The sequence below is a fragment of the Erithacus rubecula genome (assembly GCF_903797595.1).
Source record: "Erithacus rubecula genome assembly, chromosome: 3".
In the NCBI taxonomy this organism is placed as follows: domain Eukaryota; kingdom Metazoa; phylum Chordata; class Aves; order Passeriformes; family Muscicapidae; genus Erithacus; species Erithacus rubecula.
In genome coordinates this window covers 45,582,090-45,643,037 of record NC_136689.1, presented here as the reverse complement: position 1 = coordinate 45,643,037, position 60,948 = coordinate 45,582,090, and the positions used below count along the sequence as shown (strand labels likewise).

The window sequence follows — 60,948 nt, the reverse complement described above, 5'->3', positions numbered from 1 at the left end:
GGAGATGCAGGATCTCATAGGCCATGAATTTTCTGCAGATAGGCTAGTGGCTGTATAAGAATACCCAACTCTCAAATCAGGTACCTGTTTCAGACATTTCAAGAATCAGAAGATGATCCTTCAGTCTTTTATAACATTTTAATATATGAATTCCTGTACAAAAAAGAAAAGTTTTGGCATTCCTAAAGATTTGCCACAATTTTTCTACTGAACTACAGAGATGTAACAGACAATACAAATCTGCAAAAAGATTACTGTGGATGTGTCAAGGTATGTCAAGCCAAACAAGTATTGAGAATAACTAGAATAACTACATAATTTCTTGCATGTTAAATTATCAAATGGACTATTGGTGTGATATAATACCTCACAATGTATATTCCTAAGACATTCATGCACCCATGGCAGGGGTTTGGAATGAACTTTAAGATTCCTTCCAACCCAAATAATTTTATAATTCTATGAGTCTGATTTTCTGGAACACAAATTAATGCTGAAACATTTTTGCAAGGTTTTAAGTTTTAGTCCTAAAATGAGATTGTTTCAAGTGTCATGCTGCCCCCCAAGGGCCTGTGCACAGTGCAGGGATCTGCTTACAGAGCTGGCACACCATGCAGCTTCTAAAATGCCATTGCAGAAGAGATCTTACTGTTCTTAAGTTCTAACTCAGGAGATTTCTCAGTCATCCCAAGTGTGAAATTTTACATAGTAGCTAAAATGTGTACTGTAGAAATATTGTATGTATTTATAGACTACCAGATTGTCAAGCAATAAAATTGCAACCACCCTTAATGAAAAATTCTATTAACTATTTGCCTTGATTTTTGTGTATTAATCCTTCCAAGTGCTCATTATCAGCTAGCTGATCCATTTTGGTGCACTGCCTTATCTACAAGTATTTGCCAAGTGTTTGGAAATTCTAGTTTATTCTTAGAAATTCCCAGGAATTCCAAGTAACATACTCTGTAGTGACAACATATTCAGAATTTCAAGAGCAAGCAGTTGTTCCTATATAACAAGGGAGGGAACTGGGAAGCTGGTATGAGCATGTCAAGCATTGTAGCTGAAGGTGTTGTCAAGTACCAGTTGTCCACATTTACAATTTGATAAGCTGTCTCAAAGACAACAAGTGCTGTAAGGAGCACACCTGAGGTCTCATGCTTCATCTCAAACATGAGGTTTGCAAAGGCGTGGCTGTAAAGAAAGGTAATTAGAAGTCAATAAACATAAAAATAAGGACTGCTTCCTCTGCTTTTGTAAATTCTAACATTAGTTGTCTGCATCTGTGTTTTATCTAAACAGGAGAATTAGGTCCTGAGGGCTAATGATATTCCTTCAGGCTTTTCTTTTTATCTTTCCCTTCAGAAGCTGGAGCTCCTTATGGTCTTCTATTCATTAGCAAACTTCTTCATGCCTCACTCCAGCTTAATTAAAGGTCTGATTCTTTGGCATTAAATAGACACTATCTACTGGAAAAAATCAAACCTGTTTGAAACTCTTGAGCTTTCTGTAGTTACATAAAGTGTTTGATGGCAGAAGGGAATAGAAGGAAATATTGTTTGTTTTTTCAAGAGGCAATTTGAGTTTTTATAAGCATTTTAAAATTTTTGTCAAGTTAATGAGGCCAACTTTTATTGTAGAGATTTAGAAGAAATATGAACTGTTCACTTATTCATTGTCATTTTATCCATCCACCTTGATGATTATCTTTTAAAGTATTTTCTTCACAGCAACTGAAAAACCACGTGGATGATTAAAAGTTTGCAGTGTTAACCTGGTGTGGGAAGATAGTTTGTAAGGATATTGCAGAAGGCAATTTTCCTCAATGAACAGCTGTACTGATTGTCCAGAAGAGGAGACAGCTTTGCCTGTCCAATCAGGAAGGGTGTTATAAAAGAGTGGGTTAGCTGGACAAAAGTCAGATGGAGTTTGAATCTGTTGGCTGTGCTGTGAGGAGGTAAGGGACATGCAGACTAACAAGTTAAGATGTTGTTCTGAGGGATGGACAGGGGACAGCCTGGGGTTTAGCCAGTTGTGAAGAAAGAAACTTGCAGGAGTCAGTAATGTGTGGAGTTGTCTGAGAGAAGGCACAAAAAGCTTTTAATAAGGGACTGATGATGGTGCCAGTTGTGTCCATCTCAACAACTGCAATAACGTGGAAATTTAGAAACTTATTTTATGATTTTAAACAGAATTCTTGAGCAATATAAGGGGCCCATATTGAGATAAATGCTATTTAATATCTCCATTAATGATACAAACAAAGGGACTGAGTGCACTCTGAGCAGACGTGTGGATGACACCAAGCTGAGTGTTGCTGGGATGCCATCCGGAGGGGACCTGGCTAAGCTCAAGAAGTGGGCCCATGGGAATATAGTGATATTTAATAAAATCAAGTGCAAGGTGCTACACCTGGGTTTGGGGGAGCCCTCAGTATCAACACAGGCCAGGGGATGATCAAGAACTGATCAAGAACAGCCTGGGGGAGAAGAAAATGTGGAGTGCTCATGGATGACAGGCTGGACTTAACCCAGCCATGTGCACTTGCTGCCAGAAAGCCAAATGTCTTGGGCTGCATCCAAAGCAGAGTGGCCAGCAGGGTGAGGGAGGGGATTCTGCCCCTCTGCTTTAGTAAGACCCCACCTGGAATGCAGCTCTGGGATCCTAGCACAGGAAGGACAGGGAACTGAAGTGAATCCAGAGTTGGAGTGAATCCAGAGAAGGCTGAAGGATCACTGAATTGTAGCCTTCCAGTACCCAAAGAGAGCCTACAAGAAAGATGGAGAGGGACTATTTACAAGGGCATGCAGGGACAGGACAAAGGGACTGGGTTTAGATCAAACACAAGAAGAAGGAAGTCTTTACTGTGAAGGTGGCAAGGTACTGGACAGCTGTGGATGCCACATCCTGAACACTGCTCAAGGCCAGGCTGGATGGGGTTCTAAGCAACCTGGTCCTACTGCAATATATCCCTGCCCTTGGCAAGTGATTTGGAACAGATGATCTTTTAAGGTCCCTTCCAAACCTAACTACTCTGTGATTTTCCGATTCAGTACCCTCCAACCTGGTTATAAAATAACATTTCCTCACCTCACAAGGATATTTGGGATAACTACGCAGCGGCATTCCCACGCTGACGGGAGGCAAGACACAAAAGCAGCAAAGCTTTAATTCCTATTCTGGGAAGCATTTAAGCTTTTTAGTCGTCGAGACCTTCTTGTGAATGAGCACAGCGACCAAAGCAGCCGCCGAACACCCACACCTCGTACGGCGGCCCACGGTCACTACCACAGCGGCACTGACCCCGCCCGCCATTGCGTCCCGCGAGCGCCCCCCGGTGCCGCTCGGCGGGAGCGGCGGGGGGGCGGGGGCAGCGGCGGCGCCGCTTCCGGCCTCCATTTTACGCAGCGGCTGGAGGCCGCGGTGGTGTTACTGGTGGAAGGGTTCGGCCTGTGCAGGCGTCTTCCGGGTGCCGTGCTGTTTCTTCTCCCTCCGGTCCCGCGGGCGTGGTGGACGAGGGTGTGATTTCCCTGTGGTTGCGGTTCCCGGAGCGCCAGCACGGGGATGGGCTCCCCTAGCTTCCCCGGGAATTTCGCCCCCGGCCGCTGAATCCGCCCGGAGCCCCCCCAAACGTTCGAGCGGCGTCGTGCTCCCGGGGAGGAGGAGAGCGGGGCAGAGCCGGCCGGCCCCGCGTGCAGCATGGACCAGAGTGTGGTGAAGCATCCGGTGACCCTCATCATCAAGGCCCCCAATCAGAAATACACCGACCAGACCATCAGCTGCTTTCTGGAGTGGACTGTGGGGAAGCTGAAGTCCCACCTTTCTAAGGTGTACCCCAGTAAGCCGGTGAGTTGTTGGCCAGCCCTGTTCCCTCCCCTTGTCCGTAAGGCTGGCACTGCGGCGACTTGGGGACAGGCGGTCAAGACTTCCTTTAAACCTTGTTAAATAAACAAAACAAGAGCCCTGCTGCCGAAGAGTGACCTGTGTGAAGGCGATGGCCGTCCTGCTTTCAGGGAAGTTGGCAGCGTAACAAATACGAAGCTGCTCTTTTACATCGCGTGAGAAGATCGCAGTGTAGCATTCTGAAAGGCGATATCACTAAAGGTGTTCACTTTTTTTTTTTTTTTTTTTTTTTTTTTTTTTTTTGGGGGGGGGGAGCTAGGGAACTGAGATTTAGGTATCTCCGTTAACTGTATTTGAGGCTAATTTTTGTACATCTAGGAGCACTGGCTAAGGATTCTCTGTCCTAAAGTATAAGTGATATGCTTAAGGTTAACACAGTCTGGGGAATTCACTGAAGTGTGGAGTGGATAGATGCTTATTCATAATATTATTTGAAACAATATAGTTGGAAAACCTCCGAAATTATTTCCTCTTTAAAAAGGCCATTTTTCTTGAGATCGTGCTGAAGATTTTGCTGTTAGGTTTCATACAAACTTGTATGACAGCTGTGACTTTATTTTGAAAATTAATACCTATAGCGGTTTTTGTTTCTGAGGGAAATAGCTTATTTCTAAATGTGGCAATTATAAGGGGCTTTAAAAAAAGCATAGGCAATAGATAATACTGTATATGTGTAGAATGGCAGTCATGCAGAACGGTATATTTAAAAGTTTATTCCAGACAACTGTATGAGAGCTGCATCAGCATGTGGGGCCTACAGCCAGGCTTTAGAAAACACCAGCAAAAGGTGGCATTTATATTTTAAATTATTTTTCATCTAGTTCAATAGTAGAATTACTGTCATTATTGAATTTTTTTTGACAAGAGGAAAGTAAAATACTTGCTTTGTCTCAAAAAGGCTTTCAAAGATGAAAAATGGTCAACGATTTGGGCTGTGCCACTGGTACATTGACATCTGTTCAACAGTTGTGAGAGTTTGTGAATATAGTTATTGCTGTAATTCTCTGCTGAAAAAGCCTATCTTCTGTGAAAAACAGAAATATCACTCCAGCTGATTGCTGCTTCATCCTCCTCACTAGAATTTCCTCTAGTGATGTGTTTGTGTTTAAACACTAGTTTTACTCATCCTATGAACGATCCTGCTAAATTGAGCTCCTGAAAGGAAAGAATCTTAATGAATAAGAGTTTTGCATGTTGCACTTTGTAGATTTGAAAGAGTAGTATAGTGTTAAATTTCAGTTTTCTGAAGCATATTTCTTCTGTTGAAAAGAGAGTCCTCAAAGTGCCTCTCAGTATTAAATGGCTAGTTCAGCATACCCAAACTCATTCTGAGTCAAATAATAGGGAGTTTCTTTAATGAAAATTATCTCAGTAATTTAAATTTAATTTGGATTTACTGCACTTGCAGTTAAACTGATAACTGAACACAGTATTTTTATTTCCTAGGACCTTTCAAGTTAAAGTAATAACATGGGAGAGGAGAAAAGTGTTTAATAGAATGGCTTGTATTAACTATTATGGTAAAATCAAATGATGTATCTTTGATGTTGAGTGTTACTGCTTTTTTCAAATGTGTGTGAGTCCTTTTGCTTTTAGGAGCTCCCTTCCCCCCTTTTTTATTTTAAACTAGTTCAGTGTTAAAGGCCTGATTTCTCTGTTCCCTCAATATGATAGGTCCTGGAAATAATTTCTATTACAATGCTGTTTTTACGTGGTGGGAATACGCAAGAACAGAGACTATAGAGGCCTTGCAGTGTTCTTGAAGTTAAGGGTGTAAATAGAAATCAGTTGCTGTCACTGCTGTACATAGTATTTCAAGTTTTCTGTATGGCTTGAACCTCGTTCTTGTATGTGCATCTGTAAATTACTAAACTGATGAAAACTGTAAGTGTCCTAATTAAATTTACAATTTATTAAGGGTATGTTTTCAGAAAATGAGGTAGTTAGAATAGGCAAATTAGAAGTTAGTTCTTGAGGCAGTGTTGTTTGGGATATTTCCAGATTAATTTGTTTTTTAATTGATTAAATTACTTGCCTAAATACATACAAATTTCAAGTACAGGCAGTTTTAAATTGATTTAGTTGTTATTAAAGTTGATGGACTTTGCAGAGTAAGTAATTGAATAAACTAAATAGGTTCAGAAGGGTATTAGAGTCTTAAGATCCTAATATTCTAATAAGTCTAAGATTCACATTTGTCAATACTTTTGCTCCCTAACTGAACCAGTTTTCACTGGTAGAGTAGTTACAATGCAGTTACAATATCCCTAAATGAAATACTTATGTAGAATAACACAAGGCTGTTGTAAAATCAGCCTTTGTCTCATTCAGGCAGATCTTTCCTTCAGTGCACTCCTGCACTGATTACACCCATAAACAGTAATTTAAAACTGCTATTTCTCATTTCTCACAGTGCCTGTCATCTAGCATTGACCTTCAGTTCTAACTAAACGTGGTTGTCTGGATTTTTATTTCCTAGTGAAGAACGGGAGAGAAGCTTATCGAACTAAAATAGTACTGTCTGGTAACTGCAACTGTGTAGCTCAGTATTCCTATAGCCTGTATTCCTACAGGACATTTCTGCACTGTCTTAGGTTTGGTGTTTGGTAATGTGCAGGGCATAGCTAGTTTGGAGTGAGCATTGCAAAAGAAATCTTGCATGAAAAATGGAGTAAAAACTTCCAAACCAGTAGCTCTGGAGTTCTTAGTTTTGAATACATACCTTTTGGTCTCCCATCTCACTCTAGGTTCTAGAATAATTTTTTCTGATGCTGTGTGCTTTCTTCTGAAAATAGGGCTACTCTGATTTTGTGGTTTGAGGTGTTATTTCCATCACAGTTCAGTGTTTCAGGTAGCAGGGAGCATGCTGCTCCTTGAAGCAGGAGGTGTGGTAGTAAAATTTCCTCTGGCAGAGGATAAGTTGAATGCCTTTTCCATTTACTTTGCCATATATGTGAAGTACTGTGTTTCCACATTTATGACCTGTTCTTCCATTTGCATTTAAGAAAAAAAGCCCATTTCAGCATTGCAGGCTTTTAACCTGAGAATTGGAAGTGACAATGCTTTAGTTCTCAGGTAGGTGTTTAATTTATGGAGGGAGTAGTATGGGGTTTAAGGCCTCATCTTCCTCATTAAAGTCTCTGGCTTAATGTGATTGCCTGTACTCATCATATGTTTAACCTTTTCTTTTGTGGTTTTGTAGGGGAGTTGAAACACATTTCTGAAGGCTGTGTAGTCAGCTTTGAGGGGTTGTTTTAATCTTGCCAGTTTCACCTCTAAAATATTCATATTTAAAAGTTATTTGTATCTTGTTAGAGAAGATACTTTAATTAGAGGGGATGGAAGAGGGATTGTTTCATAAGGTACTGAAGAGAACACTTGCAAGTGACCATGTACAGAACTCCAATAGGAGTTAAACAGGCAAAACAATACTCTAGTGCTATGCTGGATGCTGATTTAAAGATTTGGGGTTTGACGGGTTTTCACTGTTAGGCTTTCCTTGTTTTGAGTGCTTATCTGTTCTTATGAATCTCCAGATAATCTGTTTCAGGACCCAGAAACAAGGATTCTTAAGACTTTTCTTCTGACTGCTGTGGTCAATCTAAAGCAACAAGCTTCCAATTTACAGGAAATTAAAGTTTTTGTTGGTCTTGATGCTTAAATTCTTAATTTTTTTACTTTTTCCCAAGCACTTAGGTTCTGCTGGTAGCCTGTTTCTGCTTGGAGGGAGCAACAAAATAGTATCACTCAAAAGTTACTCACATGAGTCAGACTTTTTTTTTGTTTTTGTTTTAAATGTTAATAGTAATAATACAGCATTGTTGTTGAATGTGTTGCAGTATTTTATCAATTTGAGCTGCAAGGAGCTAGTTCTCCTTGTTGTGAGACATAAAAATACTGTCTGATGTCACTAATTGAAAATACAGAAAAGTGGAGAAGTGTAGAGCAAATTTATTTTGAATAAAAGTGATAAACAGTTCTGCACAGTATGTGTCAGGTTTTTGGGGTTCAAGCATTTATTTAATAATGAATGGTTAGTATGGCTATGGGGAAAAAAGTTAAAGCCTCAGATTTACTGAGTACTTTAGTAGTATTATTTGCTTTGAATATCTCTGTTTTGTTCTAATGATATTATGTTTTTTTCCAGCTTTAAAAAAACCTCAAACAGTTTTGTAACATTTCTATATTCTTCTAAATTATTTGTATTATTTGATCTGTAGAAGGCTACTGCAAGAGAAAAAGTCAAAACTTCTGTAAAAGCTTTTCCTAATCACAGCGATCTGGGGCTCAGTTTTTGTCTTAGTGTGATCAAGACTGCAGAGTGGGCAGCTGAAGGCTGGGATAGGAAGAGAAGAGCTGTACGACTCAGTGTTTGCATGATAGGGGAATTCTTCAAATAGTTCATGCTGATAATGTATGTCTGTTCCAATGATGTTAGGCTAAATTTCTTCATTTAGCATTTGTTTGTTTTTCTTTGACAAGTAAGCTCCTTGTTTTAACATATTGGACATCTTAACTGTGGATAGGTACCTCGAATAGTTACCTTTAAAATAATTTTGCTGTTAATTCTATTGTGTGGAATAATCCAAAGTTACTATAATATGAAAAGCATATTATTTCTTTAGAAAATAAATAAAATTTTTGTTTATAATACTAGATTATTTAAACTGTGAAACTGTGTAATAAGAGAAAAAAAGCTTACCCAGGTTAGAAGGCTACCTTAAGAAATGCTTTTGCTGTTTCTTGCTTTTTAATGCTTTCCTTGTTGTTTTTTTTTTTTTTTTTGTTGTTGGTTTTGGTGGGGTTTTTTTTTTTTTTGTTTTTTTTTTTTTGGTTTTTTTTTTTTGTTTTTTTTTTTTTTTTTTTTTTTTTTTTTTTTTTTTTTTTTTTCTAATTAGTTGTTCTGTTTAGTTTTTTTCTACAGGAGGTTTGAAGGTGGGGACAATATAACAGAAAAGTCCTTGTTGAAAAAGACTGAAATTTGTGCTCTTCTGTGTATTTTAATTGGCATTCCATTGTTCTGCTTTCATTGCCCCAGCCACTTCTCCATCTCTGTTTTCAGAAGTTGCCTGGCATCAGGAGCAGGGTAAAGAAGAAATCACTAAAAGATAGGAATTTTTGAGTGTACTTGAAAGTTTTCTTGACAAGCATTTACCCTAAGTGTTGTTAATTGTTATGGCATTCCTGCTGAGTGCTTAATAGCATAATTCTTTTTCAGAAGTAATTTGTGAGTTGGACTTTCAAAGCCTCTGATATGTTTTTAAGTCTGTCTGTTGGTATTGGTCATTTGCAGATGAGAAAATTCCTTTTATCTCCATCTATATAACTGTACAGCAGGAAAAAAAGCTAAATTTCTTTCTTTGTCCCCATCTCCTAGTCTACAAAGGATCAGAGACTGGTGTATTCTGGCAGACTGCTTCCTGATCATGTGCAGCTGAAAGATGTTCTCAGAAAAGTAAGCTTTATATCAACACCATACAATATTTTTTTCAAAGCCCATTTTTGGAAAATAGGAATTTAGATTTGTGTTGTTTAACCTCAAATTTTTATTGTTGTATTGAGAGATGTAACCATATAATGTTAACTTCTGGAAAATGTATTTTCAAGTATGCCCTGTGTATAGGATTATGATACTTGTGGATTGAGGCATGTTTCCAGTTGGTGGGAGAGCAAGTAGGCTATTGCATCCCGAGCAAGTGGTATGTTGTGTATCATAGAATCATGGAATGATTTGTGTTGAAAGGGACCTTTATAGATCTTCTAGTTACACCCTTCCTGTTTTGGGCAGGGGCACCTAGACCAGGTTGCTTAGAGCTCCAACCTGGCCTTGACTTTTTTGGACAGTTACCACTGTCCTGTAAATGGAATAATGCAACATATTTGTGTTGATTTGGGACATCATTTAAATTCTCATAGAGGCTTAAATCCAGAATTTATATCAAAAATGATACTTGTGTAAGCACATAAAGAGTAATATATTAGTTGTGCAGAACCAGAATTCTCAATTTCCAAATAATTTCCTGGGAAGGCTGTTTGTCTTGGTTTTGATTTGTCAGCTGTTAACCATTCCTGATTATATTTGAAACTTTGTTGATTCTTGTTCATTTCATACTTTTTAAAAATTCTGTTGGTTCCTATTGGAACAAATAATTCTATTAGTCTAATTTTGAATTCTTCAGTCAACATTTAGATCCTAATTCTAAAAATGCGTGACATGCAGGAAATCTTGGAATGCATGCACTTGGTTTTCAAACTGGCTCAAATAGCTTGGATTGGTGATACCAAGTGCTTTATTAAGTTAGGAAAGTTCTTACGTGTAGAACAATATATTAAGGGTGGGTTGTAAAGAACTTTTGTTTCAGTTTTGATGGTGACCGGAAACATGATGCATTATATTGAGTCTTAATTCTTTGTAAACAGCTCAGGATGCATCAATAGCTGTTATTGGGGAAATACCTTAGGTCCTTGCACAGTTTTTAATCCTATGAAATAGATGAACTCTATAGTACAGTACGTGGCTGTTGGTGAGGATACTGTTATGTGATGTATTCAGGTAAAAATCAATCTACAGGCTGCAGGAGTGGATGGGTTGGTCACATTTTAAAACTTCCTGTGGAGGAGAGTCTTCAAACACGGATGGTGCTTTAGTGAAAGTTCAGTATTAAGATGGAGAAACAGATGCAGAGGAGTCTTTGAGTATTGCTTCAGCAGACTAAAACTCCTGTTCCTTTGTAATCTTTATTCTGAAACAGTAATTATTAAATGGGGTTAAACTTTTTACCAAAGAAAATATTTGCAGTTTACTATGTATAGCTGTACTAGAAAACTGGAGCTGGACTGTTGCAAACCAGTGTATGCCCTGTACTGCTTAAACATTTGAGGAAATGCTGACAGAACTTACCTCAAAACTTAGTTTTGCTTGCTAAGAACAAAATGAAATCCAAATTCCTTAAATTCACTTGGCCTACTTGCAGCATGCTGGTTTTGGAAACAAGATTTCAAACTTTGTGTAGTTAAAGAAATTTATGAATTTGAAAACACACCAGTCTTAGGCACAAAGTTAGAAATTTGTTTTGGAAGAGGAGTTTTTGTGTTAAAGCTTTTGAGAACTTTTGGAAAAAAAGTATGATTATACTTAAATTCAGTCTCATTCTGTGCCAAGATCTTCCTACTGGGCTATTTATAAATTACTAATATTACATGAGAATTTACTAAATTGCTCCTTGGTACTAACCAGTGTTGTTTCACTGATACAAAATGTCTTGAGGCTGGAAGTTACAACATTCTTCTAGCCCAATGATGTCCAACACATTACTTATGAATAGAAATATATTGCAATAAACTATCATGTTTAATAAAGCTGTAGGTTTACCAGTGGTATGTCTAGCTTCCCTTGCCTTTCCCAGGGGCATAATTTTTTTTCTAGGAAGAAGGTGATTAGTTAAGTTAAAGGCTTTTGACGTGGTCAAAGTTCTGATCAGCTGTGTTCAGTGCTTTCTGATCCTTGGTATCCCTCAGTGGTAAGAACTTAGACTTAATGGAGCAGTGAGGCTGTGCTTGGGATTAGGATCCAGGATATGGAGAAGTTTAAATGACTGAGTGTGCATTGGATATGCTAGCAGCAATGCACAGTGGTGTATAAAAGTATTTATGTAGTTTTTTTCCATTCTTGAAGATCAAAACAATAAAAATGGATAAATGTCTGTTATAGCACATTTATATATAGTTTAAAAAACTCTCTCCAAACACAAATTTTCTGTATGTCATCTCATTAAAAATGGCAGCTTGCCTGCACCATGCGGATTTCAGAAGAGGATAGAGTTTTTTGTTGCTTCTCTTGTTTAAAGTTTAGTTACTGAGGAAGCTGCAGTATGCAATTTGAATATGTATCCAGAGCAGTTGCTATGGCTGTGTAAGGGAGTGTTTTGATTTGGTACAGTGAAATAGCTTCAGATTGAAGTTGTGGCCTCCAGATTGGGGGTGAGCATGTTCCTGCAGAATTGGTATGGTCTTGCTCCATGGCTTCAAGTGACGGCATGCATTGGCTTCCTCACTTTAAAATATTTGGGAATATTTAAGCCTCACCTAGGACGTTGAATAGCATTCCCTGAGCATGAAGTATCTGCAAGGCTCCTTCAGTTGCGTGTCTGCAGGTTAGGCTTGAGCCAGGAGCTTAAGCTTAAACAGGAGCAGGGTGCATTGCAATGGCTGGCACATTGTTCTTATCTTGGTCTGCCTGTGGAATTTCAGTGCCTGCATTTTTCATGTACCCTGATGACTCTAGTCAATAACACTCTTCATAGATCTTAGTGCAAATGTAAGCATTCTCAACTTCAGGTAAACTGAAGTTTACCTGTAAAAGGTGTGAGATCTTTCCAAATTAAGTTACAACTTGTGATAAACTTTCTCATGCTTTTCCTGGGGTTCTTTGATTGGTTCTACTGTACTGCAGTTCTAGGGAAAACTGGGGTAAAGTCAGTGTTCATGTAATATTGTGGACAGCTTCTAAGAAGACATTCATTGTGAAACGGTAGGATTCTCTTGCTAGTCTCGAGTGTTGTTTTATTGTCTGTTTTGCATAATTTTGTTTTAGTGTTTACAGCTTTGACTGTTTTTTACTTATAATTTTCTCCAGTATTGTTGCTTTAGCTCTTCAATTTCTTTAATTTTTAGCAAGATGAATATCATATGGTTCACCTGGTGTGTACATCTCGGACACCCCCAAGTTCTCCAAAACCCAGCACCAGTAGAGGTCACGGAGAGTCAACCTCCAGCAGTGGCTCAGTGAGTCTTTTCATACACAGGACATGAATTCCTTCTGTGCTAAGGAATCTTGGCATTTATTTATTTTTTAACATTTTATTTGTCTGTAAAATGATATGTTGAAAGTAGAGCATGCCATATGAATTTGTACAATTAGACTTGATTATTTAAGGATGTAATTTTATTTAAATAAAAGATCACCTTTTTTCAAATTATAATAGTTATGTTTATTAGATGATAAAGCACTACTTTTTCTAAACTATTCTTTCTTTTTAACAGTGTATTGAGAAGTACTCTTTCCTTTCTTTCCATATCCGTGTATCTTTGGCAGAAATTGCACAGTGTATTCAGAATTCTAGAAAAACTAAGTTGAGATTTGTTTTGTGGAAATTTAAGGGACCAGTCAAAATATTGCTGTTGTCATGAGATACAGGTGTTACTTGGCCAGGTTTTTCTTTCTGTTTGAGATGAATTGGCCAGTATTTATGTATGAACTTCGAGCTAGTCATAGCATGTGTAAGACCAGTCAAAAGTAGAAAATGTTCTTGAACAGTATAACTAATAAAAGTATTACAGAACATGTTTATGGTATTTTGAGCCTTCCTCTCCTCACACCCTCTGAAAATGATGATTGTCTTTGGTTGTATTATGCTTTAAAAGTGGTTTTGATTTCTGTTAAGAACTTGGTGGTTCTTGGCTTTTTCCAGAAGTGACAGTATCACTAAGCAACTCTTGAAGGTTAGTCAGAAAGGGATATATAAAATACCACTGCAGATATGTTTCATCGGAGGTGTGTATATTGTCAGCATATGGGAAATACCCTTTCAGGCTGTATGTCTTCATTCTGCTGTTGATAGGGCTTTCGTCAGGCTGCTGTGTGACAGTCAAAAACATGAGCAGTTTAAGTAATGGTAGAGAAGGGATTGTGGCTGCAACATCTTTTCAAAGGCTAAATTTGTATTTCTGTTTACAGGCAGGACACAGATGGCCTCCTTGGCAAGCATTTTATTGCTGTGTACATCAGTTGTAAATGTTGTATTTGAATGACAGGCAGTATGCAAAGTGCTAAGTCCATAATACTTTGGAGGAAGCAGCCTAAACCCAAAATTTGAATGGCCTTTGTCCTTCTATTAGTTTTTTATTTTTACTCCTTCCCACCCCTACTGTCTAGTGGCAAATATTTGTTTTCTTTGTAGGGGCAAATGTGATATGGATGTCTTAAGTAATTGCACCTCCTCACTTACTGATTTGTCAAAGAGTATTTTCTACTGAGTAAATATTACAGTAATTCTTAGCACCAGGATTTGAGGACTTATTAAAACTGAAATAATGCGTCTTTATAGCCCCTTAATAATCTTATGGTTAGAGGTAGTTTAGAAGCTGGGTATTATAGGTCTGGCACTAGTTCCAGGTGTGTTCTGTAGAGCCTAAGTAGCTCCTAGCTCTTTCCCTATTCCCATTAATAGCCCCCTTCCAGCGGTGAGCACAGCAATTTGAGCTAGGCAGCTGGTACAGTGAAGAGGATGAAGAGTAGAAGGGTTAACTAAAGATAAGGATAGGGAAAGATATTTTAAGCCACTGTCTCTGAAGACAGTTAAATCCTGAAGCTGTAATTACTTATTTTCACAGCAGCTACTAAAATTTTAATTTCTGCTAAATACTCTTTCAGTTAAGTTTGTTTGCTTCAGCTTTTTGAAACTATGATTCCCAGTGACTTGTGGTTTTCTCTGGAAACTATCAAGTGTTGAGTCTTTTTGAAAAAAATGCTTCCCCCTTGCACCTGAGTGCAATTTTAAATTTGTTACTACGGCTTGCCAGAGCTGACAAAACCACAGAAGACCTATCTAGTGTTTACATTCTTAATAAAACTTGTGGCAAAACATTAAAGCAAGTAGTTTTCTTTAATACACAGTAGTAAATCTTGTAACTGTGGCAAGAGATCCACAACCTCCGATTTATTTATTTTTAAGAATTTAGAGCGTTCTGGATCAACTGCTGCCTCACCCACAAACCAAGAAGCTTCTTCTACGTCTTTGAACACTAGTGCAGATGGAGTGAGGCATCGTAATCTTCCACAAGCACACAGCAATCCCATGCCAAGCCACCAGTTCCCTTACTTAATGCAAGGGTAAGTGAGACTGAAGCAATCCTCACTCTTTGATACTTTATACAGTGCTTAATATATTCAGTTGCAATTATGTTTCTTTCACAGTCTGGAGGACCATTTGGCTAGTTCACCTTGAAGTATAAGTCATAGAGAAGTTTTCACATGAAAAATTAGTGGTTTTAGCCAGGAGTCAGTCAAAGAAGAATTGCTTTTGGTGTTCCCCTTCAGGATTCTTTATACTTCCTGCCCTCAGTTTTCTTGGACAAGTGCAGCTTTAATATGTTTAGTGGATGTAGTTAGTAATGTAGCTGATGGAATTAATATTTCTGGTTGTCTTTTCTGTCCTTTAACAGTCAACACTATAGTCTTAGCAGAATATGGTGGTTTCTACTTTTTGATACATAAGAGATCTAATTCTTCATTTCTCCATATTAGATTCAACTGTAGAAATGATATGCAGTTGTTTTAAGTATATGTAGTGCTTGTGTATCTACAACAGGATTTTTTAGGATTTTCATGCATACCAGTTAAAGATAACCAGATCTAGATCAGGTCTGTTATTACATAATGTCCTGGTTTTAAGGACAGGTATCTGCCAATAAAGGCAGAAGCTTCTCTTTGAAATTGAGAATGTAAACCCACTCCCTCCAAATTATTTTAGTTTTGAAATTAAGGGGCTCTCAGGCAAAGATATGGGAAATAGGAATAACAGTTCTTTACTGGGAAAATTAGAATAGAAATACAATATTATGAAAAACAATACCAACCCTGACAGAATCAGAATACAACCTGACATCCCATCAGTCAGGGTGTTGGTAACAGTCCGATCAAATGGTGGCTGCAGTCCTTCTGCAGTGGCCAGTGTGGTTCAGCTGAAGCAGTGCTCCTGTAAAAGGGTGCAGCTTTCCTCCAAAAGTCCAGGGATGATGTAGAAAGGTCCGGCTTCTCCTCTGGAATCCTGCGGAAAGAAGGTAACTTGCTGTCCAAAAGCTGCGTTTTTATCTAGGTAGGAAAGGCTTGATTCCTCCCCCTGGCTGGAGCATCTTCCAATGGGATGATGTAATTTTATCAGTCAGGACTTAATGGCCTATCAACAGGTGATATCCTCCTGGAGGGAGGATGGGTTGTGGAAAAGATAAAGATGATTGCCCCATCTTGTCTTAAAAATGGACCATTAGTAGATGGTGTGTGCACGGAGATAAGGATCACTGCCCCATCCGGCTTCAACAGATGCACATTTCTGGCTACATTGACCCAACACAAATAACTATTAAAATTCTGTCTCTTTTTTCGTGTAAAAATAGCTTTAGGAATTCTAATTCATATGACCTTTACAGCTACTTCAAGATGTTTTTGTCGTTAGTAGCAGTAGTAGCTTCTTCCAAGAGGAAAATGGGAAGATGGTGTGTTCTGAGATGATAGCTGTCATTTCCTCAGGAAGCACTTTCAAGTTTCCTTTCTGACAAGGTGTTATCTCAGTACTGTATAGGTTTTAGAAACCTATTTTGGAAAATGTTGAAACAAAAATTATGAACATGCTAACAGTAACATTGCTTCTGTTTCTGGAAAGAAAACAGATGCCAAGAGCTGTTGAAATCTTACTAAGTTTCATTTTAATTTACATGCTCTCATTAGTGTTAACTCAGACTTTACTGTTCTTGCTAGTTTTCATCTTGTATTTGTTAAATTTTTTTTTGCCTGAAATGTACTGTCTGCTGCGAAGAGATTGCCTTTGTAGTGGGTGGAGACTTAATGTTACTCTGACCAAAATGCATCTTCACAGAAGTGGTCATACTTGCCATTTTGACAAAACTAGGTGACACCAGGTTGAATGTCAAGACTGCTGAAGGTGTAATGTAAATTAATTCCAGAAGTAATTTATTATGTGTTGTGTAAATGACTAATCTATAAGAAGTTTTAATATTTTTCTAATTAGCTTTTCACATAGATATTCTGAGTTTTTGTCAAGTGTGGTGAGCTAAATAGGCTGCAGACTTCCAAAAGGCAAGAGAACCATTATTTAGTCTTTGGACTGAATTAATTTGTGTAAGTTTGGGAGACATTGCTGTCTTGGAAAGACAGAATAACTTAAATTGAAAATACTAAGTCTGTGACTTGCTATGTCTAACATGTAATAATGGGTTAAGAAGAGTGGATTTTGTAGACTGAGAAGTGCTGAGAACCTGACATCACTGTATGTGTTTCAGGGATTTCAGTCCTACTTTGACTATTTCTAGCTTTGTTACCTGGAATAGGGTTCTTGCTTGTGGCTGTGGTACATTAGCAGTGCACCCAAATCACGTATTTCAATTTTGTGTAATCAAAAGACTCCAGATGGTGATCCAGGAGCATTCTGTGATGCAAACAGAACTGTAGTGAGAGCAAGTGACTGGAGATTTCCAGGAGTGCATTCCTAGTCTGAATAGAAGTGCCAAAATAAATGAACCCTAAATAATCCTAGGCTTTTGGGGTTTTTTTGAAAGTATTTTAATAAAATGCTATCAGAACTTGAATTAGATCTTTCTTGACTGCTGAGTATTGTCTCTGCTCACCTCCACATAATCTGTGCCCAGTGCCTACTGGAGTCTGCTTGCTTCTTTAAAAACCCTTTTCAATGCATCAGTAATCTTTTCAGATGCATCTGCTTTTGCTTTTAGGCACTGCTGCTTGTATTCCAGCAGTATGAAATGCCCTCTGATTTTTATCTTTTAAATTTTTTTTAAATTTATTTTTTATTTTATTTTTTTTTAGCTCTCTCTTAAACATCATTTGGGGCAATGGGATCTAGCTTTGATATAATTTATATTCAGATCAAGGTTTGCTAGGAACATGAAGATCCATGACTGAAACTGGTATTACTTTGTTGTTTTGTTTTTTTTAATTGCCAAACAATTTTTATTCTAGCTGCCTGATGAACTGTAGGCACTACTGATGGGGAAAGATCTCCAGGTGTTTGAAAATTTATGTAAGGGTCAGTTTCCATGGGTGTTTTGCAGTACTTGATTGATTTATAGAAATAAGTAGTGTGAATATTAGATGATCAAATTGTGGTTTCAGTTTATTTTCTAGCTCTTGACTTAAAGCTGCAGTGTGAGAGTTGAAATACTTTGGGAAAACTTTGGGCATTTCATTTAGATTATTAAAGTATTATGGGGAAAAACAAGTCTGTTGCTTTTAAGCTTTTGCAAATGGTGTTTTTAAAAAAATCTAAACTTGAGGTGGGATGGGGCAAGGAGTGTATGTATGTACCAAGTTAGTCTTTAGCAGTGGGGAGCAAGCACAACATTTTCCACTCCTGTTGTTTTTGTTGGGGATCCGGGCCTGTGCTGTGCTGCGTGTATACAAACAGAACGCGTGGGTTCAGCCCTGGCAGCGTTTGCATTTCCAACTGGAGAGCCCTTGGAAGCAGTAAACAGACAAGAGACATCAAGGCAGTGAAATAATTTGTCAAATGTGGGTGGCCTGTCTAGTGAAATGTTTTTGTATTGTGCACACCAGTAGTGTTTGAAAGTAAATGACAATTGCATACTGACGGCGCCCAGTATATTCTAGCACATAAATAACCTTGCTTCATTAGTCACCTTTATTTGCTGTATTTTCTTCTAAGTAGCAAAAGTAACATAGCGGAGGATACTGAAAGATCACCTGAAGTTGATATCCCAAGCTTTTAAGTCTAAATAAAAAGTCTTGATATTTCACTGGCGGTGAGCAGTGTCTTTGTGATAACCTTACCTTCAAATTTAGTGCTGGTTAGTTAATTTGAGTGTCTTCTGTAGATCAAAAAAGTAGTTTTAAGCTTTTTAGCCATCCTCAGGAGCACTGTGTCTTTTCAGAATATTCTAAAGGTACCTCTACCATTTGACCTATTTTGTGCTTATCCAACTGTTCTTTTGTCTGCTCTGCGTTATTCTCCAGTCTTGGAATGCCTGTAGAGATCATGTTTGTGTCCTTCTTCTTACACTGTTGCTGTCATTCTTTTGAAATAGCCTGCTTCCTACCTCTTTCTCCTCCTTTTGGAAAAAGATAAGGAGAAAGTATTGTGCTACTTTACTTTTTCATTGAACAGCAAGCTGCCTTGCTTTGCTGAGAAGGTCCTCTTCCTTTGGGGAGGTTCTTCTCACTGTAATACATTGTTGCAGTGTAAAGAGTTGTTTCTGACTTTCATAACCTAATTTAATACCACGGCAACTATAATAGCAGTGTAATTGACATATCTGCTTCATTTTGAGTTTTGATGAGCAAACAAAATACTGCTGTACTAGTTGGTATTCTAAGCCAGAAGCCAGTTGTAAGCCAGTCTATTTTTGCTTAATTAATGGAACGAGATCTTGAAAAAATTAAGTTTTGCTTCTGAAAAAGTCACATCTTCTAGAAAAGCTATTGCGGGGAGGAAAAAACATAATGATATTTGACTGTAAAAGAATACAGCATAAATGAACTTCTGTGGTTTGTCTTGTTTGACTGGCTACTTAATCTACTATTAAGACATCAAGAAAGCAGCTTTAGAAGAGTTTGAAAGGAAGATGGGGCTCAAATCCAGTAATATTTCTAAAAGATGTATTCATGAGGGCAAGCTGGTAGCCTAAGGCTGCTCCACTTTTTTTGAGGTCAACATAGCAGTGTCAAGGAAGAACCCTAAAATCTGTATCGGATGAGAAAAGGAAGCGGCGAATTCCTTCAGAACTTACTTGGGCAAGTTGAGTAGCACTGCTTTTTGGGGAGTCATTCTGCCTATTCAGAACCCCATCTGATACTCTGTTTAAAATTGAGACACTGATCTGTGGTTTGTCTCAGCAGAGTACTTAATGACACTCATGTAGAATATTTAAATCATCTTTACATTTTGAGGTCGAATATTTTGTGAATTTTGGAGGTGTCTTTCCTCTACAAGTGTTTGCCAGTTTCAGGGATAGAAAAACATTCTTATAGCCTGCAGCTATAAATTGTGATTAATGTTTTTTCAACAGTAGCTTCATGGCATTGCTGATTCAACATGTTAATTATGCATAAATAAATAGCATTAGCAGGACTGCTTAATTAATCCTTTCAATTTTAAAAATAAACCTTAATTAATGCCTGTGACTATCTCAGTTTGTGTTTGGTATCAGGAAAGTACTTTTGCTTTCTTCCCCCCTCGCTTCCCCCAAACTGTTGTCAAAGCCGGTTATGGCTAAATGCGATTTTAGAAGAGGTCATGGAGTTGCATGGCATGTTCTTGTCCAGAATTACAGTGAAATATCTATTCATATATAACATGGAAAAAAGGTTCTAATGTCTTCCTCCTATCTTTCTTTCTGGGCATATAGTGTGTATCTGAATGCCTGGTAGACTAATGAAATCTCTTGGTGATATCTTTGCAGGGAGTGCCTTACTTAGGGAACAGGTCTAGTCTGCAGTACAATTACAGCAGTCTCAGCTTTTGCTACCTGCAGTCTGAATAAACTTTTCTTCATGCTTTATACTCTCATGCTGTCCTGAAAGATGTCCTGGTTTACTACAGTTCACTACATCAAAATCTTTTGCGAAAGAGTTGGAAATCTTGCCAAAACATGCTATATGCTCTAGGAGGTAAGAGAGGATAAGAAGTCTAATAGCAGACAAAACCAAACATAAAACTTATATATAGTTTTCTCTCTCTTGCATGTGAATCAGTTAAAAGCTCATAGAGAGGAGAATCACACATGCTCAGAATATTGAAGGGGGGGAATGAAATCCTTTACAGTGTTCCTAGTTGCAATCTTCAGAAGCTGTATCTGAAAGATTAGTTTGTCTTTGCTTATGTTATTTCTTCACATCTCTGATCACAGTGATATTTTGGGTATTGTTTCTAAAAGAAAGAGAAGATATTAAATTTTCCCATTATACCTCATGTAGATCTTTAAGGATGACCTCTGAACTTAAAAGGAATTCTACGGAAGCATTTCTGCAGTTAGCACTGTTTTGAAAAATTACCAGCATTGTTTGTCCCAGAGATGCAGCTAGTGACATACTAAGTACAAAACCAAATATTCTTTCTATGGAAGTAACTTTGCTTATTAATGTCTTTTATGAAAATGTAGTGGTTTTTTGGAATGGGTTGGATGATCTCACTGTATGTTATTTCAGTGCATTTTAAGGGAACAAATGAGAGGAGAAATGCTACTTTAATTGTTTTTTAATTCTAGCATGCTTTTAAAATGTCACAACTCAGAGCTGAATTTTTTTCTTTAAATTGTTTTCTAGCAATATAGGCAACCAGTCTCCTGGCCAAGGTATTCCTGCTGGGTTTTCTATGTATCCTGCATTCAGTCCCTTACAGATGATATGGTGGCAACAGATGTATGTACGTCAGTACTACATGCAATAGTAAGTCTGTGTTATCTTAGTACTGAGCTACACTAGTGAAAAGAATATAAAAAATGTTTTTTTCAGGATCTAAATGTCTGTTTATCTTGTCTGGCTCTGTTTTATACTTAGTTTTTTTCCAGCAAATTATGAAATGCAGTCTTGGATTAGAATTACATTGATGTCTTAGTAAATAAAAATTTAAGGGCAAATGCAGTTTTGGACATGTATTACATCTGGAACTCTAGCAGAGAAGACAGACAAAGCAATTATGGTGCATGTTTTTTGACAAATCAAGTTTATGTTTAAATTTTTAGCCAAGCTGCTGTTTCAGCCCAAGTGACTTCCAGCACTGAGCCAGCGAGATCTGCAGTTGCCCAGGCTGGAAATTCAGAACATGCTCCTGCAAATGAACCTGCAGCAGTGCCAAATGTAGCTGTCCGGGAGAATAGGCCTGTAAACCAAAATGTTCAGATGAATGCACAGGGTGGCCCAGTAGTGAATGAAGAGGACTTCAACCGGGACTGGCTGGACTGGATGTACACATTCTCTAGAGCAGCAATTCTTCTGAGCATTGTATACTTCTATTCTTCTTTCAGTCGGTTTGTCATGGTAATGGGAGCCATGCTGCTGGTTTATTTGTGAGTACAACAGTTGAGTGTAACTGCAGATTTGGGATGTGGTGTATGGTGCTAATGCTTATTCAATTTACAATTAAGAATTATCCACATGCAAAAATTTACACACTGCTCTTTTATAGTAGGGTGTGTCTTAAAAGAATTAAACAACTAGAGAAACTGAATGTAAAAGAAGTAATTCTCAAAATGTTTTTATAGTGAGTTGAATACCTCTTATACCTGAAACACAGTGTTCTTACATATTGGTGATATTAATAGATCAGTACTTTTGAAATGTAACATTTTGGGATCAAAATTTAGAAAGTGGGTGTGAGGGGAGGGAGGCTCATATAGGTCAAGCATATACTTGCATAAACTTAAACTTATTACTTGGATATGAAATTGCAGTGCAAAGCTCATGTATATTTCCAATGTAACTTACTGGATGTATGCATTACATTATGTTAGGCAGAGTTAAGGTAGTGCTACTACTGTGGTGTGGTACTAGATCTCATAGAATTGCAGAGATGTAAAATTTTAACAATGCATTATATAGATTTAAGCACCTTCTGTGTTTCATTGAGAAATACCAGTACTGTTGTCACCACTTCCTTTTGCATATGAAGATACTTTAATGATGTAAGTAGAAGTGGAAAACAGAAGTAATGCTTGACATTCTGGACTGATGTAATTCACTGAGTACTTACACTATAGTCTCAGTCCTATATAGGACTGTTCTTTCATAAAGGTAGGGTAATTGAAATCAGAATATAGATGCTTGGAAGTCTAGGAGAGGGTTATTTTATTTACAGTGGTAATGTGGTTCAAGCATTAGCTGAACTCTAAATTTTTTTTTTCCATGAAAAATTAAATTTAAGAAAATTAAGGCTGGCTTTGAAAACTTATTTAACTTCAGTGACTAAAAAATGGGGAGAAGACCCGTAAAAAGTATTCTACTTATTTAATTACCTAATCATGTTATGTTACTTGTCTTCTGGAACTGAGGGCTGTGAACAGTAAGACCTTAGTGCAGACACTGAAGAATAGCCATTCACTCTAGAATGATACATTACAGAAAAATAGATGTAACCTCATTCATTTGAAAATACAGAATCTGCTGCAGTAGTTAGCTGTAGAAGAAAAATTTTTTTGTTCTTTTCAGAAGAGAGGTTTTCAACTGTTCCGCTTTCTTACATAGACACCAAGCTGGATGGTTTCCTTTTAGACAAGAGGGAGGCCAGCAACAGGCAGCCAATAATGCAGAGGTGAACCGTGATGGGCAACATGCAAATAATCCTGATCTTGAAGAGATGGTGAGTAAGGACAGACATGTCTTTTGAGACTCCTGTGTATTGTAAAGTATGCTGTAGTGCTTGGACAGAAAGCCACCTTTTGTGGAATGGAGCTGGTTTAACCAGAAAGCTTTCAGCATTGTCATCAGGTTTTGCCTGCTGCTTAAATTCTGTATTTCTCCAGTCTAACAGTTACTGACTGTCTGTACTTCAGTCACAGATTATTTTTTTTTTTCCATGCTTGTTACTTCAGGAGGTTGTTCTGAGAGAGGTCACTTAATGTAGGAAGATACTGCTGGTTACCTTATGTCAGAATTCTGGAAAGAAGCAGTTGAATTGCTTCAATTTCTGTTTTTAAAGGAGCGACTTATGGATGATGGGATTGATGAAGACCTTGGAGAAGATGCAGGCGAAGATGGCAATACGGAACAGCAGCCTGGATTCATGGCTTCTGCTTGGTCCTTTATCACAACCTTCTTCACATCACTGATTCCTGAAGGGCCTCCACAGGTTGGCAATTAAAGTGGAAAAGGAACTGTCAGGCAGTCTCAGTAGCCATATGTCCAAGTGGAACAGATTCTAGAGAGTGTTCTAAATACAGTGCAATTTCTGAAAATTTATAATGTTATCTTTCTGATCATGGTGTACAAAAATGTGTATTTTTTTCTTTTGGCTTTCTCACGCATTGAATATTTTAAGCACAAGTGGACTACTAAATGCTTTCTTTAAGATTCTTCTTTTTCTGAAGAATAAAATATAAAGATACTGGTCTTCCGTGTTTCGTTTTAATTTCAAATGTGTGTTACACTGAGGCAAAGATCTTGTATGTAATTTGCACCATTACCTCTTTAAAGAGGCTGTAAAAATATGAATGTTGACAAACCTTTCCATATGCTCTTTATTTGAATAATATATCTTCTGTTTGATGCAGGGTATGAATTCTCATATGGGATTTGGAATTTACTTAATTCCTAAGGGAATGCAGTTAACACAAGGGTTACTTGTTAAGGCATCTTGTCTTCATGTCAGAAAATAGTAAGCTTCTTAATTTAAAAATTTTTTTCTTGAGACTGTACTGACATTCATTAAAGTTGAAGATAGTTGACAGCTCTTCAAAGACAATTGGCAGTGATGGGACAAACCTTAAATGTTTGATACATACAGTACTTTTTTAGAAGAATGTATCTGTGCTGGGGCAAAACATGTACAATAGGGTATTTTAATAAAAACTGTTATGGTAACTCTTTTGGATGGTTATATACCTGTTTGAAAGCAAATGGCTAAATTGTGCCTCCTGAAGAATATGATTGAGAGTGTAATAAAGTTATTGTGGTGGCATTACTGACATTGACCAAAGTAATGTGTTTGTAGCAGTGTCTATACAGTTAAGAGTGTGATCTCAGCAGCAGACTTATGTGTATTCTTTAACTTCATTAACCTAATTAAAACTAAGAAAAAGAAAATGGTACATGAAAGAGTAGCAGAGTGCTATGTCAGATTTTTGGTTGCTTTGTCTAATCATAGTCAAGAAGGTACATTTGGTTTTGTTCCTAATTCTGAAGTTACAGTATGCTCTCTAACTTAAAAATGTTTGCAGAGATTGTTACACTACTACCAAAGGAAAGCCTGTTTGAATTCCAAGTACAGGAAAAAGCTCTTGAATATTCTGAATGAGTGATAAATAAGGATTTATTTTTTTGCTTGCTTATGTTAAGCTACTACGCAGCAACATTTTAAACCCAAAGAAAACCTAAGTTTTTAAGAGGAGAAATAGAAATGCAAGTCTTAAAAGCATCAAATATGTTATTTGCTGTATAGATAGCAATGATGAATAAGTTTTTAATTAGGATGTTTTTTGTCCTTTACTATGGAACCTGCTCTCAGTTTAGGTTCTTCACTGCACATACATAAAATGCGTAGACCTTGTCCATGAAACATTACCTTTTTAGTTTGGCATATGGATCTAACTTGATTAGTATTTAAGAGCTGCTATAAAACCTGACATTTTTAAAGGAGTGTTGTGTCAGTCTTGGATGTATAGGGCTAATTTCTGGAAGACATTGAAGAAATTTTATCTGTTTGACCTGTGTGTTCTCCCTTTCACTTTTAACAAAGTTTTACTATTTTTCTTTTTGTCCTTGTGTTACCTGTAAGCTGTGCAGTTGTGACCTGCCAGTATCCAGCTATCAACAGCCATTTGTTGCTTCTTACCAGTGTTATTCAGGTTAGCTTGTTTTCCGTGCTGTGGGAAGCAGTTGGTGGCAGCTCTGTTGTTAGCAGACTAGATTAAGAAAGCTGCTTTTATGCCATTAGACCTGGTTTGGTTAAAAGGTGTAGAATTGTTGCTGCTGATTTGTATTTAGACAAGGATAAACTTGACAGGTTTCGTAAGGTTGAAATAGTGAAATGGGAAATTCTGGTAGTTGGTTGGATGTTGAGGAAAGCTACTGGCAGAAGCAAAAATAACATAAGCTTGTGATCATGAGTAAATACAAAGTAAGTGTTGAAAAGAAGACTGAGGTAAGAAATGTGCACTTTTTAGAAAAGGAAGGAACTTGCTGAAAATTAGTCAGATGAGGTCTTTGCATGTGTTTGAGTGATTTGAGTAAAGAATTGAACAGCATATGAAGTATAACAGGTGATGATGGGAGACAAATCAAAGCCCTAGGAAAATAGTCACTTTTTCTTAGTGTATCCTAAGCATAAACCAAAACAGTTATGTATTACCTGGTTCTAGGCAAAACCAGATGCAGAACTGTAGAAAATCTGTGGCATGAAATGTAACAAAAGGCATGAGGATTAAAGCACCATAGGATGTGCCCAAATTGACCTGTACACCACTCACTTTTACAACGTTGAATGTAGAAAAAGTGATTAGAAATTATTCTTTCCTTTACCTTTCATGAAGACCTGAAATGACAGATGCATTTCTTAATGTAGGTTAACATCAAGTCTATGGTAGCATGTGCAATACCTTCATGATGTGCATGTGCTAATGTAAGAGAGACTCATATCAGAAACAGACACAAGTGAAGCTTATTCCATCCCTGATAATTAGGCTGATAAGACAGATTAGAACAGCAGTGCTGATGGACGTGTATGAAAAGAGCAACACACAGCTACTCTAGCTTGATTTCTTGAGTTTTGAAAAGCACTTTGCAATTGCTGTGTATCCATAGAAATACATGTGCATTGACTTCTAAAGCCCAGCTTACACTGAGTTTAGCAGTTTCACTGTTAGCTTAACAAATTATTCTGGATTTACCCCAGCTGGCAACTATGTACCATGCATCTGCTTCTTCCTCCTTTCTCACCCCTCCAGAATGGAGAGAATCAGGAAAAATGTAGAACTTACGGGGTGAAATAAGAACAGTTGAATAATTGAGGTAAATTGAAATACAATGGTAATGCTATTAATTGCAGTAAAAAGAGAAAACCCCCAAAAATGAGGCACAGTACAGTTACTGGCCAGCTGCTGCTGAATGACCAGCCCATCTCTGAGCTGCACCTGACACTATTTGGGATAGTTTCCCCTGGTTTATATCCTGGACATAGCTCTATGCTTGGAATATGCATTTGGCCAGTTTAGGTCAGCTGTCTTGGCCATGTTCCCTCACAGCCTCTTGTGTGCCTGCTCCTGGCAGAACATGGGAAACTGAAGAGACCTTGATTTGGGGTAAGCACTGCTTAGCAACAAAAACATCAGTGTGTTATCAGCATTGTTCTCACATTCATTCCAGAACACAGTACTTCATGGTACTTGCTACTAAAAAGAAAATTAATTCTCTCCTAGCTGAAACTAGGGCACAAGTGTAACATAAAGTCAAGCTGGAGCCTTCTTGGGTACAAAATAGTTGACACAGGGATTTTTTTTTTATCCTTTTGTGAGCTTGCCATCTCTTGCTCACGCTACTATTTGGTTGGGAGACCTTGAGAGGCAGAATTGGTTTTCCAGTTGTTCCATGTTGCCCTTAAATTTAGGTGATTCATTGAGAAGTTGCCACCTGATCTTCCAGGCAAAGTTTACTTCAGTCTAAGAAAACACTACCTTCTTACTATTGCTGCGCAGAAGGAAAAAATCCAAACAATTGTTGGTAAGGTTTGTAATCTTAATAGCTGATGCAAAATGACTGATGCTCCCATCAGATGGTATGATTAGTCATACTCCTTGATTAGTCTACTCCTTGTTTCCTGTACATACTGAAAGTTTTCTAGTGTACTTCATATTTAGCAGTCTTTGCTGTTGACAGGAAGCAGTTCAGAATTTATCCCAGTGATTATGAACTCTGAACCTATTTTTGGATATGTTTGGGTGGACGGTTGCAGACCGAGCTGTGAGCACCCTTGTTAGTAAGGTTGGGGGCCTGCCTTTACTCTGATGCCAGCTAGTTGCCAAAGCCTCCATGCAAAGTCTTTGATGCTGCTGGCATTCAGGTTATAAGGAGATTAATGCCAATGTGAGTGTTTCTGTGGTGAGGTGCTCTTCTTCAGTGTTAGTATAGGTAGGATGATGCAAACTGGGAATGACTTACTTCATCACTCATAGCCTTTGTTTGTTTCAAATCTGCTACTTGTCCAATGAATAAGGTAGTAGAAGGTTTCATCATCATTTCCACCCTCCAAAAAAAAAAAAAAAAAAAATCATTTGGCCATTCTGCATGGTGGTGGCACTGCAGGAATGCTAGATCTGGAGTACCTGTTCAGCTGCAGCTTCTTTCTCTTCGCTGGAATTACTCACTTGCAGTTGTCTATGCAAGCTCTTGCTTTTGAAGGATGTGGGGTGACTAATGTGAATGCTTACCAGTTTAGACTTATGTAAAGGACAAATCAGCCCAGTAGCAGTGATTGGAGAGGAGGGAATGGACCTAATGGAACACTCCATAAAGAGGCTAGAACTGCCAAATTCTTTTGCATTTGCAGAGGCAAGAACAGTGTCCAGTGGGAGAACTGCCATGGAGCACCATATCCACTTCTTCACTGAGACAGTTTTTCTTCTCTTGATCAGGATTAGTTTGTACTTGTTTTAGAGTTTCTTTAAACAACATGAGAAAATGTTGCTGTATAATGATAATTATTTATATTTTTTTCCTTTAATGTGTGTTAGTGATATTGGTGGATGATTCTTGCATAGTTTTAGCTGTCCCAGGAATAAACTGCAAAATTACTGGTAATTTTTGGAGTAGGGAGCTTATACCTAGGCTTAGACTGCTGCAACTGGAGCTTGCTCACACAGTGTGATTATGTAGCAGAAAACATAAAGAAAGACTGTTGACACTTTTTCTCTAGTTTTGCAGAAATCTAGAGAGGGAGAAGCTAAGTGTGAGGAGCTCATGAGACATGTAAATTGGGTTGTGGATATGTTCAGTTTTAAAAGATGAGGGGCTTTTTTGTGAGTAGGCACACGTTTTCTTCATAGCTTTAAAAAGACTGCTGACCTTAACTGCTGGTTAGAAAGGAAAGCCAAACCTAGTCTTTGTGTTAAAGTTACTGTATTTGGATGGCTTTCTTGGTGTTTTGTTTAGCAACTTGGTGCAAAGTCAAACCAGCCATAAAATAACAGCAGCAATGTGAAAATACGCCGCTGTAAAAATAAATGAGCCGCTTGTCTAGCCGGTGAGTCACTTGACGCTCTAATTTGTTAGCCAGAGATAATTAAGGAAATGAGTAATCGACAAAATAAGAGCATGTCATTGGTGATGGGGTAATGGGGGTTGCGGAGGGCAAGGGGCGGCGGCGGCGCTGCTGCAACAAGCCGCTAGATGGCGCCGCCGCCTAGCGCCGCCACCCGGCGAGGGGTGCGGGCGGTGGGAGCTCGGGCGGCCGCGGCTCGGCTGCGGGCCTGCCTCGCAGGCGTGGGGCTGCAAGCGCCCCTGCAGCCGCGGGCCGGCGCTCCTGAGTTCGCTTTGTGTGCAAGGAAATCCCATTGTGTGCTGGTCCCGCGGCAGTAGGTGACTGTGGTTAGTGGAGCAGAGGGTCTGTTTTTAAAAAAGTGTTTGTTTTCACTGTCACTGAAACTCCTTGCTAGTAGGAGTGTGACGTTCATCTTCAGGAGACAGCTGATGCTGCCAGGGACGGCTGGGTAGCTTCCTCTTCAGAAAAGCATCCCCAACCCAAAGCGTCCCTAAGGCAAGCCCTCCTGCGGTACCCTCAGCAGAGATAAGTTCCTGCAGCAAGCATTGCTCACTCCACGAGTCCTGCTTGAGATAAGTGGATGAAGTATTGCGAGGGAGCTGCTAAATTGCTCCCATTGTTGTAGCTTTTTTCTGGCTCGAGGGCTTCATAGTTCAAACATGCCTCCAGACAACTGTGTCTGTAGCTTGCCTGTTCCCGAGCCGCTAGATTCTCCCATTCAGATGCTCGTGGTAATGCTGCTGCTTGGTGAAGCAGCGCTGTAACAAGCTAAGCACCCTGATGTCTTCATCTGGTTGAAAAAACCCAGCCTCCAGATTAGGTGACACAGAATAGGTTCTGGGAAATGTGGAATCATCAGTTTATTGAGTTGTATGCTAGTTTTCTGATGCTGTTGATTTAAAAGAATTTGTTTTTGCCCTGGCCAGATGGATGTAGTGCAATACGTATGGTACAGCATGAATACTGTTAATTATAAAGACTATACATGACTTGGCTTTGATATGACTTAAATTAATTTTCCCACTAGTTAGATGTAATGCAAAGGATATAATGAGTCTTCCTAGCAAATAAGCTATGACGTATGGATCCATTTCCACTTTAGAACAAGTATTTTTTTTTAATTGCTGAAGCAAACGTTTGTCTTAATTCATCTGAATCATTCCCAGGCACTGCTCTGGAGGACAATTGATACGTACTTATTGCTGCTTTGCCAATTGCATTTCTCTAGTGAGGACTGGAGTTACTATGGCCTTGGCCTGAGGGCTTTTGAGGCCCTTTACTAAGTCAGGTGACAGGAGCTGCAGAAATCCAGTACTGTAATACTGGTGACATTACCCAGTCACACTGGGTACTGAAGCACAGCACAGGCAGTGGCAGAAGCTTATAGAAGTAGTCATGCTTAAGGGATTTCAGAGGCTGCATCATTTCTGGTCTCATTCCCAGCACGGCCACATGAGAAGCTCAGCTGGTGCAATGGAAGGGGGCAGCATGATGTGTCATGAGAACGCTATTCAGCAGCAATATCTTAAGGGAATATTGCTGTCAAGGATTCTGTCTCATGGGGCCACGATTATTGTTCCTAAGTCCTGTTCAGGAACTGGGCATGCACATTTTTAACTGGCCTGGACAGCATGTTGGGTTCAAATTTCTAGGGAAATATGTAAGAGTAAAATGTAAGAAGAACCTAAAAACAGTTCTCCCTCTTCTTCATCTGGACATCATATGAAGCCAGTTAATAAGCTGGGTAGATTTGGGCCTGTTTACACTGTACAAAGAACTGACCCCAAAGTTATCTGAGCTACTACAGACATGCATAATTTTACTTGTACATGAAATATATAATATCATATAGCCTTCAGTTTCTCTCTTCCTTGGCTTGTGTGTCTACAGTGGTCCAAATTTCCTTTCATTTTTCTCTCTACTGACTTCACTTCCCTTTTTGTGACTGCACTTTATGGAGCTTCCATGTGTAAAATGTGAGGGATATATTAGTTCGATAACTATACAGTTAAAGTTTGCTTTTCTTGTTTTGGCATTTCTCTATTTCTGAGGGAGTAGTGTAGCATGAAGATGGGCAGTGGAGAAAAACAGATGGTGAAGCTCAGGGAACATGTTGTGAGGAAAAACTGTTGGGAAGGTCTCTTCCTCTTTTCTGTGTTTGTAAACATTCTGAAATGCCTTATGTCTGTTAAAGAAGGAGATAGAATTTTAATATTTGTAGAAGGAAAATAATACCAGATATTTTTGGCAGCTAAGCTAACTTTCATTTCAAGTGGTATATTTTTCCATCACTGAGGATCTGCAGTGTACAAGCAATAGTAAGATCACAAAGACAAGTGAGTTTTCAAATCAGACATTTGAGAGCACAATTAGCATCATTGAAAGAGATATCAGAGGGCCTGGTTGATGCCATGAGATTTTACTTTGTCCTTTAGCTGAGAGAGAGCCTGTTGCCTTGGTATTCCCAATGCAGATGATACCACTTCATATTCTCTACCCCTTGTGATGCCGAAAGATAAAGATTAGGTCAAAGAACAGCAAGGGTGAATTATCCTGATTTTCTAAGTTTTCTATAGAGTTTATTGCACTGCCTTTCTGCCTGTGTAGAATTTTCCATTAAGAGGAAAAATTGGAATTGCATACATGGATAATGATAATCTCAAATATCAATTTGATTTTGATTCTAATAGCTGCACTAATGTTTTTGTGCATTGTAGTTTAATAGGTATAGTGATCTTCCTTGTAGTATAACAGATTGACTCACTCTGTACATTCACATAGAAATGCAAGCACTCACCTTCAGTCACATGTATATCCAAGGAGTTACTGCTCAGTTTAGTACACCCTGTTCACATACACCAGCAGAATCTGCTGCAAGATGGTTTATGTGTAGAAAAGGAATTATCAGCTCCTAGGCCATCAGATTTTCCACCAGGGCATATGCATATGCAGTGTAATGTATAAATATACAAACCTTTCAGTTTTTTTAAAAAGACGACTGTCATGTCAAAGCAAGCAGGTTATTAACACAAATGTGTAATAAACATTGCAATAAACTCACATGAACTGTCTTCCTATGGGTTTTTCCAGTGGTAGGTTTATGTCGTGGTCACATCTGTGACCAGGCTCTGAAGTGAAATTTGGTACTGACATGAAGTTATGAGGCACCAGCAATATTAAGAGGATGGTGATAACAAGAATTACTTTTACAAACTGAAAACATAGCACTTGGAAACAGTAAAGGAAGAGTATGTAGGATATGATGCATGATCAGATGTTTACAGGGAGTCGTAGGTAACCAGGAAAAAAGTATCTACAATCCTGATGTCTTAAGGTACCTCAAATGAGGAATTGGCAGAAGGGTAGGAATTGCTAACTCCACTGTTCAAGGGGTTAATGTACATTGCTGTGTGTAGTTCCACTCTCTCATTTTCACCACAGATAATCTCCACAGTGGAGTGGTGTTGACACTGGATGGTCAGGAGAATTTAAATCATATAAGGTGAAAACTGAGAAATGATGAATATTGCCTGGGAACACATCAAGGAGATAATCTCTCTCAGGAAGAGCAGCTCTTTGACATGAAGGGCAAAACTGGCTTAAAGAGGAATGTTTTCAAGAGTAAATTTGGGCCAGAATATAATTCCTAACCATGGAATTACTTTTCTCAAGAAGAGTGATGGGGGCGAAGACCACAGGTAAGGTGTAAGGTAGTGCTCAAGGAATCCTGTTACTGAGGAGTTCCCTTTTAGTTCTCTGATCCAGCCCCCTGTTAGCAGCATGTTCATTCAGGGTTTGCAATTTGTGAAGAAGCATCCAAAGTAGCAGGACAATAAGGTATTGATGCAACAATGCCATGCAAGACTAGCAGGTCCAGAGATGTGATACTTCCCCTCTACTCTGATCTTGTGAGACCCCCACCCGGAGTACTGACTCCAGCTCTGGGGTCCTCAGCACAGGAATGTCATGGAACTTTTGGAGCAGGTCCAGAGGAGGGCTACAGAGATGATTCGAGGGCTGGAACACCTCTCCTATGATGACAGGCTGAGAGAGCTGTGGTTGTTCAGCCTGGAGAAAACTCTGGGAAGCCTTGAAGCAGCATCCAGTACCTAAAAGGGGCCAAAAATAGTACTGGAGGGGGAGTTTTTACAGGGTTTGCTGGTTGCACATGAAACGGAGGAGGGTGGAGCTGCCTGAGGGAAAGCACCATGCAGCGGAGGAGTGGGAGGGCTGTCCCGTCTCTGAGGGCTTTCCCTGTGGGCTGCTGGGACCAATCAGAGAGCTGGTTTGTGGTGGACAGCTCGGGAAACCAATTAAAAGTAATTTCGCTTTCATAAATCACGTTACTAGGGCTCATTTTTCCTATTTGGCCTTCTGGCCGCCGGGCCGATAGCAGCCCCCAGGGGCCCCGGCTCTGTGCCTTCTGGCCCCTAGCTCCAGGCTCGGTTCGGCTCTCCACGTGGCAGAAGAGGCCTCCAGCTGCCCGTGTGGCTTCTTCATGATCTGGATAAAATTTTAACTTCTTAATGCCTGGATACAATTCTTGATCTCCAGAGCTCCCCTGAAGGAGAAGAAATACAGCATGGAGTCTACAGAAGTCAGCAGAATGAAGATAAAGTTCCTGATGGGAAGAGATTGGAAAAATGCAACTGATAAGCAGCTGAAAACCTTTTTTTGTAGGGCTGTAAGGGGATTGTGACTTCACTAAAATTCCTTTAAACTGTGAAATATGCTCGGGGAGGTTTGGTTGCTTGAAAAGAAGACTTTTTGCCTTGTGGAAATGGAGCTCTCTGTTTTGGGACTGGAATATGAACAGAGACGTTTGATAGAGAAGGAGATGAAGGGACTGTGGGAATGAGAGGAAAATTCATTTTTCTGTAGGTCCGGGTGGATGCAAATTGTGAAGGTGAAGACATCCCCCCCAAGCCTAAACCAGAAAAAGGAACTTTTTTCTTTAAAGTGAACTGAAATGATTATTGAAGTAGATAACTGACTGAAGTGTTCTCTGTATGTGGTTGTTAAGGAATGTGGAATGAAGGAAAGGGGAGGAGGGAACAATCTAGGAATCTAATTCTGAATTCTTTTTTTGTGTTATTAATAATTTTCTGCTTATACCCTTTTAAGTTTCAAGCCTGCCTTGTCTCTACTCCTAAGTCCTATCTTTAAAAGAAATTAAATATGTCAAAACTGGCAAACCCAAGTCACACCGTGACACAGGGACATGCAGCAATGGCACAAGGGGGAATGGCTTTCATCAGATAATAGTTTTGATTCCATATAAGAAAGAAATTCTTTGCTGTGAGGCACTGGAACAGGTTGTCCAGAGAAGTTGTAGATGAATGGATGCCCCATCCCTGACTGTATTCAAGGTCAGGTTGGATGCAGCTTTGACCAACATAGTCTAGTGGAACCCCCCCATGGCAGGGGGTTGGAACTAGATGATTTTTGAGGTCTCTGTTTTATGATTCTAAATCCCACTGAACTCTCAGGGAACATGTAAGAGATGAAGTGTAGTTACCAGATTTGGAATCTGTTCTCAGCACTGAAAGTAATGCTTGCCTCTGTGCAAAATGGAATCAGATTCCTGAAGACTCTTGGTGATCTAGCCATTATTTTTATGCCTCTTAAAAAAAAAAAAAAATATAGTTGCTTTGAAGACTTCAGGGAGCTCTCATTCCTTTTACTACCATCACTTTCAAAAGAAGAAAATTCCACTGGATGAGTCTGGACTCTCAGAGGCTTAAGAAAAAACATGTATTGGATGCCAGCAGTCTGATCATAAGATTTATTCCTTGTGGCGCAGGCTATTGCTAAGGATACTGTGAATTACTCCTATTATACTTTAAAATAGTTTCCTTGGTCTTTGAATAAGTGTAGCTCTCAATGTCTTGGAAGTTTTGCCTACCAAAATGTTTGTAGACAAATCACTTCTTATGTACAGTGCTTATCCTTAATAAGGATAGTGCTCCTTAATAAAGATAGATTAAAAAGGACAGTGCTCTGTCCTTAATTCACCTGTTATCCTTAATAATCTGAATAGAAAGCTGAGTAGAAAGAGAGAGATGCCTGGTTATTAATATCAGAATCTCAATGCTCTTTAACCTCCTGTGTCTTAAACCACTGCGAATACCTTTAACTTATCTTGAACCAAACTACTTAAACTGTTCAAGATTAGTGCTTTTAGCAGAGAAGACTAAACCTTTCAAATAGAGTCCTTGGATTCTGGAAGCAGGAGTGTCCAGTGAACTCCCCACCCCACTGGGCTGCTCAAAAGTTGCAGATAGTGCTCTCAAACTCCTGCCACCATATGCCTGGTTGCATAGGAGCTCTTTGTTGCTTTGGAGGCTACTGAAGTGATGGAGTCCTGTGTCTCAGACACAAATAAGAAAAGACATGGATAAGGAAAGACAAAGAAACATAAGAGACAAGAAGGATGTAAAAATGCCATCATGAACTCATGTGTCTTGAGAAAACCTCTAATCTAATGAGAATGGATTTTGTTTGAGAGATTGTACTGGTACAATTAATTATTCATGGCAGCAACATCATTAGGATTTCATTTTATTTAAAGGCCTTTAAGTGACTTAGAAAATTGGCTTAAGCTGAAGAGGAGCTTGGGGAGAGAGATGGGGATAGTTTTCCTTTTATTGTCTTTGTCTAATATTTTGTACACAGGTATTAGAAGTGCAAACACAAATTACACTCAGTCTCTAACATTCCTGAATTAAATGTGGGCATAAGTTTGAACCACATAAATATATCTGGGCCAAACGGGAACCTAGATACCTTTTTGTGGGACAAGTTAGATACCATTGAAGTGACCTACTGTTACTTGTTGGAGATTTACTCTGTTTCAGCACTATACATTAACACCAGCCTGTGATTGGTGGCTGCAGTCTTGGGTTCCTGTTGGAGAGAGGGTCTATGTGGACTTCTGTTTGTCCTGCAGCAGCTTAAGTGTGGACACAAACAGGTTCATGGGGCCATTGTGCTAAATCTGGAATGGCTTTGGCTGAGGTACATACATATAAAAGACAGAAGTCTTTCCCTTGGGTGCAGCAGAAAGCAGAGGCAGAAGTGGGCCCCAAAAAAAGTAGCAGCCAGAGCTCTCCTTCATCTAGAGTTGCTAAAGCTCTTTATACTTGACCACACCACCAGGTGTATTGCCCCTGCTGATGGACAAAAGCACTTTTCAGGGTCGTTTCTCACCTCTCTGGAGAGGACAACCTTTACACCAGCCCCTACAGACAGCCCTGTTGTATGACTTGAGACCATGTGCCCTGCAAGGCACAGGCCATGGGAGCAAGTCAGGGATTATGCTTCTCCTCTCTCCCTCCCCTCAACCCTGCAAATCCATACCTGATTTCCAGAGAGGTTACACAGGCTTGGAGCTGCTAGAGCTTGTGCACTGTTGAGAAGATTCGGGTTTTTTTCTTTAACACATGGATCCTTAGCCTGGGAACTATGCAGGCATCTGTGTTTAAAAAGTCTGGTTTTCTTTTTCTTTTTATAATGTTTATTTGTTCCTTCCCTTGTAATTTTCCCTGCTAACTCATGGACATCATTCAAAGACAGATTTAAATTGAAGCAGACAGACTCCAGTTCTGCTCTGTCCCTGAAACAGTGGAGATTTGTTTAAAAGAGCTATCAGGAGCACACTTGGTATGACTGGAATGCTCAAGGCTTTATTTTTCATTTCTTGTCACATGCAAAGTAACACAGCTATAGCTTGAGATGTTCACATGGTCCTGGTGGTACCATCTCAGCCTTGGTTGGCTGAGGGTTGTGCAAATTATTTACAGCAGCTTTACTGAGGATGCTCACAAACAATGGAGTGGCCGCTGGGAGGAATGTGAGGGCCATTGGGCAACGGCTGTTAAAGATGAAAATGTCTGCAAGTACTGGTCTGGATCCAGTTTCAGGCCTGTTCTGAAACCCAGAAGCAATCACTCTTGCTTTGATGTCTGGAAGGGTTTGTTTCACAACATTTTTTCCCTCCTGACACTAGGAAGGAAAACTCCTATTGAAATTTTTTAATTAAGAAGGAATTTCAGTAAGAAAATGCCATTTGTTCTACAATCCCTAAGTGTCATCTTACACAAAAATCCACAACAGCTCCAAACTCCTAAGCTGTAATTCACCTGAAACCTAAGCTGAGTCACAGCAAGGTTTTGGCTGGCATGAGTGCTACCACCTGGGTCAGTCTTGAGTCACAAGAAAATGGGGCAGTTGTTGGTGCTTTGCCAAAGCTGTGACTTGCCAGCAGCATCTGCCAGGTGATGATCTTGGAGCTGCAGCAGCCAGGCTGGGAAGTCACAGCCCTGCAGTCCTCCCAGTTCTCTTGTACTTCTCTATTGGTGATCACTGCTCCTCTGAAGCTGGGTGTGCAAACACTTCCAGGAAGGCTTAGAGACTAGTGCTTCTGCATTTTGGAGTGCCTTTAATTGTTGCTGTAATATATAGAGAGGGAGAGTGAGATCTACACCTCGCAGATGGAGTCTTTGCAGAACCCTATGGCTGCCTAAAGCATGTGTAGGCGAACATTTTGTACTGGTGGTTAATTGATTTCCAGTGAGGAGCTTGAGATGCCTCAGCTTTAGGACTTCAGGTGGTGTTCTCTTGGACAATATTATCTTGTGTTCTGTGGTCTATACCACGTAGGAGGTTTCTGCTCCTTTTGTCAGTGTACTACTTGCTTTCCTCTGGCTACATATGGAGAGCATTGAAAATGGCTTCCCACAAGTGTCTCACCCTAATTACTCTGAATGGGTGATTATTTTGGGCTGTGAAGCCTCTCCCTCAATTCCTCAGGACTCTACTCTCACTGCTTACCAAGAGAAAAGTTTTTTTCTCTTTTAACACAGGAGCCTGCAATCTCCCCAGACTTCTAACAGATGAAATATGGCTGCAGCCCAAGTGTTTATTTAGACTTCGGGAAGAAAGAACCACAGAAGGAAAAAAATCTATTCAAATAATAAGACCTTTTCTCCTGATGGCTTTTTGATGACATTATTTTGGTGGCTAGACACTTGATTTTACAGTATATAAATATTAATTTGCCTTCCCATATGAGATGAAAATTCAAGTCAAATAAATTCAAATCAATTTGGTACTCTCATTTCTCTCCTTTTAAAAAGTTCTTTATTATTTTTGCAACTAAGTAATATGTGTTTGACTAACCATTAATTTTTCCCACAAGTAACCTTGGATAAATAAAATAATTTTTAAAACAGAGGTGAAAAGTAACTTCTCAATACACAAAGAATTTCTTCTATCAGTCATTATCTATCATGGCAAATGTAAATTTCATCCTATACATGAAAACTGACTGGTCAATCCTCAACTCATGAAAATAATTTTCCTTTGGTACTGGTTGACACAAACTTGAATTGCTCTCCCTGGGACTTTAGTGGCACTATTCAAACTGTTGAAATGCTGCAATGTTTTTCTAATCATCTATTATTAAATCCCAGTCATCCAGATCCTTGCTAAGCAAAACTTCTTACAATGTCCTTTAACTGTGGCCCAATTTTTATCCAAGCAAATTTCAAATCCCTCTTCAGTTTATTAGGGCACTGAGTTGGGAGCTGCTTAACAGACTTGTGTGGCCAGGCAGTGCTCAGGGCAGTGTAACTATGTGCTGCTTTATAAACTTAGATCCAAACGCTGCCACCAGGCTTTCAAGGGTTTGTGTTTTTGGGCTCGTTTATCCTGTTTGTCGGAGAAACTTGCACACTTAGATCCTGCCCGCTTTAGTGAGAAATGCCTGCCTTGGTGTGGATTTAACTGTTTTCTTCATTTGGGATGGATTTTGATATATCCTTACCTCTGAGTAGTTGTTTAAGAAGACAACCCTTTCTTTTGGGAAAAAGAGAGGATTTGGGATTTTTTGTCTTAGTGCTTTGTAACGAAAGACAATAGTTCCCTCCACATGGTGTTCCCAGTAAAGCAGAACACCATGTCATCCTAGGATAGGAGCTGGTGACTGCTTTGGTTCCCTTTTAAGGTCCCCATACTGCAGTATTTTTAGTCTTTTTTATTTTTTTTTTTTTCCCTGGCAAATCAGGGAAAAGCCCTTTTAAGGCTGACACTGTGTATTTTTCCTCTGAAGAAGAAACATATTCATCAGAAAAACAACTGTCATCTACTAAGCTCTGTTATCTCAGTATGACCTGACTTAAAGCAGCACATCAGCTGGGAGAAACCTGGTTCCAAGCTACAGCTGCTGTGAATTAGCACAAGCCCAGCAGGAGCCCAGGGAAGGGCTATGAGCCTTGGAGAGCTGGTGGGAGAAGGTTTAGCATTCTTAAGTTTGCAGTGGGTCAGTTTGGTCTGAGTTAGTCTAAGTGTGAACAGTGAGTAACTAGGAAGATCCTTGTCCCTAAGGACTGTATTGACAGATACAAATTTTGTGTTTGTTGAAGTTCCCTGGACCAGTAGAAAAACACAGGAGTGCTGTGTAAGAAAGGATAGGTGGAAATAGGTAGATGCATCTTTTAATGGATGCTGTTCCTATGTTTTGGATGGACTGGTATGACTACCAAGGCAAGTAATCTGTAGCTAAAAGGTAAATGAAAAACTGATTTGCCTTCAGGGATGGTGATAGGAGAGAGGGGAGTGTAAGTTTCAGTGAAAAGATAGAGGCAAAGATTGGGTGCAGCAAAACACCTTTGAAGCTGAGAAAGTAGAAAAGATATGTCAGCATTGCTAAGCCAGAAGCTGAGACTTCTTGAAGGCATCTGGATATATGCCTCTCATCACATCTTGATGCTTTGAGTAGCCAGCACAAACTTCATACTTGGGAAAGAACAGCTTACAAAGCTGTGCTGGGGACCATTCACTTTGGTTCAGTAGAGCTGGCTGCTAAAATATGTCTTTAGTGAGCTCTGTTTGGGCCACCACCTCTCCTAGGAGTTGTGTTGCCTGTGCTGCACTGGTTGACTCCTTCCTTTCTCTTGACTTTTGCAAGCTTGGACCTTCCCACAGAGCTGGCTGGTGTTCATTTGACATCACACCCCTGCCAGTGATAAGCATGTATCTGGTTTTTTTTATAACTGGAGGTTGTTTAAATACATCAGTGAAGCACTCTGTACTGTGGAACAGGAATAATCAACTTCTGAAAGTTCCAGACTCCTGCCTGGTGCCAGGAGAATAAGTGATGAAGATTTTGGCCTGCAAATCCCAGCATAAACAGGGCCTCTTGTTTTGGTCCAGTAAGTGTCTGTATGTGGGTGTTGGGTACAGTAGCATAATTTTAGAGGTGTGAATTGATTTGTCCCATTTTTCCCACAGCATGTCCCAGGATACTGGGAGAGGAAATTTAAGCTATTTGAAGGAGAGTGGGAAGAAAAAAATTCAGTAGGTAGATTTAATGAACACACAAGCTCCATTACTTCTTCTCCATCCTTAATTATTTTTTCTATTTGTTCAACTCAACACAGGGGAAGGACTGTGCAGTTTGGTGCCTGACTCTCAAAAACTTTGTGCGTAGGCTTCCTCAGTAGATGTTCTAAAGCTTTACTGTACAGATGGGCAGCCTATGTTGCTTCCTGATGTTGGGTGTTGTTCTCCTAGCTCAGCACATAGATCTGCGTAGATAACTGTAGATTTTGTAGTTGTAGCAGATAAATATTTTGTCCTCAGAAATAATCCTTCTTCTCAAAACCAATTCTTTTCCCAGTTGGGTCACAAAGCTGGACTTCGAAGCTTCATAGAAATTGGGTATGCTATTGGGTATTTATGCTATTCTTAGACTGTAACAGCTGCTGCATGTGAAGTAGATGGCAGCTGTCATTGACTATAAGCTTCCTATCCAGGAACCAGCAGAGTTTAGGTCAGAGCTCAGAAAAGTCCAAATGCTGAAATTCTGTTACTCAGATGAATTTTATGGTGAAGTACCTCTGCACTGAGCTATGGTTACAGTGGTGACTGCAGTGTAAGTGTAAGTAACACAGTCAGATATTCTTGAGTATCCCATTAGGCCCCTAATACCATCCAGATTTTGGGTTTTTATAGTTGGGACACTTTTTGTGTCTGAGCCATGGTGCTTTGAAGTTCCCATAAAGCCTCACAAAGTTAATGTAAATTTTTAAACTCATTGTATGTTTTGCTTCTAAGGTAAAAAGGCTGGGGAATGGAGAATTGAATGTTTTGGCACAGGTTTTTGTTGTTGTTTGTTTGTTTTTTTTCTCACCAGTAAGAGGGTTGTGCAAAAATAATCAGTATGATGCTCTAGCTTTGTGTGAGTGATCATGCAGTGAGGGAGGGGATCTGGCTGTCCATAGCTGTGTGGCCCTAAGGATCAGTGTATCTTTGCATAGTAATGCTGTGGAATTTCACACGTGTGGAACCACATGTTCTTTTTAGGTGATCTTATCTGGACACTGAAGAATAGGGACCTAGCTTTGGTTTTGAAGTAATAGCATTAAATTGGATCTCTTTGAATATAGCTCATATCTGGCCAAAATTTGGTGACTGTTTCATAAAGTCAGTGTGAATTTGTGTGTGTATATGTGCACTACAGTTTGTTGTTCCACAGCAGAACTGCTGCCCAGATGGATTTGAGTTATGTACCAAGACAAAGGTAAATAAGTGCATATACACTTAATCAGATCCAAATGACTCTGTTAAAATATGAGTTGCCTCTTTTTAGAATACTATTAATTGCTGCTTCTCTTCTAACTTAGTTAAGAAAACCATTACATTATACAGAGAGAAACTGTGTTACTCCCACAGTTGATTTCTGGCTAAATTTCTTTGCTTGGTTTGTACTCTAAACAGCTAAATAGTTAGTCCTCAAAAACAATCCTTCCTCTTGGAGGCAAATGCTTTCCTTTCAACACTGTTTTGTTCATTAACAGGGCAAGGGTGGGATTCTCAGCCTCGGGCTGATCTGCAGCTCTAGACTGAAACTAAATACAATGCCCTAGGACCAAGTACCATCATCTGCAGAAGCTAGGCAAGAGGAAATGTTTCTTGTGTTAGCTCAGCTTGTGGCTCACTGGGAGAATTTGTTTTCACACCAAACAGTTGACTGACTTCTCTGTTGGGGGGAAAGGAGAATCAAGGATTTATCTCTGAGAGTAAAGATTTTGCCTTAGCAAGAGTCCTTTCCGGGCACAAGCTGTTATTTTTCACTGGGTGTGCATATACAGTTGCCTCCCTGAAACACAAGCATAAATGTTTTGCTGGTGGTGCACTTCTGTGTACAACATCAGGGTTCAGGAGAGCTGCTTGTATGTGCTGCTTGCGGTCTTTAAATCATTCCACAAGTAGAGCGGTGCTTGCCTAGCTCTTATTTCCAGAAGATCAAATTTGATGGTTTTGGTGACAGTGTTTGGGTAACTTATGAATCCTAGCCTGTTTACAGAGTGTTGCTCAGCATGTACTTTTGTTTCAGGTTGACTTCCAAGTTCAAAGAATAACATTTAAAATGGTGGTTTGAAAACACCATGCACCCACTTGATGTTTATTCTTTCGAACCTATTTCCCCTGTGTAGTTCAGTGCTTTCTTGCCAGGAACACCCTCTATTTGGTTCAGGTTTTGACCTCCCATTGTGAAGGAAACTGAAAGTCTTCATGGAATCTTGGAGCTCAGCCTGGCACAAGCCTAAACATGGGGCCTGTCTCTGTGTGAGGTAACAAGGCTGTCACTTTGGGCTTGTAAATCACCATCCATCAGGAGCAGAAGGTGAACGCTCTTCTTGTTGTCTTAGCAAATATTTTGAATGAGTTTTCACACATCCCTCTTGAGTGATGAGAGCACACGTTAGAGATTCTTGGTTTGCTTCTGTGTATATGGGGATTTTGGATGCCTGCAGGTTTGCTAAGCTTTGATTTTTCTAAATGATGTTCCATCTATGCCAGATAGAAAGCAGTAATTTATCTATCATCAATTGGAGTACCAATAATTCCTGGTTATTTGTGTTACAGACAAAGCCTTTGGGGATGGAAATGTATCTTCTTCAGGTGAACAAGATACTTTGTAATAACTGGCTCCATATGAAAAAAAGCAATAGGATGACTGGAAATTGTATCACAATATTTTTATTACAATGCATAATGCCTTCCTGAAACTCCAGCAGTGGCTTTCACTGGTTTTGTTAAAAAGCATTGCTGTTACAACTTATCTGTTGGGTTAGAAGAGAAAGCTGTAGTCCGTAAAGATTTCCAATTTTTAAGACTATATCAGAATTATTGCTGTCTTGTTAGAATGTAGATCACTGAGGATTTGCTGGGTCTAATAATGGCAAATAATTTCCGGTAGCTACTTTCTACTTTTTGATAATAAATTTAGACTATCTTGTTGAACAACAACATAACCACTTCCTAACTGTAGATGGTACCTTTAAAGAAGAAAATAATCTTGCACAGCCTTTTAAAAGCTACTCTAACTTGAACATGATTCTTGAGGTCTGGAATACTGAGCCACAGCTCAATGCCAAAGTCCTGGCATTTGACACAATGAGTTATAAGAAAAAGATCCTTAGTTAAGGGTGAACAGGAGATGCATATATGGAAGGTGGCAAATGTCTACTGCCATTCTACTTCTTGCTGGTGTGAGTGAAAGTGCCTGTGAACGGTAAAGCATTGAATACATGTTGAATATAGGTTCTGCAGTCACATCCAGTTTCTGTTTTTTTACCCTTTTAGGTGCGTGCTATTTTTTTGCTAGTTGGTATGTATTAGATTTCTTCTATTTCTCTTCTAAAGTCTGCTTAAGACCACAAACTACTTCTGGAAGAAGACTGAGTCAGTTGTTAACATTAATTGCCTGCTGTTTGATATCCTTAAGCTTATTGCCTAATGGCATGTATGTGGGTTTTAGAAGATGAAGGATTGTGAGGGGAATAAAATGGAGACCTCCATGGTAATAAGATTTAGCTTAGCATTCTGGCTGAAGAGAGAAGTGCTCATGTTAAAACATTAAAACATGTTAAATCTCTGTCTTGTTCTATTATGTGTACCAGTTTCTTTCCTTGCAATGATAGCACCTGAAACAAGCATTTTCTGAATAAATCTATGTAATGCCAATAGTAGAATAAAGCAGACCCCAGTGTGATGCTGTTTCTTTGGCCACACAGGTGGTTAAGCACCACCTGTAAGTTGTCTGTGCTCCACTGAGTTCAGTGGTGGGGATTGACTGTGAGGTGCTCTTCATCACCACCTGTGGGGTGGCATCATTAGGGCTTCTAGAATGTTTTTCAGTCTAACCATACAGCTTGTTTAGGATTTTGGAGAACTGGCCCTTCTTGAGGCCAAATTCTTCTAAGGTGACAAGATACTCATGCGCAGCTACAATCAAGACATCTGTAATGGAAATAGCACTCCCTTGCAAATTTATCTGGGAAAAGCACTGAAGTAAAAAGCAAAGTATCACTTTAGTAAATCTGTGCCAGGTGATTTCACTAGGCTTTTACCAGCAGTGGATTTTGTTAGGGTTTTGCTGTAGTGCTCTCAGACAGAATAACAAATTAGGAAACCATTGCAAGTATGCAGGTGTTTTCATTACCTCATCTGGGGAGTTTTGATTGTCTTGGGGGAAGTAAATGTGTTGATTGCCCCAAGCAGTGCATATTTGCATGTTAAAATACAAGCTTGTTTGTTACTGGGCAAATGGTTCTCCATATTAGGAGAAGGAACCTGGTGGGACAGGCAGCCCTCCAGGGAACCGTGATAGGACAAATGTGGAAACAGACAGGTTTTTGGACCTATGGGTTCCTGCCTGGGCTGTGCAGGCTATTGGTCAGAGAGCTGGGCAGCCTGAACTTTGAACCAATCACAAGTGCTTGCCAAGGAACATTAAGGAGGTTATTTAAGGAGCAGTTCTGAACAATAAAGGGCTTTTTTTCACATGAAGGAGGGAGTGCTTGTGTCTGTCTCAGACCTGGCACTGATCATGTAACATTTGCAGAGCAGTTATCAGCCCCCTGCAGTTAAAGCAGAACAGGTTGCTGAGATGCTTGGTTATTGTCACATGGTCTGTACCACCTACACCTGGTGCTTTGAGATGGGAAGTGTGGTGTTTCAGAACAGAATAAGAATAGTCTAATTCTGGTATGAACTCTGTCTCTCACCTTTTTCTGTATAAGAGGAAGTGATATTTGGAAAAGTTAGAGCAAGTATCTTTGTCTCCAGTGCATTCTGTCAAGCTCATGCAGGCAGGATAACTTGTTCTGCTTTCCTGGGAGCAGAGCTGAAGGCTGGTACCATGATAGACAATAAATTGTCCTAGGCAATGGCTTGCTGATGCCCCTTCTCATGATTTGGGCACAGCCTTGCCAAGATGGACCTCCTTCCATATGAAGAAGTAGGTGTGTATTTAATCCATGGGGAAATAAATTGTTAGCTCCTCTTGCTTTGAGATTCAAGCCATAACCAATCCATAAAGTCAAAGAATGAATTAGCTTTGAAGAACCTCTAGTGAATACAACACTTAAAGGCACACTCAGCTGAAGAAACTCACACTTAACCCAAGTCTTCATTCTGAACATAATAATCTAGGAGCTGCAGATGGTTCTGATATGCAATTATAAATGAGCAGGTGGACACATGTTTGAAAATGAAGTTTGGGTTAATCTGAACTTAAGATTTTATAGAGATCAGTGAAATGGAATCACATTTTACATCTTGCTTTGGTTTCTACAAATAAGTTGAATATTTAGTGTAGCCAAGCAGCTGAAGCACCAGCCATTACATATAACTTCTTCTAACTTGTTGTTAATTTAAGTAAGCACAATTCTTTCAATTGCTTTCCTGTTCTGCTAGTAGTTAGCAGTGAAAAGGATCACATGTGATAGATGTTAAATAGTTCAGTGTCAAGAATCAGAAGTATTAGAAACCTAGACTTGGGCTGTCTGATGAATTTCGTGATGCTCTTCTACAGGAGTTAATGCACTCTTCTGCCAAGTGTAGTTTGGGCACGTTTTAGGTTTAAAGTTCACAGGAGCAACACTTTAGCAGTTCTCCGAGAGCTCCTGCTTTTGTAAAAACACAGCAATCCTTTAGGGATATGTGGGAAGAGTCTATGTTTAAGATAGCACTTAACACTGGAGTAGCCCCCCTTTGGGTTTTCAATGCATTTAGGGACCTACTCTTCCTGTAGGCTCAATAGCTTTGAAACCTAGTCTAGAGTGTCTTGAACTCTACCCTAGGTAGGAAAGCAAAAGGTGGCACTGAAATGTTCATTTTCTGTATATTTCTAAACTTAACAAAATAAACTTCAGCCTAGATAGATAATTTGTTCTGTGGCTTGCAGCAAAATGTAATAAAATGAGTAAACATAGGCTTTAATATCATCTCACACAATTGTATTACTGCCCAATTACTTTTTTGACCTCTTTGGAAACATGTTTCTTTTAAAACACATTCAGTCTGCAGTTGTCCTCTCTGTGTCTTTTGTGTCAAGCAAATTGATAACACTAGTATTACATCATGCCCTGGCTCCAGTTTATAGGAGCACAGCAAAGTGAAAGGTGTCATGTATCTTGGACAAAGTTTATCTGCTCAGTTTTTCGGAGCTGAGAGGAATCAAGACAGCTATTTATTTTTCTGAAATTATTAAACAAATATGACAATTCTCTTCTGTCGGTGGTCAAGTTTTCAAAGTCAATAGGCTATTCTTGTGATAAATTAAGTCTACTGAGCTAATTCTGCCACCTCCTTCAGTAAGTAGCTATCCAATCAATAGTGCTAACAGACATCACTGTCTTTAAACAAGTATTATGAGATACTCTCTGGCTTCAGTTTAGGAAGTAATTCCATCATTTTCCTGGTTGTTTTCAGTCATGTGGACCCATATTATGTGTGGCTGCACAAGGGGCCACAAAGCAGAATTGCAGGATATTTATATGGATTAAATGATGTCTTACTGTATCATCCCAGGGTTAAAGTCTCAAACAATCTGAAAGGTCTGCAGGATCAGATTTAAGTGGTGAACACTGGATGATGGAAGCAGAAGGGAAAAGTACATCTTGGCACTCACTTGATCAGACCTGGAAAAACCCAACCCATAACTGTATTAAGAGGTAGAAACTACATATTGAAGTCTTGAAAAGAGAAATTTACCCATTCAATCTTAGAGCAGTTGTATCACACAGGCGGTGTTTTAAAAGAAAACTTCTTTCCAAATGCCAAGTCTGATAACATTTTAGGCATTTCTAAAAATAATGAAGGGAGAGCTCTGTTAAGAAAGAAGTATATATTTTGTGCAATACATCATTGGATTATTGTCATGGTGTGACTTGAGTTTGCCAGTTTTAATCCATTTAGTTTCCTTCAGAGACAGGATTCAGGAGCAGAGGCAAAGCAGGCTTAAAACTTAAAAGGGTATAAGAAGAAATTTATTAATAATACAAAAATAATTCAGAATAAGACTTCTAGATTATTCCCTCCTTCCCCTTTCCTTCATTCCACATTTCTTAACAGCATCATCCAGAAAACACTTCAGTCAGTTATCTACTTCAATAATTATTTCAGTTCACTCTAGAGAGAAAAGTCTCTCTTTTGGCTTAGGCTTAGGGGATGTTTCCACTCTCACAATTTGCATCTGCCTGGACCTACAGAACAATGAATTTCCCTCTCATTCCCACAGTCCTTCCAGAGCCATGTTATGGGTTATGATGCACACATGGGGTACTACTTTTAAAGGCAGGCTACTGAAAAAAAAAAATTCTCTTCATCTCCTTCTCTATTAAATGTCTCTATTCATATTCCAGTCCCAAAACAGAGAGCTCCATTTCCCCGAGGCAAAAAGTCTTCTTCTCAAGCAACCAAACCTCTCCAAGTATATTTCACAATTTAAAGGAATTTTAGTGTAGTCACAATCCCCTTAAAGCTCCACAAAAAAGGTTTTCAGCTACTTATCAGTTGCATCTTTTCAATCTCTTCCCATCAGGAACTTTATCTTCATTCTGCTGACTTCTGTAGACTCCATGCTGTATTTCTTCTCCTTCAGGGGAGCTCAGGAGATCGAGAATCTTATCCAGGCATTGAAAGAGTTAAAATTGCATCCAGAATGTGAAGAAGCCCTGTGGTCAGCTGGAGGCCTCTTCTCTCAGAATGGGGTGGGGGGGAAAGGAAGAACCTTTGGTGGCTCCCTGATCCCCCTGCTCGGCCATGCCATGTGCAGAGGGGAGCAGAGCTGAGCACAAAACTGCGCATGGCTGGGGCCACGTGGAGCTGGAGGCGACCAGGGCCGAGCCTGGAGCTGGGGAGCCGAGCCACGGCCTGGCCGGGGGCTCCTGCCAGGGCTGGGGTGCCGGGGCCATGCGGCCACCTTACCTCCAGAGAGGCCGGAAGCCAAAAGAGAATGACCCACTCCCCACCAATGAGATTTATGAAAACAAAACAACACTCTCATTGGCCACCTGGGATGTCAACCACCAAATCAGCCTCTGACTGGTCCCCACATCCAACAGGGGAAGCTCCCAGAGAGGGGACAACCCCTCCATTCCCTCTGGCAGCTCCACCCCTCCCCCCTTCCACGTGCAACCAGCACAATTATATAATGCATTTTATGGTATGTGTAATATTCCTTTTCTGCTTTTAGTAAAGAGCTTGAGTCTTTGACGTCCTCCATTAAGTCTCATTACTGTCTCTGAAGCTGTCCAGCTAAGAACCAATCACCATAACCAGAAAGTCTTTTCAATGTTGATAGCCAGAGGTGCCCGTCTACTGGACATCCAAACTCTCTGGCAGGTTTCAGATTCACAGTTTTATGTGTGTCTCAATTCAGTCCAGTCTTTTATGTTCCTTCAAAATACAGTCCTATCAGACACCTCCTAATGGAAAGAGCCCACCCTGGAGGTGGCAAGACCACTGTTAATGAATGCCTGCCTCTTCTCAGTAGCCTCAGATATATTAGAGATAAAGAATGTAGGCTTAATAGGGAGCACTGGTGTCTTACTGGACAAATACTTTCTAGTTAATTTAACTGCTTAAATAAAATGTTTCAGGACCCTCTAGTTAATAGAGATACTATTACCTTTGCAGTTAGTATTTTTCTTTTAATAATCTCTCATTTACAGATAGAAGGTATAAACTGGAATATAAGCATTCTGTGAGTTTTCCCCCCTAGACATAAAAAGAGAGGCTAAAAAGGGGGAATAGAGATGAACATGGACTTATAGATTAATGTTGTTTGTAACTGAGATTTTTGAGGGCAGCTGTAAGGCATTGAGGACTGGGAATATATCTTCCAGCTTTAGCACTTTTGCCTCAATGAATAATAGAAAGGGCAAGATTTGGTGTGTGTAGATAGTTCAGGTTTCTTAAGACAGCATGTCTCAAAACTTGTTTGCTCTTTCCCAGCTGTGAGAATTGATCTCCTACATTACAGTGAAGAAAGGAAAAAATAATAAAAAGAAAGCAGCAGGGGTGATTGCAGTGAAAGAGAAATATTAAATATAGTTTAGAGCTGGGGGCAACCTTTGTTTTGCAGATTATTTTCTGGCATTCAGCCTGATCCAGGAAACCACTTCTATCAAGAGAATGAAAGATTAAAGTCAGAATTTAATTGCTTAAGAATAAAGATTTACTACTCATGAGTTTCACTGGCATCCAAAATAAGGTCTGTTCTGTAGTGTACACTATATCTCAACCACAGAGAAAACTGTTACAGAGAAATAGAAATCCTTGCAGCTCCGAGAACAGGCTTCTAGTTCCACCACAAGAAAGTGATTTCTCAATACCACTGGAATGTGGTTTCTAGTACAGAATTTCTGCTTACAATATTCTTCTGTCATCTGGTGAATTTAAAGAATGAAATTATAAAGGAGGAAATATTTTGTTATTATAGATCAAATAAATTAAGGCCCTGTTAGATGAATAGCTTGTTGAGTTATCCATAAGACACTATTTTTATTCATGTCTCATTCATATAAAGTAGTATAAATGTTGCTCTTCTGGCTATTAGCATGTGATGCAACACATACTATGTCTTTGGGCTGTCTAGGCCAGTGCCAAGAAGATAGCTCTAGTAGTGCAAAATGGGGCACCCAAGAGGCTAATTCAGTATTTTCTGATCTGTGCTCTTATTGCAGTGATTATTATGAGAAAGAAAAATAATAGTGTGGTTTCAGCCTTTTGAAAAAAAAAAAAGTCCTGCAAAAAAATCTCCACCACCCAAAATCCCCAAACTCATGCATGTGTTAGCACTTTGTATTCATAGTTACCTTGCTGTGGATTACCTGCCTGGTGGGATAAGGGCTTTCCTTCCTAAAAGGACTGTAAGAGAGGCAACGGAATAAAAATCCTTTTCTGTGTTTTACTCTTTTTTTTTGTTGTTGTTTGGTTTTTTGGTTTGATTTTTTAAACTTGGAATGGTTTTTTTTTTTGTTTTTTTGGTTTTTGTTTTGTTTTGGTTTGGTTTTTTTTTTTTTTTTGTTTTGGATTACCAGAGCCTACAGAGTCTCTAGCAGGAGCTGTGATCCCTCAAGGAGTAGAGGGCTCATATGAAAGGAGGGAAGGAAAACTGGGATAGAGCAGTAATTTGAGTATCTTGGGTGTTCAGTACCTATAAGATCAATTTAACACTGAAAAGGGAGGTTCTGGACTCCCAGTCCAAAAGCATACACACTCAGCCATACAATGTCTGTCTTCCTCCATGCACTGGGAGGGAAGACAGGGACTGGACTCTGGAGGGGAGTGCTCCAGCATGCTTCCATCAGGAAGGATTGTGCTGGAGTGGAGCCTCTTGAAAGATGAAAGAAAAAGGGGATACTGTGCTCTGCTCCTGTAGCCATGGTTCAATCATGGCAGAAATGGATCCAAAGCAGCACTGAGGTGAACCTACAGCTTCAGTCAGTGGAAAACATTCTTCTAAAGAAGTTTCTGTGTTTTGGAATGTAGTTTACTTCTCTTGTGCTTGTCACAGTAAGATCACCAACACCCTTTTGGTAACAACCTTTACTAGGAATGGGCACCTTGGGGAAAAACCTGAACTTGGGGCCAAGCCAAGGCATTTGGTTTACTTCCATGTGTTTAAACACCAGTACTACCTCTAAAGCTATCTGCAGACACGTATCATACAAAAATGTGCCAAATTATATACATTGGAAAGTGGTTGCCAAGAAATAATGAGATTAATTATTTTCACTGGCTTTTTATTTTTTTTGGCTTGTCCACATCTTTGAGCCCAGAAATAAGTCAAACCCGGACAATGTGTTGGAATATAAATTTCAGATCAACCACCTTGTCTGCATCCCTCTGGCAACACATTTGCCCCAATGGCTGATAGATATTGTGGTTCCTCTGTGGACTGCACCAGTTGGGAACTACAGCCGAACTTACCTCACCAGAAATAACTTGGGAACAGGATTTTCCTGGATGGGAGGATAGAAGACTGCAATCCAATTTAAAAGTCAAGCACAGAGGAAAAATTATTGTCAAATACTTCTACCTTCTGAATCTTCTCTTTCAGAATTCTTTAGCATGAGTGGTTTCTCCCCACTTTTCCCAGCTCAGCCAGACAAGCCTATCTGCTTTGAAATTAACAGGCTGGTGTCTGGTGCCTGAAAAACACTACCCATCTCACTGGCTTAGTGTTTTAGAAAGGTTTAAATTTGGAAAAAGCATAAACATTTGAGTTGCATTCCTTAAGTATCCTCACATATCCTAAGCTGAGAAGAGCAGAATGGTACGTTGGACAAGCTCGCTTCTCAAGGTTTAAAAACTTCTGGTTAGTGCTCTGTGAGATATAACTTGACATTTTGTGGTACTTCTCACTTCTGGACTGTATTTTCCTTACTTCCTTTGAAGATTGTTTTCTGGTTTTCAATGTTATTGTGATTTAATGAGAAAACTGGTCTTGTTTTTGAATGTACTTACTGCTTTGGTTTTATTCCTACAAGTAAGTACCAGGCATTTAAGATGAAGGATCAAGAATTGCTGAGATGTTTTCCTGCAGCCTGTTAACTCATTCATTGAGAATTCAGTGGTATCTGAAGCAGCTTTTTTCTTTCTAAAGCTGGAATAAGAACCAGTATATTTACAAGGCTTTATCCCCTGTGCCTTTTAAATAGCTTTGCTTTTTCTATGGCAAAGTTGTAGCAGGGTCCCTTGCTCTGTATGGCACATGCATGAAGATGCTGTTTTCAACAGGATTCACAGTAAAATGTCAAGAGCTTGTGAGGCTCATGATACTTTAAACAACAGACAGGAGTGTTCCAAAATGCCTCTACATCCAAGGCAGATAGAAAACTCTCTGGAATATCCGAAGGGTGATTTTAGCCTAGAACAAGAGTCAGAGTCTGGTTTACTTATTGGACCACATAAATCCTTGCTGTTTTGTAGCCTGCCTGTGCTGGAACACGTGACTTGGTGGCACATGCAAGAATAGTGTTTTCCCAATCCCTTCTCCTTGCCCCAAACTATTTGTACCCCAGAACTTAGGTAAGCATAACCTTGATCTCTGTTGTTTGAAGCAAAATTGTTCCTGTGTGAGTTCTTGGTTCTTGGAAGCAGCTCGTGTCCTCCAGCAACATCCCACTGGATTTGTAAACACTGTGTAGTCAGTATTTTGAGCATGAAATAATAGACCTTTCCTGGCATAGAGTGGGTTGTGGGTCAGGACAAAGGTTGAGCCAAGTCTATGGATGTTTACTCCTGTAATGTGAATGCTGTTACTGATGACAGAGGTGCAAGGATAGACAGCCAAGATCAATGACAGGCTAAGGATGAAGCTCCTCTGTTGTATGCTGCTCTGCTATAGGATTCTTTTAAATCACCTCTATCTGTCAAACAAAAGATGAGATAAGTGTATAGAGCTGCTCTGGAAACACTTCATCTATGTTTCCAGTACTTGCTCAGCATAATCTTTTTACAATGAAAAAATACTTTCCAGTTAGTCAGCTAAAAGATCCTTATTTGTTTATTCTGTTTAACTGAACCATGGAAATCTAGGGGGAAAGTTCAGTGCTATGTTTGGGAAACAGTATGTGTGGTACTTGGTCTATCTGTCCTGCCACTGGTGTCAAAAATAAGATTTAAATTGACCCCAAAATGTATAATGAAGTGGCCTGCTGGAAAAAATCTCATAATTTAAGAATTAGAATAGTATGTGGCTGATAGCTTCAATTTAGCCCTCATGCACTGAACCAGTTTGACATTGGCGGAATTCCCCCTCCCCCAACATATCTTTAACAGTCATCATCCAATTTACTACTGACAAGAGAGTTACTATCTGCTTGTTAGCACCAGTGAGATACAAAGCCTGACAGAAAGACCCTGAGAAGTGGTTGCTATGCTGCAGGTGCAGCCCTGTGGAACAAAAAAAAGTTGTTGAGGCACAAGGGGAGAAATACACACATGCCTTTTGAATCCTTTCACATGTCCATGAGGACTGAACCAGCAATTCAGCCTGTGTCTTCCAAAGAAGAAAGTTTCTTCTCCTCGACAAGGAGCTTTGAGATCCTATTTTCTATTACTCTAGGAAGTTGAGTCCTTGGGTATCGTTTCTGTGTAGAAGCAGAGACATCTCATGGCAGCCCTTGCCTTCTGTGGTCCTGAATCAGCAGGATATGAAAACCTCTCTGCTCTGCTCTTGAAACCTCTCTGGGATGTCAGAAAGCCGTCGGCCACTCCACCCTTTGGGCTGGACAATTTGCTATGTTGGAAGTCCTATGGATTCTCTAGATTGAAAAACTGCTCTTCAAGACCTCTGTTCCCACTAGGGGATGGGGTGGCATGCTTGTGGGGTGCCTGCTCTGAGACAGGGACTGCTATGGATCCCCTGTGGCTTTGAGGGGTTGCATGTGAGCAGCTGGGGTATTGCAGGATTTCCTGAGGTGTTTAGGAACTCCAGGAGTTATGGTAGGGTACTGCATTATGAGGAAATAGAATTAAAATATTTCTCATGTGAAAAGCAGTCTCTTCCTTTGGCATAGTATATCAAAGTAATTATTTTCACCTGGGAGGAAGAAAACACCCTCAGCATGTAAGTGTTTGCAAAGAACAGAAATGTTGAGTGATCTGTAGCATCTCTTGTTTTAGGACAATGATGCCACAAAGGCATCAGCCTGCTTTGTGCTTGCACTTTCCTTTGGAAACAATATTGCTTTCTTAAAATTTCTCAGACTAAAGTTTTCAAGGCTTTCTCAGGGACTGCAGACCTCCCTGTAGGTGGGTTCTTATCAAAGATGTTCCTTGAGGCTGAAGGATACAAAGAGGGCCATCATATTTCCTGGTCATCTTGAAAAGGTCTTGCAGCCTCATCAACAATCCCCTCTGAAAATGTTTGGAACAGTAATGACGGATGTTGTGAAATATGCCTGTGGTGACTGTCCAACTGTTGTTAGCACCTGGAAGGTTCATAGATAGGAGCTACTAGAGAAAGGGTTTGAAGAATTTGAGGCATGATGAAAAGATATCCTAAGAGCAGATATAATTGACGGGCTTGACTTCAAAGACCCACGTATTTTCACTTATACCTATGTGGTGTACCTGTGTAAAATACATAAAAATTTCTTTTGTAAACATTGAATTGATTAAACAATAGTCAAGGCAAGAAGAAAATGAGCTTGGTACATGAACTAGAGCAATGTAAAGGAAACTTCTTTTAGGTCCATTATTTATGATTTCTAACCACAGAATCATGAGATTGAATATAATGGATACCTTATTCATGAGTAGTGCGCATCTGGTACCTGTGATGAGGCTTCAGTGTAACCCATTGGGTGCATTTATTTGCAACTTATGGTTCTTTTAGTGAGGGTCAAGGGTCATAGGATAGAAAAAACAAGTATTCTCCCCACTCTTTAGGTATGTGTTACCTGGTATTCAATGACAAACTCAAAATGGATGTTTTCCAAACTTCCAGCACTGATGGGTGGCAGCAGAGATGTTCTTACAAATCTGAGCGCAATAGTGGAAACTGGAGCAGCCTCTGCTATGCAGAGAAGCATTTTTTGTTCACAAAAAGCATTGCTGACTCAGAGTGAACTAGAAAAAGCTGTCCTCTGGACTGTGATGTGATAAACACGTGCAGTCCAAGGCTCTCTGGTAGTCTCTAGCTGATGTTGCCCACAAAAGCCCCATTGAGTTCTAGTGAAGCACTCAAGAGACAGATGGATCGTGAGGGATCCTTCCTGTGCAAAACTCTGGATGCCAGTGTCTTGCAGATGCTATGTACAGGGCCGTAAATAGAAAAGCAAGGAGATCATGATATAAATATCGCTGGAGGGGAAAGTCTTACCTATAAAGAAATAAAAAAATGTGCAGTCAGCTTTGCACTAGACAGCTCTTGCAGCACAGGAGAGCTGTGAAATGAACACCTGGCTGGAAGAAAACTTCTTGGATATGATGGCCATTGACCAATCTCCAGGTTTGAAATGAAGACTCTAAATCAGAAAACTTTCTCACTGGTACTGGTGGCTGTGCAGGGTCTCAGAAGCTGCATCACCCTGTTTGTGCAGGCATTGCTTATTGCAGTGTAGGTGGTCTGAGACTCTCAATGTTCCTCTAATTTCAGTTGCCTTCCTCCTGACAAGCAATTTATGGATTTATGCTGGGTGAAAAGTCCAAGAAATGCTGCTAAACCAGCATGGGAAGCTTTCCTCAAGGCATGATCTTCAGAGCAGCACAACAGAGGCTGGGTGGTGAAAAGACTGGGCTGCAGCTTGGGAAGCAGCTGTCCCTTTTTCTCAGCTCATGCCCAGCATGTGCTGGGTCCTTCCTCATCCTGTCTCATCTCTGTGGCAATATGTGATAGACCTGATCTCTTATGGAATATCATTTAGAAGGAAGTATTTTTACCTATGCTGATTGCAGAATAGGTTTATACAAGGTTGACCATACTTTTGTTTTGGATAATCACTGTGGGTTTTTCCTTATGAAGTAAATAAATTACCAACTTTGATACAGCAGCAGTATTTTGTGTTTTAGAGATGGTACCTGAAATAAAGAAGAAACAAAGTGCAAACCAGCAGCTCTAATCCACTGATCAAAGACAATCAAATTTATATAGAGGGAACAGCTAAGAGAATTCTTCCATTCCTCCTGAATCTTATGGAAATTTTGCTGGATTCAGTCAGACCAAATGGTCAAAATTGTTTTTATAGTGAATGCTTTCTATCTGTAGTATGTAATTTAAACTTTGCCTAAAATGTTGTCATGCCTCTTTCATTTCTTGTTTTAAAAGAAATATTTTGAAATGTATAGATAGCCTTTCTATGACTTACTGTCTGTCTATAAGATACCTTGTGCAATTTATAATTTAAATTTTCATTGTCACCTTGACTACTAACGTGTCGTTAAAATGCACAGTTTCCAACCATTTTATACAAAAATAAAACAAAAAAAGAAACCTTGGTGATTAATTCACAAACAGGATAAGAGAAATCTGTGTTATTTCCATGCATTGGTCAGCTAAAATACTCCTGGGTAATCCTACCCCTTTATCACACTGATCCTCCAAGTCTGGAAGGAAAATGCAAAAGTGTTTTTCAAATGGGAAAGCACCCTCAGCCCCTCTCTGTTAACAACTTGCTTATCAGCCTCATGCTGTTTTGGGGCATTATTTGACTTAACACTGAGTTCCCATTAGAATATGCAGAACATAAAATTCAATTTTCTATCTCTAGGGCCTTTGCTGACAACTATTCCCCTAACACAAAACAAATGGTTTGGTTTGTGTGTGTGAGCAAGATGCTTCCTACCACTGCACCTTCTCTCAGAGAATTGCTCTGTTGATCTTTGTTTTGGATTTTTGAATATGGGGAATCAAACCACCAAGGCAACACATTGTCTTGGAGAAGTCTTGGGCTGAACCTTGGAAACACATGCTCTTCTGCTAGAGATGTTAGCAGTGTAAATTCTATTATTGATTGCTTTGTTAGTTGCATGTAGTCACTATTCTTGCTAAAAAAATTCATAAGATTCAAAATCATGGCTATTTTTTTCCAGCAAAAAATATTGTGATGGTTTTACCTTAGGACACAAAACTCTTCTGTGTCTTCACCTGGCAAAATCCTGCACTGCAGCCCAGTGCTTTGTGCATCAAGCCCTGTCTCTGTTTCACAGGAGCGGGGAAGCAGCTGAGAGGAGTGAGTGCCAGGACAGAGTCTCCTTCAAGCAAAATTCAGCCTGGGATCCCTGAGGACCATAAGGAAAGAGAAGCAAGATCTGGTGCACTGGAAGGGGGCTTGCAGAATGTTAGTTATCAGTCAACAGCTGTAAGCCCAGACTGTTTGCAGCTGATAACAGATCTGCTCATTCAGCCTGACAACTCATGCATGGAAAATCGAAGAAGACTGAAATCTGTTCAGAGCAGAGGGAGGGGAATTACCTACCCAGTCTTCAGTAAATGCCAGACTACTACAAAACTGTTGTCAAGACACCATGTATAGCAGGGGGAAGATTCACTTTAAAAGCACTACTGCTTTTAAAGATGCCTCAACTGGCCTCTTCATTATTTATTTATATTTTATTGATCTGGGACATAGGCAGTCCACTCACCTCTTCTAGCAGGAAATCAGGAATATCTGTATTTGGGGATTTATGGTTTGAATTCTTGGTCAGTAGCAGCTAATAAAAATATTGATGTTTCTCAGAGTATAGTTATTTACAAGCCCATGTTGCCTTCAAAAAAACTAGGGATGGATGACATTCCAACCTACTTTTAACTGGCAAACAACATTTCCAATTTCTTAATCTATTAGACTCTAAGGAGCTCCCTTATCTATAAGGCTGCATGCAGCAATACAACTGAGCACAGAATAGTGGTTATAGAGTTTTTAAAAACCCATGTTTCTGCATTCATGTCTAAATTATTATAAAACATTTTCTTCTTTCTTGCAGTCTTTAGACTGCTACGTGCTTCCATGATTGGAGGTACAGAGTGGATACAACCACTTGCGTAGAGCAAGGATCCCCTCTTCTCTCTGTTTTTTTAATAGTAATGAAACCTAGGTACATCCCAGAAGTCAGAGCTGCTGCATCCTCTGAAAAATTCTAGCTCTGGATGATGAAGGGAACCAGGAGCCTGAAGAAATAGTGGCATGTTGTAATGAGGTAAAGGGAATGAGTCAGCATACCTCTGTCCATCTCTTCTGGTTGGTCCCTGGTTCCCTGTCCTTCTTCCTGTCCTATGACCTTCCCCTGTGACCTTGTAGCCCACCTAGAGTTCCAGTATTCTGAACCTAGACCCCCCTGTGTCCTTACCCCATTGGCTGCTGGCCAAAGCCACTCCCATTCCCCTCTCCTGAATTCCCCTTTCCTGGAGAGAAATCTCCCTCTTTCCAGCCACACCATTGCCATGGAATAAACCTGAGACCTGAAAGAGCCTCTTTTGTATCCGTTCTAATCCATGCAGATACTTTGTCTGATCTTAAGTAATTAGGAAAAAGACACAAAGTATTTTTGCAGGTGGCGCCTTTATGAGGGGCTTGCTTTTAAGACCCTACCTTGCCTAGAGGCCCAGTTGTTTGGACTTTAAAAGGCTGTTTGGGCTGTTCAACTACCTCTGTGGCTGTGGAGCTGCTTTTACCAGCCCTGAGCACAAGAGGACAGGACAGAGAACTCCTCTGGGAAATTAGGGGAGCCGTTTCTGGGTTAGAACTTTTGCTGAGTTACTGCGGAACCGCACTTCATCTGAGAGAGGTACATGAACCCCAATTTAGCCCTGAGGTGGGGGGGGGGGGGGGGTAAACGGGGTAGCTCCAGGCCCGTGGGGGGAGGTGTACCCCGCGGGGTGGTAGCAGCGGCGGCAGTTGCGGTGCAGAGCAGGGAGCACGTGGGCAGTGTTGCGCAACCCGCCTGGCATTACACGTGCTCAGCCAAGCTCTGCCTGGCGTGTGCTACATTATTGCTGTAAGCATAGACGCGGGGAATTCCCTGAGGAGGATTTCCCCAGGACCGGCTGTGTGGCCATAAGGGCAGTCAAGTGTTGTAGCAAAGCCCAGCACCCCCACACAGAAACACCACCTGGGTTTGCGACTAACTGCTATTGTGTAACTTTTCTGCGAAAGTAAGGGACTTGTGCATTTTATTTTTATAACATCGGAATGGGGGGAATTTCTCTGCACAACAAAAGAGTATTATTTCTCAGCTTAAAGAAATGTTAGATGCACAGGATGTTGTCATTTCTAAGAAACAGATTGGAAATTATGTTAGCTGGTTGTCTCGAGAAGTTATGGAATTTGAAAAGCATAATATCAATTCGGTTTTATTTTGGGACAGTGTTGGAAATTTATTAACTTCTAAAATACAGAAAGGTGATACCACTGCTGCTTTATTTTTGCCTATATTTTTAAATATTCACAAACAATTATCACAATTAGAAAACAAAGATCAACCACAGGAAAATTCTTTAAAGCCCTCTTTACCTAATTCGGAACCTTCTCTCCCTAAATTAAAAGAGAAATTAGAAATACCTCAAGAAACTACTAATTCTAAGGATCCCCCGAAATATACAGACTTAGAAACTTCTGAGAAACTTCTGAACAGCCTGCTATAAACTTGCCACTGTATCTATCTCTGTCAGCCTTGCCTTCTGAGCATACTAATTTAGAAAATCACTCTTCTCTAGTGCAGGCAGAGAAACCTGTAGTACCTTCTAAGAGTATGCCTTTTTCTCCAAATAATCCGTTCCTGCATCCAACACCTATTCCTGCTCAGTATTTTTCTGGCTGTTTTAACCCATTTTTTCAACCTTGTAACCCTACCGTCTCCTAATCCTTCTATTCACACCGGGAGGGAGGAGCCACACCCCGAAGGAGCAGGAGCAGGGGGAGGGGGAGGGAAAGCATGTGTCTCAGTTACACAGCCACAGACTGCAGAGGCGCAGAACCAATTAACCCCTAACTTACTGGTTAACCCTGAACCTGACCGTATTTTGGATTCAGCCCCGGTTCATTATGTAGGTAAAAATAATGGTAAAAGAAGCTACCAACCATTATCATACAATTTGCAAATTACAACGCGAGTTTGGAAGGCAAAGTGAAATATTTAAGGGCATTATGAGAGCAACTTTTGCATCAAATGAACTAGTTCCGCATGATTTAAAGGACTTTTTCAGGTGTTTGCTAACCCCAGCTGAATATGAATTATGGTCTAATATTTGGAAACGTTCCTTAAGCAGTCTTTTAATAGAGCTTCACCAAAATCCTGAACATTCCAAAGATTCTGATAATAATGAAATTACATTAAATCATTTATGTGGGGAGGGGGAAATATACTGCCCTGAAAAGCAAACTTGATTATTGTCTAAATTTACTTTGGATAAGGTTTGTGATGTAGCTGAAAAGGCCTTTATCAAATTGCCAACGGTTGAAGTAACTAGTAGTTATGTTAATATTAAACAATATTCTTCTGAGACTTTTTTAAGCTTTGTAGATCGCTTGAAGGCACAGGTGGAATGACAGGTGCATAATCCAGCCATGCAGGCAGAACTGATTAGAGAATTAGCAGAGAAAAACACCAATCAAGCTTGTTGGAGAATTATCCTGAGTCTGCCACTATACCCAGAACCAACCCTGGCACAGATGATCGAAGCCTGCACCCACAGACCGGAGATGTTCAGTACTCCAGAGAGGACCCTGAGTCTAGCACCACCTGAGCCTTCAGCACCTGAACCACCTCAGATAAAGAAGCCGCAGATGTCATCAGAGCAGCTGAAAAACATCACCTGTTTCCAGTGTCAGCAGTAAGGACATATTGCTAGAGACTGTCCTCAGGACAGGGAACAGAAGAAATTCAACAAACAAAAAAACTAGAATTGAGTCGCGGGCCTGCTATAAACACCATAATGTGCCAGGATATAAATTCTGCAGGCTATACTCTAGCAAAAGACTCTCCCTTAAAAATAAAGGAGGAGGAGGGGATAGACAATGTGGATATAACAGATAATGTAAATGTTAAATGTTCTCTTGACCAAGTCAGGCAGTCTTGTGGCCGTGTTAGGCTCCAGACTACCAAAAGTTTTCATTTCAGATCTGCTGAGTGGACTATCATCCTAGTGGACGTTTCGAGCTCCCTAATTGATATGATGGTTTGCCACACAGAGCGTGAGTATTTTGTTGTGGGAGACACAGCACACACACCTTTTGAACTTGAGATAGCTCCTATGATTATAAAGGGGAAAATATCTGGTGTTATCATATTAGCACGATGCTCTCAACCACCTTTCTATTTGCGTGAGGGGCAAGTTCTGGCCCAAGCCTTTCCTATTCCAGCAGATATCACAGCAGATGATAAGTCACCAGAGGTTTACTGGGCAGAGATGGTACATGAAGAAAAGCCTTCCCTAGCATGCAACCCGACACATGGATCAGACCATGTACATGTGCAGGGTGTTCTGGACACAGGCTCAGATGTA

General features: G+C 39.8%; 1 protein-coding gene and 1 long non-coding RNA gene across 3 annotated transcripts; both read left to right on the top strand.

Moving 5' to 3' along the window:
* Positions 1 to 3,372: 3,372 nt before the first annotated feature.
* HERPUD2 (HERPUD family member 2) lies at positions 3,373 to 23,776 on the top strand. 2 transcript variants are annotated; one of them, XM_079300015.1, is made up of 8 exons: positions 3,379 to 3,846; positions 9,281 to 9,358; positions 12,577 to 12,687; positions 14,637 to 14,794; positions 20,996 to 21,118; positions 21,415 to 21,738; positions 22,913 to 23,027; positions 23,367 to 23,776. In XM_079300015.1, exons 1-8 carry the CDS (start codon positions 3,700 to 3,702, stop codon positions 23,526 to 23,528), a joined length of 1,218 nt encoding a protein of 405 aa, XP_079156141.1. In that variant the 5' UTR covers positions 3,379 to 3,699; the 3' UTR covers positions 23,529 to 23,776. The 2 variants fall into 2 exon arrangements, with proteins under 2 accessions (XP_079156142.1, XP_079156141.1); XM_079300016.1 differs by lacking the exons at positions 9,281 to 9,358; positions 12,577 to 12,687 and having other exon boundaries at positions 3,373 to 3,846.
* A 15,061-nt stretch (positions 23,777 to 38,837) lies between these two features.
* LOC306800608 lies at positions 38,838 to 55,495 on the top strand. The gene is made up of 3 exons (XR_013773871.1): positions 38,838 to 39,204; positions 51,488 to 51,573; positions 52,220 to 55,495. It is a non-coding gene; the product is annotated as an uncharacterized lncRNA (long non-coding RNA).
* Positions 55,496 to 60,948: the final 5,453 nt, after the last annotated feature.

Coding starts and splice junctions, on each gene's coding strand:
- HERPUD2 (XM_079300015.1), top strand. CDS start 3,700: ATGGACCAGAGTGTGGTGAAGCATCCGGTGACCCTCATCATCAAGGCC. Junction 3,847..9,280: donor AGGTGTACCCCAGTAAGCCG/GTGAGTTGTTGG, acceptor CCCATCTCCTAG/TCTACAAAGGATCAGAGACT. Junction 21,739..22,912: donor GCCATGCTGCTGGTTTATTT/GTGAGTACAACA, acceptor TTTCTTACATAG/ACACCAAGCTGGATGGTTTC.